The sequence below is a fragment of the Pieris rapae genome, chromosome 1 (genome assembly GCF_905147795.1).
Source record: "Pieris rapae chromosome 1, ilPieRapa1.1, whole genome shotgun sequence".
NCBI lineage: Eukaryota > Metazoa > Arthropoda > Insecta > Lepidoptera > Pieridae > Pieris > Pieris rapae.
Window position 1 is genome coordinate 5031622 of NC_059509.1, and position 72089 is coordinate 5103710.

The following is a 72089-nucleotide window of genomic DNA, read 5'->3' on the forward strand; positions in this document are numbered from 1 at the left end:
TGTTTCGACATCCATACCCTGACTATAACTTTATTTTTTTTAAATAGGCGTATGGATATTGGTAGATAATACGTTTGATTTGTTTCATAACCTTTAACTTATTATCAGGGACGTGTAGGACGAAAGTTGGATTGCCACAATAATAACAATTATATCTGATTCTTGAAAATAAATATAGGTATTGGTTCGGTTTTAAAATGAACAATAATCACGAACGGGAGTTTGTAGCCGCTTAATTTGGTGGTTTCCATGCCGGTGGGTAATTAAACGATTGTTTGCCATTTTGTTATAATTAATGTTGGCGAGTTTGATTTGCGCTAATTATCTTTCATGTATTAAACATTAATTCCGTTCTATGTATGGGCGGGATAATTTGATTTTTAGAAATTGCTGTTAGCTGATTACCAGACTGGCTGATCCAATTTGATCAGTTATTTTATTAATTGGATCTGAAATTTTGATTAAACTAGATCAAGCTAAAATATTTGTGCATAAAGCGTGATTTTCTATAAAGTTCAAAGAGAGATTGTGTATCAATTTTACTTATGTCATAGCTTTAACTATTCTTACAAATTATATATATACGAAATTAAACCTATTTCACATATAAAGAGTGTAGACATAGAATTAATAGTTTAGAATTAGGTACACACTAGTAGTAGACAAAAGTTAGACAAAATTATTAAAATAACGGCAGCAGTAAAAATGATTGTACTATAGTCAATAAAAGTAAAATCTAAATCGAATATAACAAGATAATAAATTGGCATTTACTACAGCAATTTATTTTTCCAAACGTTGCTAAAATTGACGAAGCGAACTATAGTCGCAAAAGCCTCAGTTTCGAATCCCGCAAGAGTTGACTTAATAATAAGAACGAGCCGCGAAAATCGCTCCGAGTAAAACGAGGCCCCCGGGAAAAGTCCCGATCGGCCTCTTGCTTTCTTTAACTTCGTCTAGCGTAGCCAACTTATCCAGATTACAATAGACTTACGCTCTTATGGCTAAACGAAAAACTTCACCCGTTAAAGTGTTTCCGTATTTTTTGTAGAGTTTAAAACGTTAGCTTAAAGAGCTGAGCTAGTTTCAAACAATGCTGTGTGCTATTTTTGTTTGATGCGGAATTTACTTTCATTTCCGCCCGGGAACTACTTAAGTATATTTAAGGTTCTGTGGAGCTAATTAATTTGTACGGTCATAGCTGAACAATATTTTGTTGCACAGAATATTCTGATAGGGAGAATAAAACGTTTTAAACTTATTCACTTGAAGCAGAATAACTTAATTTCGTAGTTCTTTCGTGTCTCATCAAAATGTAAATTAAACTCTGCTAGTAAAAAAAAATACGTATAATGCTAATTATAAGATTCTTCTGCAATAAATTAATCATGGATAACATTTAAACCAACTACTGTAAGGTAAAATTAAGGCTAAATAATTATCAACAAGTTTGACTTTATCAAACAAACAAACAAAAATCATTTATTCAAATAGGTAACATAATGTAGTACTCTTATGAACGTCCACAAAAAGAAATATTCATTAAATCATTCTAATTTTACATTTACTGCCAGTTCTCAAATCAAGGGCGTAGAACGGAAGAGAAGAACTGGCAATAAACTCTCCGCCACTCTTTTTAATTGGCAAGTTTTTTTACATAAAGTTTGTAAGGAGCTGTAACCATTACACCATTTTCCATATGACATTAAAATTAGAAAATTTAATTTAATTAACAATAAGCGTTATAAAATTAATGATTACTAAGGCCTAGTTTAATTTTGTAGGATATTGATATATACTCAATGTTGTGTAATTTATACATGTCAAATGTCTTCGGGATCTTGTTACGTTCGCCGGTAAACAAATAGGTGCACACTTAATAATCATTTCATGTTTTGGTAAAGGCGAATCCACCAGTAGTATAAGTTGTGAATTTTAAACCTTAATGAATGTAAACAAGGCTCCAATTTCATCGACTTAAATCTCAAATTTTGAGACTGAAATAGGTGCCTAGAGGGCGTAAGGGTATTACGCTGGCTTATGGCACTGTATTAATTTTGAACCGTAGTAACTTTAGTGGTGACAGAGCTAAGATACCAAAACATTATTCACTGTGTTACACAAATGAAACTAGCGTTTAATTTACTGTTATAATTTAGTAAATTCCTCTATGCTTTTGTATAGTGTATTCATATCAGCTCTCTGGCCACAAACTGTGGCTTGTTGATGTTCGTGTACTTAGATAAATCTTAACTAATTGTGTAAGAGACACTACTTTTAATAGATCTATTATATAACCTCTATAAATATTATCTATATGGCTTCAATCAAAACGTTGAAACAAAAATTTTACAATAAATTTAACTTTAATCGTCAAAGTTCCGAAAAAAGTTTGCCACTATTTTTATAAGCGACATAGTTTTAGTAAATTCAATTCAATCGTTTAAACCTATATTCCCAAACTCATAACCATACGAAAACACGTGAGCATCGGCACGTGAAATTGGCAAAAAGGGGAAAGAAAATCACACAGTGTAGTTTCGCGGGTTGACTCGCTTCACGAACTACATTACACTTTACATAAAAAAACATTGTGTTGAACGACAACGGGGCATCAACTTTCCCAGCGAAGACATAAGCGAAATTGAATTACACATATTGAAAAAGAAATGTGTAGCTTCTTGGTGGGCGTGGTATCGTGAAACCACGCCTGTCGAGTGATCCGCGCATGGACAGCGCTAACTTCGCTTCGCTCGGATATCGCTCAGACGCTCACTTCGCAAACAAAGCCAGTACACAGTGTATCGCGGGTCAGGTCTGTGTTGCTTTCCCAAGCAACTTCACAACTTCCTAACGATAATACTTCGCGTTTGTTTTACAAATCGAAGCGAGATCGACTCCCAGTGTTTGACTTCGATGAACTTTAATATAGCTTCAGCGTGACTTTGGGTGAAAATAAATAAATATTTGAGATGGATTTAAGTGAAAAATTCGTCATGTGTGTGCTCATTAGGACGTGAAACACCAAACTATGGCAATGAAAATAAGAAAATAAATGTTTATAAAAGGTATTTAAACATATTTTAAATTCATTATTGTTTATCATTATCATTAATCATTATTGAAAAAAAATCATTCATATTCTGCATGGTGCATGTCAAATTTAGTTAATAAAAATATCATCCATGTTATAAGGACTGTTACAACGTTCTTAATTTTATATTTTATCATGTAACTTACATATGTATTATGATTTTCCTTATAATTCTTTGTATTCAGATTTTATACCAGTGAGGAGCTAAATAAAACAAAAAATATATATAAGTTTTTTTAACAAATTTATTTATTACTACGAATAAAGTTTTTCTGATATGCCATTTCTTCTGTTCAAGAAATTGGTTGAATTGTTTTTCATTCGTCTACTTCTAATTTGTTGCATGTAATTTTATGAAAATTGAAGATGTATTAAATGAGGATCAATTATATCTCTATTAAAAGTTCAAGGGTCAACAAAGTTTGCTCATAGTGCCATGAATTTGAACAAAGCACACTGTTCCATTCAGTACGATCACGAATCCAGCTTACATTATTAACGAGGTTTTAATTTAAATTTAAACTGTATGTCTTTGCTGAATTGCATTGAAATCCCGGGAATTTAATTTTGTGCCAAATACAAAGCTGGAATTTAAATTTCTAAAATTCATAAGTTATTTGTAATTTTTTGTATATATGTAAAATATTTGTGTGTGGTTAAAATAAAACATAAATAGACTTTGTAAAAATGTATAACTCCAACAAAACCTTCAAGAACATCTAGTACCGGTACAAGTATCGGTAACTAACAGTAATCATTAGTTCCTTATGCGCATCAATCTTATTATTATCGATGTTTTATCTCGAGCTTCGAACGTACTACCTCCGGGTTAAAAATATGTTGCTTTCCTAACATCATCACCCACACCACTATACTGCTCCTATGTAGTCTATGTTATTCGACAAAAATAAATAAAAATACTCGTAATAACCTGTTTTATTCTATACGTGTGTACTACGTAGTAACCAGTACCATTGGATAATTAAATATTCGACGTAATAATGAATGCCGTCAATATTTGGACATTGGGATGTGATTAAATAATTATATCAGGAATATTATGCATCAGTGGAGTTAATTATTTTTTAAACTGTTAATAATTCACTCTTAAAGATTACATTTTTAAAATGCCGTAATATTATGCGTATACGCAACCGGAATATACTGATTTATAATTTTATAGTAAACTAGTGGTTGCTTGTTAAATAAATTATAGTTGTTAAATAAATTAAATAATAGTTGAAACAAATTTCATCTCTAAATATTTAAACACATAACAAAGGTTTCGCCTTATGCCATTCGTATACAATTAATTGCTTTAACTCTAACTACAAATAACGCTTTAACACAAGAACGTAAATAGGACAAAAATGTAGCCAGCCAAGAGGAAATCCTTTTAGCAATTCTATAGTTGTAAATATATATATGTGAAATGTTACGACATGCCCAGTTTTACACAGAATTATTTGTGGCAGAGCTAAAATGATATTCCAATGGATTTTTATATAGTTAAATTAGGAAAAATATATTGAAACAGTGCTATTAATATTTGTAGAACTATTTACAAACTGCTTTGCGAAAATATATACTAAAAGACAACAAATTTGGATCATGATTATCAATTTCACACAAATTTTTTTATTGGTGATTCTTTTTATATATGAGGCTAATACACATTAGAATAAGTTATAAGGGTTCAACCCATTAACTACTTTATAAATAAAAAAACACAGCGCATTAATCAGTGTCATAATATAAAGCTGTGTTGCAAAAGAGTCAATAGGTACATTTTCTAAGTTGTTCATTAAGTTAAAAGGTTCTTGAAAGCCTAACAAGACGCTTCGTCAGTTTAATATAAAGTAAGGACCAAGATAATTCAATATTCCATTCATTTGGTGTGAGTTTCTGTTTATAAGGAAATTTTAAGGCTCTTTAAAAATACATACAACCTTTGCCTTTTAATTTATTTTAAATCTCTTTCATTTCATTCAAAGTTCAAAGAAATACTTAAAATAATTACTATAACTCGAAAATAATTTAATAACTATACAAAACTCTAAGCTCTTTTATTTCGCGACGTGTTAAAAACAATTAGCGAGCCGCGAAGTAATAAACTTGATTTTTATTACGGCCATTTCTTATCTTAATAGTGTGTAAAATACAGGTAAGTGGATTCACAGTAAGTGAGGTTACGTTTCCTGAGCGGTGAGTAATTTAAAGACGGTTGCCTGATATCTGCTGACGCATCCATTACCTTCCAACAAAGGGTTAGGAACAGGTCGTAAATTATTTGAATGTACGCTAATTCATATTGAATACTTTCTTTCACGAACCAAGTACAAAGGTTCTAGCTATAATGCATAAACTCTCTCGATAAAAGAAGCTCATTGCAGAAGCAATTCAGAGTTTTAGCAGTGCATAAATTAGCTGCTTATTATTAAACTAACTAATTATGTCATTGAGCCATTTCCAATGTATAAGTTTTAGTAAATGGTTTGAGTGTCCATGGGCGGCGGTATCACTCACCTGATGTTAAGTGATACCGCCGCCCATGGACACTCTCAATGCCAGTAGGCGCGTGTGCGTTGCCGACCTTTTAAACATTAGTACGTTCTCTTCTTGAAGGACCCTAAATCGAATTTTTTCGTAAATACTTCAGTGGGCAGCTGGTTCCACATAGTGGTGGTTTGTGGCAAAAACTGAATGGAAACGCTCAGTTGTGGACGTCGAGGTGGCTCTAAAATAACGTTACTAGTCAGCAGCTTAACATCTTGATGGATTCTGCGCAAAAACTACAAATTGGATTACAACTTGCACTCCGACCGGGAATCGAATACCCGTTGCAATAGCGTACAAATCCTCTACGAGACAATAGACCTCGGTGCCTACTAACTTCAAACAATTATGGCTAACCTATACACAAAATCATCAAGTGATAGCAATAAGCTTTAAGCTGTATCAATAAAATGCTAAACCAATATTTTTGTGATGATACTCCTATTACAACAATGGATCTATTGAAATAAATTTTATGTAAATGTTCAATAGGCTGTACAATGCGCTAATCCTAAAACAACAAACACGTTACAATCTATTCAAGCAAACACCAATGAAATACGTCTCCATTATTCATTGTCGTCAAAATGGGCTCAACGAAAATAAAATCCCAGCGTCAGTTCGTGTCCGTCGAAAATCAATAGCCATCCAATATGTGCCTATCATTTTGACATCTAGAATTTCCTATATCGAATAATTTCTCTGTCGATTCGCACGCAGACTGGTCAGTTTTTCATACGCGGTATTAAGGCCTATTAAGTTATAAGAAAAAATAGACATGGATAAAAAAAAATTATGGACCAGCAACCACCAAAATTACGGTCAAGCTATTTTCCAACAAATACTTAGGATCTTTAGAACAAGGATACTAATTATTATAATGTCGGCACCGTACTCTGGTGTCATTTAGAATTGGCATCGCTGTGTGGCGAAATCACTATGAATCTTAAGTTAATTAAAAAAGTTAAATGTAGGCTTTAGAGATTCATTTCATAATTTTATTCTAATTTTTGTCATGTCCTAACCATATAACAAATAAATTCTAAGCAACTAATGTTTACCACTTATACGTGATACTAATGCATTAAGTGATATACACAATCTTAGAAGTCCATACTTCATCTCCAATAAACCTAATTAAATTACAGCAATTAATCGTAATTGTATGTGTTAAAGTCATGTTAAGATAACTGACACTGGGAATTATCCTTGATCTAAACTTAGTGAAGGGATTAGAATGTATTTGCTACGTCAGAATTGAGATACATCTCTCTCAATCTTGTACAGTTGTCCTAACTATATGTAGAAGTCACGCACACATATATTATTAAACTAGGATTGAAAGTTTTGGGGTCTGAATAAACCTTAGTGAATATGATAACTAGGAGATCGTTATGGCCAAATTGGTATTAATTATAATCATAATATAGTATTGCGAGCCATTTTGATTGTGAAGTATAGAAATTTGAAATTCCTTTTTTATACCAATATGAGTAAGCTTTGAAAGGAAAACAAAAGAAGTAGTTTACTTCAAAAAGGAAAGAATTCATTATTAAATCCCTTATTTATTCAAACTTAAAATTCCTATAATACTATTTGAAGGCACGTAAATTTTCCTGATCATTTGATACTCGTAGAAAGGAGTGGTTTTGAGTACTTTTGTTAAACGAGTGTCATAGGTTTTCCTACTCACTCATAAGTATAAATTAATATAATTAAGTTAATCTATGTTTTCGAGTTTTCATACGAAGTTTTCATTTATCACTTAAATTAAGCTTGTTAAAACATATATGTATAGAACATTTTAACAAGCTCAAATTAAAAGTTCTATCTACTTTAGATCTAGATAGAAAAAAATACATTATCAAACCAATTGTTTTTATCTATTTATCCCAATAGATCAGTAAAAGTTAATACAAATGTGGAGCTATATTTGATGTTTGGAAAGGGAGGAAAACCAACATTTCCGTAGTACTAATCACTTTATTGCACCGTGAATCAGGGATCGCGGCCACATGCGGCAGACTGATTACGTTGGTTTATAATTGCTGCTCTTACAAATGAGTCCGAATTGCCGACACGACGATATCGAAAATGTTTTCGGTTGATCGTCCATTAATTTGTGTATATTGTGTCAATTTCAACATTTGTCTGATTAATGCGGCACCGCTTTGTCACTGATTTACGTATTGTAATTTAGAAATACTGGCTTTATTTATGCTTTCATTAATCTAATTTCTGTAGGTACAATTTGCCTTTGAAGTTTTAGAGAAAGGCTTGCTTACAACTTGGCGATTTTGTTTTATATTTGTTTCAAGGACTTAATGAGATTATCTTGTTGAAATCGTGGACATTTTAACTCAATAGCATAGCTGCAAGGTAGAGTTTACTGCTTTTGATGTTAAGTGGGGTAAGACAATGTGTGGTATTTATATTTTAAGTAAAGCCATAATAAATCTGTATTTTTGTCGTATACTTGTAATTCATGAGCTCCATATTAATTGTAAACGATAGTTACATTCAGTGAGACATCATTTTTCAGTTAACGATAACGATATGACATGTATAAAATGTATAGGTTTTTGTTTATCTGTGTGAAGTCAGATATTTTCGAGGATTTTTTTCTGAATAACTTATAAGCTGTTAATATTGACCGTTAAAATGCAACAATGCTGAAGTTTGTATCCGGTACAAAACTCTTTAGGAATTTAACACAAATCTCACAAATTCCAAGCAACTCATGAACAATCCTAATGCAATAAAGACGCAAAATCTCAAGATTCACGCGCGAGCTAAAACAAGTCATGCGAAACAACCCTAAAAAGTTTATTACTTGGAAACTATTTCCAGTGCTCGCAAATTGAAATAATTTACCCTATCCCAGGACATAACTTTAAAGTAACTAATGTACGCGCACCATCGGCGTTACACGGCGATAATGTCACTTGATGTACACGCGGCAGGAAGGAAAACGCGTAATGCGCTACGGGCGTTAATTACAACTTCCGGCAACCCTGCGCCGCCCGCCCTAGCGTTAGGGCTAACGCGGGCAGGCATAAAGTATGATAACAATTAATTTACCTCTCTGATACCTGCGATGCATTTTACAAAGTACAAGGAGTATACATAAAAAGCTTATCTAACAATATAAACCAAGTCGAATAAAATCTGATCCCTATTTTTACCTAGTCTATTTTAATGAATCATTCACTCATTCTTTCCTAAAGTGCCACAATCAAAGTGGTTTTTTGACCCAAATTAATTCTTAAAAAAATGAGCTATATGAGTAATTCTAATTTCAAAATTTTTTAATGACATGGAAATAACCGATGGTAAAAACGGGATATATTCGAGGGCGAGATCTTTGATATGAAATTCTTTTAGAAGCGACCGCACGTATCAGCTCGGCACACTCTCATATTTTAGATAACGTTCAAAAGCCTGCTCCACGCTGACTTTGTGAACAAAAATAAAAATATTTCAGCTCCCGGTCTCTGTTTAAAATAGGAACAGGATAGGTGTACAACACCAAAAAAACTAAACTCGGGCTTCAATATTATAAAAAAAAAATATATTTTCTTTTAATAGCCTATTTTTTGGTTCGAGAAATAAGTACATAGGTCGACCAATAATAAGTGAGGTCTTATATATATATTTTCGAATACTTTAATAAAGTTAAATACATATAAATAATTAATTAAAAATTAGTTCAATAAAAATTATCAAAAATTATAAGGATGCAGGATTTTTATTGTTTAAGAAATTTCAATAAACTGCTGCTACATATGACACATTTCTTTTATTTCAGTTATTTACTTTACTGAACTGAAATTACAGTATTAGTTTTATGTATGTTATATTTGATATTAATTGACTACACACAGTTATACTGATATGCAACAGGGTTGCCTGGAATTTATCGCTTGTTACCGAAAAGGTCACCTCACTATAAATTTTAATTTCATAAATAAAAAAAAAAAAATAATTGTTTTACATATTTTAGACAAATTGACATTCTGATATCACCAAATGACTTAATTTGTGGTTGGGCTTAAAAGAGGCTAGAGCGTACTATATGTAAATTATAGAGGTAAAGATTTATAGTAGTCAAGTGGAAGTTTTATCCAAAAATATATAGAACATCCTCAAATACAATAATCAGTAACTATTCAAGGAAATTGTTAAATATTTAAAAACAAATCTGCTTTTTTGATTAAATAAAAAAATACATTGCTTGAACAAGAATGTATCTCTCTCTGCTCATCAAAGCGAAAATAAATGGTCAGAATGAGACGATTAAGTACTTTAATTAAAACAGTGCATTGGTATTGGGTATACCTTATTTAAACATTTCACACATTTGTATAAATAGTATTTTATTATATTTATAATTTCGAGGGACATTTCATTTGTTTTAATACATGATACCATTACCAGACACGTTGTCTTACATGAAAAAATCTGTCGTCTCTATAAACCTACTGAGGACATAAGCCAGCTACAAGCTATGGTGATTTAAATTTTAAAGTGAATTTTAAATTTTAAAGGGAGGTCGTGAGATCATTTTTAATTTATCGAACATCTTGATTTATCAATGTCAAAAGTGCAACCGTCAAACTCCCATTCCAAATTCAAAGTCAAATATTAATAAAACTAATTACCGTAATAGTTTGTAAATTAAGTTTATTGATTACAGATATTTCTGAATTGGCTGAGACAAAGTTTTCGTAATGAATACGAGACGGATCTTGAAGAGTGGTCAGCACAGACGGGTGACGCGTTAATCCAAAATGGCGGGGGCGCGCGCGCGGAGTGGTGGACCTCTCTCTCGGCTACTAATTCTAGCCATATTACATGTAAACTTTATAGGTAAGTTTTAACTTTTAACTGTCTTAGTAAAGCGGGTCACTAACACTTGTATATAAGTAGGTATGTATAGTATGTATTCGACGAACTGAATCTAAAGCACAGGCTATGGCTACTCACATACGTTTAAAAACATATCTGTTATCTAACTTAATTAAATCGCCGTTATGATTTACGAAAGTCACGAAGAAGTGAGAAATCTACTACATAATAATAATTATTTCAGAAGTATAATATAGTAAAATATAACTTACAACACCCTTAGTATAACGTTAAAAATACACATATTTCTCACGAAAATTGAGAATAAATGTAACTAATTCACAATATTTTATCAAAAGAATTCAACACGTAAACAGATCGGACTACAGCATAAATTCATTCAGTGTGGGCATTATTTTATTTGTCCAGCTCCAGAGATAGATGGGCGTATGCCAATTTCTCTTTTAACTGAAATATTTTATTAGCATAGCAATAAAACTAAAAATAAACCTATCAATTACTATCACGTTTTACAAACTAGCTTTTAAATTCGGAAATTGCATTGAATTGTTTGTTTCTATAGCTGACTATATTTGATATAATACACTTTATGATGAATTGGCTAGGCGTTTGACCCTCAACTCTAAGTCGTGCGTTCGATCCCCAGTGGATTTCTATTAGAGTGGGTAAGTTTTAAGTTCTAGCCTCTATGGTTTTAGAGAATACACGAATATGGATGGATTTGAACACTTGCTAAAGGCGTCGGGAACCTTTGTACCAGATGGATTCCCCATACTTTTATCGACGACCAGAAACACCTTCTCATGAACTGGTGGCTCCAAATGTTAGATAAATTCACTGCAAAACGGACTTTTGAAATTCATTTATTCCCAAGAACTAAATATAAAATTCGAGGTATTCGCTTTACGAGTTCTGAAGAGGCGGTCTAAGCGTAGGAAAATGCCAGAAGAGACCGAAGGAAGGAAGAATGCTTTTCTCAGTGATTCCATCTAATGCGACGATATGTAGAGGAACGAAGATTACCTACTTTTTCATTTTCAAAATATAAACATAGATGCTCTAGAAATGAGGTGGATGCTACGAGTTCTAAGACGGCTAAGGAAACAAAGGTTTCCATACTAAGACAGTTACAGATTAAAAATCGTCTTTCGACACTTTGTTTCCAACGCATCGTGAGTATTTTTTGGACATGTAACATCGAGATCTAAAATGTCCAAGCCTCTACTCACTAGACATTACTGTAAGGGCCCTCACGGGTCATAATTTGTGGGGGGCAACGAACACGACTTAAAACAGAAATTAAATGACAAGTGCGAGTGTAAAAGAAGATGGCGTAGATAAACATTGTTTTCGTCTCCAAAGTCATAAAAATGAGTAAAGTCAAAATATTATTATAATATAGGGAAATTTTAATATTTATTTAATATTTAATATATATAATAATAATAAAAATATATTTAATAATAATAAATATTTTATTAATTTACGTACATAAAGTTTTTATTATTTATTAAAATAAATGAATTCTAAGATTTTTTAGTCTTTAAAGTAAAAAATACTTACTTTACATATTTAATGGAGGTATATCTCTCTAAAGTCAAGTTTTTCCGTAAGAGATTAACAAATACTACAGACAAAATCTAGCAAGGCGTACTGAAATGCGGTATGTTCCTGGAAAAGTATAACGCTTCATATCATCAACATCGGCCACAAAAAGGATTTGCAAAGACTCCTCTATTTATTCACTAGTCTTTGTGGATGAAAACGTTTTGATAAAATATAAGAAGACCCTGTTTAAATGGAGTTTATTATAAGCCCTATAATCCAGTTATTATCACTACTTCCATAGTGAAAACAAAAAAATAACGAAGCCAACAGGATACTGTCAAACTTTAGGCATTTCACTCACATAGGCAACATTTTATATAGAAAGATATTTACTGCAATGCTTAAGCGTAAATATTTATGCCAATGGATTTCATAGACAGTAAAATATAATCAAAACAGAACTACTCCTTAATTCATATTCAAATGAAACGACCAGCTGCTAGATAAGATAAAAGTATAGTGTAACTAGCAAAACAGCGAGATCAGCACGCTATTTTCCTTGGAAATGGGAAAATTAAATTAATCTCGTAAAATTTTCACTTGCTACCTTATCTCGTGTCGTATTGTCGTTTTATTGTGCCTACCCTGAAACCATTAGCGAAAATGTCAGAGCGCTGGCATTGTAATCGCGCCCGTTGCTGGCCCACACAATGATGCGGCTATTCGACCTCGTACGCCCTTACCTTTACGCTATGATACAAATTTGACTCGCCATAATAAACGGCCACTCGTATTATTTCGAGAATACATTCACCGTCATCCCTCAATCTATTTGAATATCACCAGAGCGGCACTAAAAACAAATGTACAAAAAACTCACCCGTAGGACGTATGAATGAGTAAACAAACACTTTTACGATTTCGCCGTCAACGTTATACCTCCAGAATTCTTTGCATACGAGTTAGGAAATCACACGAGCCCATACAAACATTCCACTCACGTTGTGAGTGGCCGACACAGGAAAAAGGGCTTGCATACCTTATTGCCACCTTTTTCTAAATCCCTACTTAGAAGTCTGCAGAACACGAAACAACACACCAGGATAATTTAAGTAGGCGACTAAGAATATACGTGATAATTTTGAATAATGCGTCCTTTTTGCTATGTTTTCCTGACTGAAAATGTTGAGGACGATACCGCAGCCTATTAGTGGAAACCCACCCGCAATTTTTATTATAATGTCACAGCGGTTTTCTCGTAATTAATCAGGGAGTCAATGAGCCGTTGTGTTTGGACATATCTGATGAGCAATCCTTCCCTAGCGACCTACTCCTAGGAGTAATGTAGTAGAAAGTAATTTCGTGTTTCCGATGCAGTGTAGATTTAACAATAGTGAGTTCAATGAACTTATGTGTAGGGGATGTTCGAAGACAGACGCGGAAACAAAGCCAGTATTTATGACCGTGATCTTATTTGCATGCAATTCTGACTATTGCTGCCCCCAGCCTCACAAGTCGTGCCGTTCGGTATATTTATAGAATATTTACTCATAAACATGTAGATTGCGGGTGGGACGCGTTTTTATGTTAAAATATAGAAAGGGGAGCTATTTTATTTATTACCCACTTGACTTAGAGCGTGCCAGTGAGAGATTACGTAAAATGCGTACTTAAATAATGTGTAGGATTTGGGATTGTTTTATAGATTTTAAATAAAATATTTGATACTTTTGGATAGTTCAGTATTGAAGTAGTAAATAACTATACGTTGATAAAGGGAATTAAAGTCCCGCATTGTACGTGATAAATTTCAGAAATAGTGCATTGTAATAATATCATATATTCAACGATTTTTATATTTTAAATATTATAATTTTTATTACTTTTCCCTCATATTTTTACGATTGGTACTAAATCAATGTAACACACTAAGGTTTTTTTCTTAATAATTCTAAAACGTAAAGTTAGCTTAAAGTTCATTGTTAAGAACTACTATAATATAATATAATTGTAATATGATTCTTTTCAAGAAAAACTTCTACTAAGCAACAAAAAAAAAACAATAATCTGAATTTTAAATTGTTCCATTTTGTAAACGTATATAGCACTCGCATATAGTCTGAAAACAAAATGAAGCTTTTGTTCAGGTCCAAAAATATCCAGAGTAATAAATAAAACATCTCAAAAGCACCTCTGTGGATATCGTAGGAATTTTTAATAATCTTTAAAAGAGAATAAAGCCTCCGACAGAACCTACTAAGAAATGTGGGGGCTCTTAAAAATTTCAAGCGCGATAACTTTTTTCTTAACAACCCAAGGCACAGGGAAGTTTATACAAATAATCCGGAAAATAGTTGAACGTTCTGGCGCGAACGCTCATAACATATTTTGCGTCAGTCTGTTGCTTTTTAATGCCTTATCCGCTTTTAAACTCACTGCTAAGTATATTTAAGACCTCCGCCAACGATGTTCTTTTAATTTATGAAGAAAGTAGTTTAAGAGTTCGAATTTTATCGGAAATCAATTTTTTATTAGTTTTATGTACTTACGTTGTAAATGATGGTTGGCAACCTCTGTTGTCAAAGGCAGAAAGACATAACTTCTACTGAACTACTACTAGTGGCCTTCTGTATCAACCAGAAACTATTTTCTCGGAATCAAACGGAAAATCTACAGGCTTCATAAGCTAAAGTAAAAAAGCAATAGTCAAGCAAAACATTTTACAATTAATTTAAAAATCAGTTATCCGATATGATCACACGACTACGCGTCCGATAACGTTATCGTAATCGACTTCATATACGATACATCGCAATAATGACCAAAGTATTTTCTCCCTTAAATTCAAAAGTAATACGTATTACTGAAACTTTCGTAATTCGTATACCGTATCCATAGAGTTCAGTTGACACATTACGGATGAATCGAGGTAATTAAAAACGTGACCGTCGTCACTTGTCTACGTGGGTTTTATCTGCTTCACACCATGAGTTTACGAAACAAACTATTACTCCCGAGTTCGAACTTTGAATGTGTTTAATCTTAAACCCCATTAAATTTTATTAATGCGATTTTACAGTCTTTCTGTGCTATACTAAAGAAATGATAACATTGCCTATTAAGTTATCCTTACATGGTATAAACTTGTAACGTTTAAAAAACTTTATTTCTCATTACAAAAATGTTGTTTTTTACACGAGTAATGTAATATATACGAACGAAATAAATGTCGCCATCAGACAGTCGTCATGATTTTATTCTACTAGGCTCATTTTGATATGTATCTTTAATGCCCTTTTGCATAGTTTAAACACGCTAATATTACGAAGTTTATACGATAATTTATTAAAATTGCACACCCTCATACTTAATAGAATTCAAATAATATGCTTAGACTTATATATGGACAAGATAAAAAAAGTTTACTTTTCTTTATAGTTATTTCTAAAAAAATATTATTACTTTCCCTTACCGTAGCGGAATGTGTTTATTCATACCGTTATAAAAAATATAGATAAAAAACGGAGAAATGGAAACATAGAAATGGATCTTTACTATTATAGAGAGACAGACCATTTGCGAGAACTTTCTAACAGCAAATTTTGAATATTTTTATTTTCCCATTTACTGCGGTGATAAACCACGATATGACAAACGTTTACGAGATCTAAAATCGTTACGGATAATTGGGAAATAAAACCTTATCTTGAAGATTCGGTGAGGTGAATAAATTTGCTGTTTACCACAAGTATGAATACAAGCAATATGAATTGTTGTTTTACACTGAATTGTATTTAATAAGTGTTTAGTATAATAGTGACAGTAACATTTCGTGCAAATCTAAATGTATACCCCGATTCTTAAAATTACTTAATATGCACTTGCTTTGCGTATTTTTTAATTGAATCTAGAATTTATCTCTTAGGAGGCATGCCCTCTGGACTTTTAAATAAATACGCGAAAGGCTTGGAAAATTCGTAATACGCAATTTTAAGCTTTGTCTAAGTTGGCAGCGTTATTCTACGTATCAAACTTTCCGTTGACAAAATTTATTCATGGAGTGATCCCTTGTAAATACATTCGGGAGTTTATTGTCGTAATGAATTTGATATTATGAAAATATTATTAATGTTTTATTAGTAATAGATGCATAGGCTGTTGTTGTCGATGAATAGCATTGTATGTCGATACAATTTTTTTTAAAACTAATTGCCTTTGTTAAACCTTTTTTTTTTATTTTAAAGCTCTTAGTTGATGGGAAAAATAGTGTATTGTTTTTTAAAATTAAATAAATTTGGGTCTTAAATGATGCATATAATAGTTTTGCATTACAGTGTTCGTTGACATACGATAACATCAAAGCTATTAAAGGACTGTGAGAGTAAATAATAATAAACTGGAGATGTCTAGCACGTGTATATCACCTGCAATGTCGGTAGCCCTGCAAATCCTCTAAGGAAGTTGTTCGCATTTCTTTATAGACCATATGCCCTTTTTTATAAAATTATAGAGACAATTAATTCTACTTAGTTAGCCTTAGTTACCTGTAGTGAGTGATACCATATAACAATCTAGTTTCGTAAAATCTAAATACAGAATTTTCCAGATAACTTACCTTAAATGATTTCACGTACTGTAAAACATAAAAAGAACGATAAAAACGAGTGATTAAAAGTGTCATAAATTAAATACACCATTAGAAAGTTTTAATATGTTTAAAGAGATTTATTCAAGGGAGAACATGTCCTATCAAAATATCTCGGGCCACACGTTATGTCGGCACATTCTTCTCCTAAATTGAAATTCTCGAACGCTCTGCCTTCGAGCGGGACGGGGTCAGGAGCCAAAAGACAAATAGAACGACGATTATGCGATCAAATATTATATTTCTATTAAAAATTAAATCACGACCAACTTTTCGAACCTTGACTTAACTACTTTTATACTAACTTTGCTAACTTTAATCCTCTAGCTTTTTATTACCATTGAGTTTGTAATACAAATCCTAGCTTATTTGGACTTTGAAAAAGAATGTATATAAAATATATAGCATCAGTAAAAAAAATAGTCAATCATTTATCATATACCCTTTCAAATGCCAAAGCACACGGTGTACGGATTGGTGGCAATTTTACGAAACACAAAAACAAAATAAAAACGTGTCGATGCAACGGACGAGCGCACTAAAAATCTATTCAGAATAATTCAAATCGATAGCACTATCAAATGCGTCCGTACCACGCTCAAAGGCCGAAAGACCGCTTCAAAGGCTCTGTTCAGAGGAAACAAGCCGTACATTCCCAGATCAATGTACAATAATATAAGAGCATGTCTATGAGGGAAGCATTAGAACTGTTCTTATTTATCTGTACTACGTTTGACCGTATAGAGCTTACACAATGGTGACAAGGAATTCTAGCATTCTAGCACCCCTTTGTCGCTTACATAGAATTGAATCCATATTGTCTGAACTGTGCATTAGTGCATTATATATTTTGTGAACATTATTTTTATCCATTCCAAAAGAAAAGCTAATATCTTATCGCTAATAAAGCCAATAGCTATATCGTTTTTATTGTCCTTGGTATACGCGAGTCCTACACTTAAAAATAATAATTTTAAATGGAATTTCAATATTTATTTCTTAAATTCTTAATGTAGGACGCGGGTATATAATTGTATAAATTCTTTGTTATACATATTCAATATAACAAGGAATTTATACAATTATAATGAATGGTAATTTAAACAATCTATTGTTTCCAATCCGACGAATTCGCCCGCATATGTATACACTTTTAATTCGCATTTTAACAAAAACAAATCAACTCTAACTTTTACCAAAGGGCGCTTTGTTACAAGAGTGAGTGGGTAGTAAATTTTATTATTTTTTTATTACGGTTGTACAAATGTTAAACATTATTACTTTCCTATGTTTTAGTTACTATTAAGCACTTCTGATTAAAGTTCTCAACTATGCAGATTACATTACCATATTGATTTAGCCATTTTTATTTATTGGATTTGCGTTCAGTCTCCTCTTTGCACTGCTGTACTTTAGTACACTTTATTGTCAATAGTGACCGTATTTTAGTGTAACATATTTATTTCATACCTACTTTTTTTGAAACTATTCTATGACCTTTATTGGGGATAATGTTGGATTCTAATGGTGACAATTATTTCAAATCAATACAGTAGTTTAGGAGAAAATGCAAGGAAATAATTAGAAATTTCCTCTTCATAATTTAAGTGATCTAATCTATCTAAATATGATCCTATTATTCAGATTAGAATATGATCAAAATATCTACAGTAAAATCTTTGATAAAGATATTATTAAATTAAAATCATGTACCACAAATAGATCACACATAAACCGTAGAAACAACATCTATAACATCGTTATTTGATGCACATTGAAGTAGTAAAGTTCAAAGAATGCTGAAGTACAGGATGAAGCAATTATTTAACTCATTCATGCATTGTATTTCCGCTCATTAGATGTATATTTATTTAATTTACAACGGCTGGGGGTCGACGATAAGCTAAGGGGCGCGGCTCTTCGCCGTCTGAATAACAATGTATGCGGGTAGCTAAAATGCTCAGAGAAATATATTCAAATAAAGTAGCATAAACGTTCAGCGCAAAGTCTTTGTACAATTTTATGAAGTCTACGCTCAGCTTGGTGAACTGTGACACGACGGTGACGCCTAATAGAATTATGCTTAAAGGAATCCTCTAAGAGAAAATGTAGCTTGTTGAGTAATATTGCCGGAGCGAGTTTAACCCGGGATGTTGTGAATTTAATATACTTTACTTGCATTTTACTAACTGCACTCGTTTATTGAGAACATTTTACATATTGTTAACTGCTTCCGTACAATACTTATACGATAGTTTCGGTTTTGAATTCCGTGTTTTGGAGTTAATTAAACTAGTAGCTACTTTTGTTGCTTATCTGTGAAGATTATTGATATTTTAATAAATCGATAACGCCTATTATTGCTATGGTAATATAATTGCACGTTAGCAAATTAACGTGCGTTAGTGTATAAAGGGAAATGGAAATCTTGTGGGTATACGTAAGGTGACCCTCGTCAGGCCGAAGGCGTAAAGTGCTCCGATAACCGACACAACCGCTTTTTGATAGCACTTTGCCCAACTCGCCATCTGGCGGCCATTAGGTCTAGCTTATATTGAAAAAGTACGATGTTAAACACGTGATGAACATTTTTATTTCCCATTGAAGGAAGATTCGTAATATCAGGATATGAAAAAGTATTATCTGTTTCGTAAAATAGCAATACTAAAGTTTCTGGTCTTTTTGACGTCGACAAAGGTTACAGAAAGTTTCGAAAAGTCGAAAATCTTTTCTGGGTTTTTTTATTCGGCTATCCTCAAAGTTTAAGATTGCCTGACTCACCTTTAATATTATTGTATAGTTGATCTAAAATTTATTTTTTGTAGGTATATACTAGTTTAAATACTCATAGTTATATTTTTAGTGTATACTCATAAATATTATATTCTACTATATTCATGTAAACTAATTCAAATAATCTGAAAATTTTCTCTCGATAACAAAGTGAATAATTAATTAAGCAGAAGAAACGTAAAACATGTTTTATTTATTTTTTTATAAAAGTAGGGTAATTCTAAAAAAAAACACTTGTCATTGTACAAGTACAACTCGCGCTTCGTTTAATTGGTAGTCGGTTTATCCACGATCCTTTTATTTATCTAGCGCAGGTAATTCGTTTACACGTGAGAATAGTTTCAACACGTGCCTTCAAGATGTCTGTAATGGATTTTCTGCCTTTAGTCTGCGGAGTCTTGTTTATTACTTACATAGCAAATTGTATTGACTCTTAGTTAATTAGTATTGCTCTTTGAAATCCTCTACACCATTGTAAATAGGTTTCATGTACGTTTTATTCATATAAAAAATACCGGGAACCGGCTTCAGCAGAATAAGTCGCGCCACATCTCACCTTCTCAGAGAGAGATCTTTATTTTATACTTAATATATCGTTTCTTGTTATTTGTCAATATTATTGATATCATCAACAGTCCTTAAAAGTGACTACGCTCTTTAATACATATTCAAAACGATATAGTACTAATAAGCATAAGAACATGTTGAAATTGAATTACAATCTTGGTTACTTTATAAATAATATTATGGTCTTAAAATCAAAATTCCTACACTTTTCAAAACTGTACAAGCGACGACCTTAGCAATTAAGTTGCTCGAAATATTTAATGAACAGTGCTAGTTCCGCGGCGGAAATGACACTTAATCGGCTTAACTTCGCCTCAGAACTTACCCCAAGCCAACTCACCCCCTTCTTTCCTCTTCCCTTCCTCCCCCTTCCCCCGCTTCTCTGCATCAAAGAAGTTAGAGAATGTGCAATTATGAGATTGTTTTAATTTAGAAACAATGTTGTTAAAGAATCCACTCACTTCGACCAAGCTTTCAAAATACAAACCTAAAATTCTTGGTTATCCAGCATTGTTTAAAGATTATTATTTGCTCTCGAGTTTACATTTTTCTCTGCGGTTTACATTTTCTTCAAAAATCTAAGAGATAGATAAGTGAATTTCGGCAAGCCTGCAGGTGTTGTGTTTCTACTATCCAAGTATGGAAAGAATTCCATATCTTACAGGATATGCATTAGTTGTTGGCTCTCAGAAATCTTTCGTAAAAGACGATATCGAATATATCTATAAGAATGTAAATTAACATGTAGGAAACAAATGTATTAAATGTTTGTGCAAAATTTTAGCAATGTCGAAGTTTAGAAACATAGTTTGTCAGTTTGTATGCAGACTTACTTGAAAGTTCGTCAACCATAAAAGTTGGTTAGTTAACACATTAGAACTAAAAAATATTGTCGTTCGTACTAATAATAGCCGGAGAACAACAATTAGTAGTATAAAATGAATCATTTATTTAGGAAGTAGCCTCAAAAGTAGGCAGACATATTTCTGCATCTATTTTCTTGATATTTTTAAAAGGATCAGTCTTTAGCACCTGATGCAGGGTGTAAATTTTTGGGTTACAATCCCAATGATTCCTATCACCGTATGAGCAAATGTTTGTTATGATATATAAAGAAAAAAAACTGTACAGCCAAGGTTCGAACACACGACCTCATAGTTGAAAGTCACTAACACGTCTCAAGTGTTTATAGAGGCTGAGTTTTTGCAGTAATAACTTATGAGTGTCTCCGTAACAACAAGCCTATACTATATTAAATTATCATCTCCTTCAATAGAATTCACTCGACCCAACTCTAAAATGAACTTGAACAATAACAAGGCCTCAAACATTTTCAAGTTAGATGTCTATTCAAGTTTAGGCCAACATTTAACTAGTAGTGGCAAACAAATCGAGGCATCTTTCACGCTTTGAAATATGCTTCCAATATTTACATAACTTCTAAAGTTGACCAACTCGTGTGGCTCGAATTCTTAACTCAATTTACTATACCATATGGTTTAGTTTAGGAAAAATATCTCTGCCCGACGTTGCATCGTTTGCATTTAGTGAAGAATATTGAAGGATGTATCAAGATGACACTTATGGCATCTTTAAATTACAAATGCTACAACAAATAAATCGCACAAATCTGTACAATAATTTCATAAGAGAGGTTTTTGTTACAAGAACAAAATGAATTTCTGAAATGTTTATTAGTGTTCATATTAAATTTTAATTTTGAACGTATACCAATATTGACGGGTTACATCATACAAATTTCACCCAAGTAATAATTGCTTGGAAACATTTATTTTTAAGTAATGCACAAGGCAACATAGCACTAGGATTATGACGAATTGGAGAAGTATGCATATGTTTCAGGGTTATAAATTTAAACTTATCAGTATGAAGGTTTAGTAACTGATTAACTGTTTAATGGTTATATAAGATGTAAAATAAATGTTTATTGTTATTAAGATTAGATAAAGTGACATCTAGATATAGGCAGTTTCCTATGTACAAGGTATATGCATAGGATACGTAATAAACGTTGGCATTTAAACGTGGCGACATTTGCACTGGTGTTTCAATTGACCCATTTGCGTTGTCCACACGTTCTCACAAATACGGCGCTATTGGCTCGCTTTGATACACTACAATTTTATCAGACCTCTATATTCCGCCAGTCAATTAAATTTATGGTTCTAAAATTTCATACCAAAAATTTTTTCGTCACTCAATGCAATGTTGCATTTCTCGGTGATTTAAAATGTTATATGAAAATGTTTCTAACACTTTGATAAAAATCTTTGATCCTATGCGTCATTGATACAATCTGTATTCCAGTAATGAAAAGGGTTTTTTTACTAAACTAGCTTTCATTACCTTTTTTTTTGTTGCGTTAAAAAAAACTGGATTTGTTTAAAAAGCACGATTGCTTCAAAGTATACAATTTGTCATATAAAAGCAATACTTATAAATTATTTCGTTTATATAATATAATATAATGTTTTTCAAATGTTTTTATATTTGGAATATCAGATTAGTCGTAGAAATGAACATTTCTGAATGACGATGCAATCGTTTCGATATACAAATGGACAGTGAGACGACTTTCTATGGGCAAATAGATAGTCCTTACTTCCGACACGTGTTTCCTTGAGCCTGGTCACGTAGAATATTGACGCCTCCAGCGATCGGGCAATACAAAGCTCTCGCCAAGATATACTTGACATACTAAAAATTCGCATTGGATGTTGCCCGTTCCGAGAAATGTAATATTGGGCAAATATTTTTTGAAGGATATTGCGTGATTGTGTACCCATATTTATTTATTCCCCGTTCGTAAAGTACAATGAATGCTTTAAGTTTTTGAGAAATTATATTTAAAAATTGATACATAATTACCAATAATTAATAGTGTCAAAGAATACAAATATCGAGCAGATGACAACTTGAATATCTGCTAAAATATCATTCTGACTTTGACGTCTTGTTTGTGACGAACATAAAGAGCGGTGAACATCGTGGATTTGTATATATACATGTATAAGATGATAAAATATATTTTTAATTTTTTACCTGGAAGTTCTGCTTCTGATTCTTCAAAAGACAACAATCATTGATGGGCAAATCAAATATATGTGCCAGGTGCTGATTTTTAATTTAACGGTAGTCCCGAACTAAAATAAACATCGGTGATTGAATAAAAATTACTAAATTAAAAGTCCCTGAAATTTTAATATCAGCCCCCTCCCATCATACTCAGTTCTGTCAGACATTAAGCTACACCCTTACACGGGGCGCCTACAGATAGCCTTTATTTGGTGTAATAGTTGATTTCACGCAGTTCCGGATTATAAGGTCAAACGTGTACACACACGTTTAGTTTTGATTGACTTTTTTAAGATGATCAGCCTTCTAAGTATCTGTAGTAGTATTTCTTAAACAATGGTTGTTTAACCAGCCGCAACCCAGGAACTCCTAGTTATAAGTGTACTATCAACTACTGAGGCATCTAAACATACTATATTTCAATGTTTATTTTTATAACATTTTATATGTTATTGACATTTCATTTACAAATATTTACTACTCGTAAAAAACTAATATTTTTAATTGCAATGTTTGTTTTCAGCTTTGGGCCTCGAACCGGATTTCAAGTTTCCCCTGGAGAATGTAACCATCGCACAGGGAAGAGACGCGACATTCACCTGTGTGGTCAATAATCTAGGTGGTTATAGGGTGAGTGGCGACTCCGCCACTGCCAGGGTGTGTATCAAACTAACTCAATACAGCTAGCCGACTAGAGGAGCACAGCACTTGATGAGATCTATTATTGTGAAACACATAATTTTTTACCTATATCCAGTTACATAAATAATAAATTAAAAAAACACGTTAACATAATAAATCTAAGTAGTTTCATCAAATTAATAGCTTTCAAAACGCTAAACGAAAACTCTTGTGACCTATTGAAACAAAACCTTTAACTTAGAATGCAGAAATCTAATGCAATCACATCGATACAAATAAAAAATACGAATGGATCGATATTTGTTTTCGTTAAATCTTGCCCCACGCCGACGTTCGTAGACAATTTCCTCGTTGAATATCACGAATTTATGAGAATTCATCCCAATAATAGATCTCACTAATAGTCTGCACTTACTTCAACACTTCTTGCACACCTTTAGCACACAAGTTCCGATGCACTTCACTCACTTAGGAACTGTCTATAGTATAGAGTGTGACACTTTGCACAGTTTCTTGACAATTTTAGCATAGTTAGTACTCAACTTGCACACACTTGCACATAATTAACTTAAACTCAAGAATTCTCGTATACTTCTATTTTGGATTTTACGTTTGTTTGCATTATTGCTGCATACTACAGCCTCATATACGTTACTAATTCCTAATCTTATTTTTCGTTCTTAAGTTTAGTTTATACATCAAAAACATTGTGTTCCTGTAATGCGTTTAAATTTCTTGGAGAAAAGAGAATTTTACATAGATCGATTTTATTAAGGAAAATGTAATATTATTATGCAGTAGTAATGTGTACACACAACAATACAATTTCTTGAGTTTAGTATGGAATAATGAAATTAGGAGCATGCATTCCACAGCACTAGCACTATCTTAAACAAAATTTGCACACTGTTGACGAATTAGTGATTTCCAATATAATATAACGAAAATCTATAAATAATTATTTTAACTTATATGTATCACATTGTATTAACTTTTGAATATTTTATTATTATTAAGAAATTTTAAAATACACTTTACGTGTTTTTAATTCAATAACTTGATTTTTCCATTTAAAATAGCTGCAAACATGTTATCTAAAAATAAATATTTAAATATATATTAATTAATATTAACTTCACTAAATTCCATAAACATTTACGTTATCTCATAATGGATTTAACAAATCCTCCACAAGGCTATTCCATTTAAGTGTGGTCTTGCAAAACAGTCACTTTACGACATTAAAATAAAGCTACGACAGTCCCCATGGTCCCCGTTCAATCATTTCGAGAGGTAAGCTCTCTGTCCCCAAAGCTAATCTCCATCTGCTTTACTATTATCGGAACATTCGTTATGTTTTTAAATGGCCTTTATATGTTATCCGTTTTTTAACGCTAATAAGTGTACCTAATTTTTATAAATTTTATAAAATTTAAAGTTTGGAGTAGCAAATTCGCCGCATTTCTAAATTGTTACAAATAAACTTCCAAAATTACAGTAATGATTCAGTTACGATAAGCAATGAAATAAAAAAAATTAAATAAAGTATTATGTGTGAATTCAATACAAAGAATTTTTAGGAAAAACAAAACAAATAAAAGATTAAAGCTCGAAAGCTTAGCATGCGTTTTAAAATTAATTTAGTAAACTTTAAAAGATACGTATATTTATTACTGATACACCTTAAATGCAGATTAACACGAACATAAATCAAATTCATCTATAATAAAAGCAGTTACACAAATTAATAATTTTTCCGGATCTAACATTACAACTCCGATATGCACCGCTGGTATGGATGAGTTATAAGGGTAAAGATCTGTAAATACTAATTTTTATGTTACTATAAAAATATAAATCCAGAACTGTGCATTATCAAACAAATATTTCATTTAAAAAATAATAACTATGAAATTAAAAACTATATTTGTTCTACCTTTAAAAAGCTGGATTTATATTGTATGTACTCAATTTTTTAAATCTACAATATCGATGCATTTATATTTCCCAGTTCGTATTGAAAGATTTGAAAAATTGAGACTATTCTGCACAAAGTATTTGTTTAAAATCCATTCTTGTATGTAGGTAACCTAGAGCACAATTTAGAGTTGCACCGGTTGTTTCAAGTTGAAAAATAACAACACTTGTAGTATATTCACTTCTATAATAAAGCACTTTATGTAGAGCACTTAGCACTTCCTAGAAACTATATTGTCATATTATAATAAATATTTAAGAAACTTTTATTACCATTTACTATGAAACCTTAATGATTTCAAAATTTAATAAAAATTCTCCAACTTTATTCCGTGTCATGTTTTGAGGGTAGTCGTTTTTTACAAGACGCAGGAAATAGGGTTCTATTGCAATGTCGACGCTTTTGGTAGAATGGACGAAACGGGCGTTTTCAGTGTGCCTTGTGGCGGCCAACAAACGAAAATGTAATTAAACATTCCATGAGCATTTTGCAAGGTTTTCGCAACAAGATAGTGTTGCTCGGATAGTATTCGTTTGTAATTAGACCAGATTTCTCAGTCCTTAAGACCGCATAATCGATTATGCAAACTTTTCACCCGTTCGAATCCTTTCAATCCAAAGTTTTCGTCTGAGTGCTTTGTTTAGAAAGTTTATGTATATGAAGGATTGTTGGATACATTTCCCGAGACAGGTAGCGTGGATCAAGGCGGATACAAAGGCAATTCTAGCGATACACGAGCACGTGATCACTAACAACGCGCGGCTAAGCGTCACCCATAACGACTACAATACGTGGACACTGAGTATTCGTGGCGTAAAGAGAGAAGATAGAGGACAATATATGTGCCAAGTTAACACCGATCCTATGAAAATGCAGGTATTAACTTAAATGATTTAAATTTTCCATTTGGCTACAAAAAGCCGTTCTATTTATGGAAAAATCATTAGCTCTTAAAGAGTAAATAAAGCAAATAGATTCTCAATAATGGCTTAATCACGTTTATATTGTTGAAAGTCTAATTAACAATTTCTATTTCAACTAGATTTTTCTGGTAGTATAAATTAATACGTATTTCAATAATAGATATATTAAGTCAAAATCTCCAACCTATAAGATAAAGCATATATTAATTTTTATTTAAAATAAAAAAATATATTGTTAATACATCGTATTGGCATCGATTTGTTTTTAATTTTGAGTCAACCATTTAAGAAATACACAAAACTTTACTACCTAACGCAAATATTTTCCTGCAGACAGCATTTCTTGAAGTTGTAATACCACCTGACATCGTGTATGAAGAGACATCAGGAGATATGATGGTGCCAGAAGGCGGTTCGGCTAAGTTAGTGTGTAAGGCAAGGGGTTACCCTCCACCAAGAATCGTCTGGCGAAGAGAGGATGGAGGGGACCTCATTTCTAGGGGCGGGCCACAGGGAAAAACAAAAGGCAAGTTTTTATTTTTTGTAAAAATTAATAGACTAACAAATCTATCTAGTTTCTTATTTAGGTACATTTGTCACATTTGATAAATTAATCCAAAATGATATTATAAAGTAGGTATGAATATATTGCCACAATCTTATTCCATTTTATTATAAATATTTTGACTATTCCATCTTTGATAAGCCGTATTTGCTGAACAGTATCTATGATTGACAACATTCCCACGTTGATCAGAATTACGCTTATAGATGTGATCAATACGATTGTATTTATGATTATTATAATTGTGATTCAATTGTAATTAGGAAAGATGGAAAATGATAACTAATCATTTTCCATCTTTCTAATATATCATATCAACATTTTTTGCAGTAAGAAGAATTGCTAAGCGAAATATTTATCTTGGTGAATATAAGTTAGTATGTAATGTAGTTAGTAATATTCAAAGCGTCACATTTTAACTCTCTTTGGTCACTTTTATAGCCAAGGTAAAAGGCAAGACAGCCTTGTGTATGTATATTTATTTGTTTTTTTTAAATATTGTTACGCTTTCCAAATAATATCAAACTAGTTGCTACAAAGTACTTAATAAACGCACGTCGTTGTTTTGTGGCGCCAACAACATCAACTTTCTTGCAATAATTTATTCAACGTACAAGTTATAATGGTAATGAAAAAATGTAATCGTAACACAGTCGTAGTCTACCGCACGACCTTTTGGCTAATACAACACATAATTAATTATATAATAATTAATGTTGTCACGTTGAAAAACTTTTATCACGATCTACGAAACGATTCACATAAAAATACGAATGACGTCATTAGCACAGGCACTGATTAGATTCTATAATAAAATTACGTTGAACCGGTTTAATAAACAATTAATGCAAACTACTATCGATAAGCGATACTGTATAATGGTCAGTTGGTCCACCAAAGCCTAGATAGTAATATCAAAATGTCGTAAAATTATCATTTCATAATATAGGACTTAGCAAAATAAGGTAAACACTGAAACGGAACGTGAAAAAGGAAGCTTTATTAATAAAGTTTCTTTCGAGGGTTAATGTGCATATTACTAAAATGTTGTGTCTTAAATAATACACCATAATATAAAATATACCAAAAAAGGTCAAGGCTACGTTATGAAAAATCATAACTACATACGTTTTTATAAATAAGAGTTGCATTATCCTTATTGTTACTGATGTACAGTATATGAACTTTATATCTATGATTTATTGATCTAAATACTTAGGAATCATTTTCGTTAATTTTCATTATAAGATGATTTTAAAATCTAAAGAATTTACAAGACTCGAAAAAAATATTTAATTAAATTATTCTAAATTTCGATTCACTGCCTCTCAAATAAATATCGTAAAATTAATAAGTAGATCTGCTGGTTTTGAATTCCCAATTATTTAATTCAGCTACAATGAATTATTTGTTAAAAAATATTACAAGTTCAATACAACTTTGTTCGAGCGCCCTATAAAAAGCCATTGAATTTTATCGAGAAATCTGAACCAGATTTTTATACAAAAATTTTAAATTCAAACAACAGTTTTACCTAGAACCTACAATATTTCCTTACAAAAAGATACCACTGGTTAATGCAGAACGGAACTAATGTAGTCATTTTCAAATAAATCATGAAATAACGCAAAATTTATAGGTCTGGGATATCATGCAAATTTTATGACTGAACGTTTGCGTGCTGAGGTCGTATTATTGGTACACTTAATTGAATTAGTCACATAATTATATTAATAGAAAATATTTGCGGTCCTTATGTCTTGAAGACCAACGAAGTTTGTGAGAAAGAACATAACGAATAATTTTTTGTATTAAATTTTAACTTAGCCTAATTTTCTAACGACAGTACCGACACATTTTTTCTATAGAACACGAGATATTTATATGATACTGCATGAACAATCACATTGCCACAGGGTTTGCGAGTGCGCTGTCGGCCTTTTATGAATTGGTATGCTCTTTTTTTGAATGACTCTTGAAGTTAAATTGGTTCGAAATAACCTTGTGGCAGTTCGTAGTCTGCCTCGACGTCCGATGATGAAACTCCGCTGCGCTATATATCCGAACTAGTAATCTAAACACTCTCCATGGTAAGTACAGATGCAACACTAAGGGAACATGCCGCTTGAAAAGAGATTGATCGTCGACATTTCGAACCAATCTTCGTTGAATACAGTCTATTGCAAGGAGCTGGTTCTGGGGAGGGTGAGAACAGTATTCCATGAGGGGCTTAATTTGCGGTTCGTTCAGTTATATGTGAATGTACGAGTGAAGTAGCTTCGTACCTTGCTGAATAAGCTTCTTCCCTCGTGGGCCTCTAGATATCTCAGGAGATGCCCGTTATTACTGGTTTCCATTGTTTTGAAGAACACATTGGCCATAGCTATTGGGTGACAGTTGGACGGATCAGAGCAATCACCTTTTTTAGGGATCAGGAGTATTGAAGCGGTCTTGCAACACTTTAGGACAGTGCTGAGTGAGTACAAGACCGGAAAAGTTAAACTTAACTAAGTTCGCTGGTATTGTGACCACGAAATCACCAACTCTTCCCACGCTTTGATGCATTCTCACTTTCCAGACGACTCTTTTAAACCAGGACCGCAAGGTCAGAACTGTAACATGACAACGATCGGCAGTGCAGAAAAAAGTATAAATCACATGGAAAATGAAATAAATGTATGCCCAATTCCCAGAATCGTATATTTATTATTTTGTTCTTATGATTCAATGACGTATCGATCTAACACTACAGTGTTGATGCAATAAATAACTGCAATTTCCACACGAATACACAGTTGCATACCCGAGTACAATAAATCATAGAGTTAGTGCCGATAGACAGCGTAGAAGTTTAAGAAACGTCGGCAAATAAATCAGCGCTTAAAATATTCACTATTGAATCTTAGCAGTAAATCAGACCGCAGTGCCTCAGAGCTCCTATTACCATTCTCACCGCCCTTTCTAACCCCACGGGATTACAATCTCGGGACCGCCCGGGAATAATTACTTACCTACTCATCTCTATTCGGCCAAATAAAGATTCAGACGGGTTAAGATCGCGGAGTTAAATAATGATTCTGTATTGAATTATATTGCGTCTCTGAACCCGATTAAGTACAGGCTGGTAAAAGACAGGTTTTGATACATGATCACAGTTTAAGAGAGCTAAAGAGAGCTTCCAACTGTATGGGTGAAGAAAACATGGTCAGTCAAACGGGCGTCGAAAGACCCAAAGATGACATCACAAAGATATTTGTTCCAGAAGAATCTAAAAATGTTGAAGAAATGAAAAATTTACTGGAAAAATATGTATTAGTTCGTTTCCTTATAGTGTATTTTTTATTTAGGTACACGAAATTATGATAAGGAGTAATCTGATTTAAAATTGACCGTTTTAAAGTAACTTTTCACAAATAATTAAAAATAGCTTTATTTCACATATCATATTAATGTTTCAAAAGTTTGAAAATTTTAATCATTCAGATAAATGACGGTATACATTTAATACACTGTAATTAACATGTTTCAATGAGCCAAAATGACTTTAAAATATTAATCATGTACAAACGTCAGATATCGACTGTATGGTCATAAATTTTAGTAACACAATTCATTGCGAGGTTTAATGTTTTCAAATATCGGATGATGAGACTATGCATCATTTGAATTAAACCATTGTATATCAATTTAGCTCGTTGTTATCTATAGACCATATTAACGTAATCATTATTATATAGCCGAGTAAAACAAAAAGTTATTGATTTATTTATTTAGTACGTTAACTTATCTGTGGTTTATACATATATAAGCCACAGATAAGTTAACCTGTGACCACAGAATCACTAAAATGCCTTGCCTTGAAAGAATGAATTGGCCATGAAAATTACGAACTTTATTCGTTGCAAGTAATCTATATTTAAGCATTAGCGTGGACAAAAAGTATTATGAAATAGAACGACTCCTACAATTGTATATAGGAATATAACTGTTGAAGGCTTGCATATAACTAAAAAATAAATAATTATAATGGATCTAGTGTTTATAGAACTTATTCATTAAAAATCAGTGTACGAAAAGTTTTTCTGGTTATAATTATTGTGTAAGGAGATCTCACACTTCGTTATGATCAAGTCTTAACTTTAAAACTTTGCTTACCGCTACAACTATACAATGATCTTCAATAGGTTAGTAATTGTTCGAAACGAATCAATAGCATTGAGTAACATAAATAATAGTTACAAGGGGATTCGTGACGAGTAGCAATTGGAAACTGTAGTGACAGGGTGATTAATTGGCAGGTCCTACTTAACCCCACCACTGCTCGAGCACTGCCATCAGTCAATTCATTAAGTTAACAAAGTACTACCAGTAATGACTTTCACAGACTACACAGCCTTTAAGATTAAATCGTTCTAATTTCTCTTCTAACTAAGAATATTAGTTTAAAAGCAAATGCTTCAATTACCCTGTGTGACCCTGTGCATCGTTCAAACCACTTTTTAATTGTCAAAACAATCATTAATTTGAGTGAAAAGTAATTAAAGTAGTCGTTACAAGTTACCTCCATAAATCTGTAAGGAAACAATATTACGAAAATGTCAAATATTTAAATGGGAAAAGTTTTTGTCGAAAATGTTGCTCTTATTGAGAACTAAAATAATGATATAACGAGTATATGATATATCTTGCGTCTGTTTCAAATTATGTGTTTTCAATATAGGCCAGTATAAAAAAAAACTAAATTTAAACACGTCGTCACTATTTGTATCAAAGGCATGCCAGTTTCTTCACTTGTTCCGTTAAGGTCCAAAGCCATTGACGTCCAGGCAGGATTCGATCTCAGCGTTGAGGTAGGTACGTTTAACTTCACCTGTTCACTTGAAAATACTTATTTATTTATTTACTTCTATCTTTTAATCGGCACACCAAGTATTTCTAACATTTGATAACGTAACAGAATTTCACGTTAAATAATAAATACAAATAACTTTTATTCTAAACTTAAATTATGCCAGGTCTAATAACTTTCTGAAATACATGTGACAACAATAATGATAACGGAATGAATAATAAAGTGCCACAACAAAGGATTCTTTACAGGATTTGTCCCTTAACGTGCCATATAAAACATATTCCGATGACAAAAGCGTGTCGCACGCCTATTTGTTTCATGTTCTAGAGTAAATTATGTAGATAAGCGAGTGAATGAAGGAAACTTGCTCAGACTGATGCAAATTAACTCAACCATCCTTCTATTCGACGCTTTTCATCAACTGAAAGTTTGAAACAGATATGAATAGCTTATACAAATTAACATGATGGCTTACAATATATTAGATTTCACTGCCAGAGGATACATTCGTTAATATATATATCAAAAAGCTCATTGAGCTTGAAGTTTTTTCTTCTTTTAAGTAAACTTTCTTAATAAGATGATCCGAACTATTTCATTCAATTCACCACGGTACGTATGATCTGAAATATTACCTGAATGTACTGTCTTGTTACATATCTATATTATGTAGTTTGTAAGACTATCAGTGCCTGAAGATAATTTGATTATGTCATTAAAGATCACTCGTACTCTGACGTTGATGCTATCATTGATTAAACTTATGTCGTTGGGAGTGGGCAATTCAACAAAATATTGTTTTAATTATCTATAGTACCCATAATGTAATGACATAATATCATCTCATATATACTATTTATTCACCTTCCCAGAAGTCTCAGATTTTTAAAGGCAATGTGTCCTTATAATGTGGGAGTGATTTTAGATCGTAAATTTTACATCAATTATAAATGTTTTGACTGTTCTTATTATAATGGCTGATTATGCGTATAAAAATGATCAATATGAATGTACTAATATCTCTGCAAATAAATATATATTATTATTAAATATTGTTACCAAGACCTGATTAAAAATTTTTAAGGAACACGAAAAATTTAAAATTATATCCTGCCTATTTTAATGTGGCTGATTGCTCGTATATAAATAAATCTCGTTTGCAAATAAATATTGTTACTAAATATTGTTACCAAGTCATCATTAAAAATTTGTAGAAACACAAAAAAATAATAATAATTATAGCTTTTCCTCTCTGTTTATCGTTCTTCCCTAAGAAAGCACTACAACTGAGTGTCACTTGACTTATGACACATCGACACGACCAAGATGTAATAGAACATAAAAAGCATAAGAGCCGATTCACATTTTATTATTTTTATTATGTATTCATAATGAATATAGCATGACTTGCCGAAACTATACATGTCTAGACAAAGTGTAATGACGTTTTAAATGTGTGAAAATAATTATCGTGTTAACCAATTTATTTAAATTAGGTTAAGCTACTTAAACAATTAATCTGACAACTGTCCATAACTTCCGAACACTTGAAGTGAATGCAAAAGTTTTATAATTATTTCAATTAAGTAGACACTCCACAGTAGGTCGTTGTTCAAGTTGTTTGCTAACGAAGCGACGTCGACTACCAAAAGCTCTACACTTTAAACCATCAACTCCCTTCGAAAATATTGTCCCAGCTTTTTATCCTCTTGTTTGAATTAATGGTTGTAAATGTACTCGGTAGCAAGGTGTCAGGAAAACAGTTCAAGTTGGGACCGCTAACCGCATTTGTTTATAGAATGTCTACTGGCATTTCTAAGTGTTTTTGTAGGCTCTTGGGAGAAATGTAAAATAAGCACTACTCTTTATAGGGTACAAATATTTATACCAACGGGGGTAACATTTTTGATATTGTATAAAATTATTTTTCTACTCTATAATATAGAAAAAATTTATTGTTTTGCAAGTATTTTCATTTAAAATTCAATAAAGGGTATTCATAGACATTTAAAATAAGGCAAGCGTATCGTACACAGTTATGTTTTAGTAATCGGCTCTTGATAATCAATCTTGATTTATAAAATTGTACTTCTAATGTTTATATAAATATAAAGAAATTATTTATATATAAGCATTTTTGTATGTTAAATTACTTTTCCATTTAAACATACCATGCCTACTGCTGATTAAGGACTAATCTATGTTTCAAATTTATTTTAAATTATATTAACTATGTATTAATTATTTAAGATGTCATGTGGAACACGTATTGTTTGCAGGTCCTTGTCTAAAACAAAATATTTGGCGATTAAAAAGAGTGGCAGAGAGTTTATTGCCAGTATTTCTCATCCGTTCTACACGCCCTTGATTTGAGAACTGGCAATAAATGTAAAATTTAAAAAAAATTAATATGTATTTCTTTATTGAGGTTCATAAGTGTACATCGTGTTACCTTAATGAATAAATTAGTGTAAATTTTATATACATATACATATATATAAGTAATGTACTATAGATATTACTGTATACTATATATAGTGTACTGTAATGACTTTAAACACATCAGTCAGTCTGATATGTTTAAATCTTATATGTAATGAACTAGATTGATTAGCCGCTTATCTGCATCTACCACAGTTTATAGATTTTGGCCATAGAATTTAAAATTTATATTTTTACAGTGTCGTCGCTGGAGGGTGAGATAGTGAACCTGACGAAAGTAACTCGGTCCGAAATGGGGGCGTACTTATGCATCGCGGCAAACGGCGTACCCCCTTCCGTCAGCAAGAGGATTATGCTTCACGTACATTGTAAGTCAATACATGTTACATTAACGATCGCGTTAATTAGTGCCTCATATTATTTTAATTCTATACATTGTTATTTGGCGCTTAGCATTATCTCTAAAATAAAATTTCTATTAAGAGATTCTTGCTTGAATATATTATCTTTTGTAAGATATTTTATGCCGAGTTAATTTAAGTGTTTATTTAAATACACATAAACAATTGCTGATTAATAAAATGCAAATGCTACAACAGTAAAACCTCGATTGGATTTATTTAATAAAAATCTAATATCGGCAATTCTGAACTGTATTTATCAAAGTGAACGATTAAGTTAATCGCAAAATTCAAAACATGAATCAATTCATCCGTCGATGAAATCAGCTCACCTGTACGCAAAAAGCTTATCGTTTGATCTGTAAGGGTAATTTATATGGAGCTATTCAATGCTCGGTTAGTCGGGAAACACTGTTGGGCCCGACATCTCAAACACGTAAGCAATTGGGAGATTTTCGTGTTATCACGTATCATCTTCGACACGTGTCTTGCATTTGAATTGGATGTTTGTATTCGTCCCGCGCTTGCCCTGTTTACTATCAGTTTGCTAAAGATCTACTCATAGTGATGTTTGGTTTATTGAATTTCAGTGGAATGTTTGATGTATCGTTACGTTGTCAGACATGAGATCATTGTGTGAATCTTTTTTTTTTAATTTGCAATTACGTTTGTAAATCAATACGATCTCCAAACGTACGTTAACTCTATGATGTAATTACAGTCAAAATCTGTTATAACGATATTGAAGGAACTACTCATATTTAGTTGTAAAAACCGACAGTCGTTACAGCCGATGACGTTGTTATTAAGTACTTAATACATAGAATTCAGCCGGGACCTTTGATTTTGGTCAATAGAACCGGTATGTTGTTCTAAACGATGTCTTTGTAAATGGTTTTGAATGTATTTTCTAAAGCTACCCCAAATTGTAGTTATCTTTTAAAAAAACGTGTATTTTCGTAAAAGTATGTCTTAAATAAATTTTGACTAATAAAGTTTTGGTTTTATATAAACAAAGCCTCGGAGATCAGACTAATTTCAGTTGAATTTAAGATGTCACCACTTTCGCTATTAACATTATTGTCTGTATCAGAATATGAGCAAAAATATACCCGTAAAATTGTTGCGTTGTTCATGTGTCGATGATTGAATGCTTTGTCGAAATATTAAAAAAAACAATTTTTACCCACATTGATGGATTATCATATTCATCTTCGTATATAATAACAGGCTTTCGTATTTATACTTTATTGGGTAAAAATTTTCCATGGTGACCTCTTTTTCTGATTTATTCAAATTAGTTAAGAATTCTCACCTAAAATTGTATTTATAATATCAGTTTGAATTAATTATTTTAATTTTACTTATTACCAATTTACTTTTACTATTCCATACTGGAATTGGTATTGTAGTGGAATGTTTCGTGTAGAATTTCCGGGAAAAACCAACATTGTTTTGAGTAGAATAAAGACTCAAAAGATTAATCTGCTTCACTACGAACCCAGGTCAATGATTTTATTCACAAGATTTCAGACTAGCTTCATCTGTACAAATAATCATGCGACTAATATCACACATAAAACAAAATTGCTTCAACGTTTAAACGCGAAATTTTCCGCAACGAAATATACTCCCAAACTAATTGTGAATGAAGTAATGAGAGGTAGATAGGTATGTAAATAGCGTTGAACACAGCAGCTGTGGTTCGATGCACCTAATCACAGTTTCGAATTCGGGTAATGTTGTTACTATCGTCATAGCATACCATACATGCAAATGGAAACGTACCTGCTCTTCTAGTGTACGTGTGAACGAGAATAGATCGAGATAAAACATTAATTTTGCCAGAGTGCTGCCACTGTTTCAACTGTTATAAAGGATTAGCACTTGAAACTGATTCATTGATAGGTTGCACAACTTTAGTCTTAGTATTTTACACAAAGTTTTGAATAATAACCAAGGCCTAAAACCTTTAGTTTTGGGCTTCAGATTTCGGTTTTTTTTTCGTGGCCATTTGTTTTTTGATAATATACAAGTAGATCTGCCTTCAGTGCCTGAGACGTACCGGCTACATTTTGGGTTTAAGGCTAACCTTAAGACTTAAAGTCCTTCAAGAAAAGAGCGTACAAATTCTTAAAAGGCCGGCAACGCACTCCCGAGCCCACTAGCATCGAGAGTGTCCATGGGCGACGGTATCACTTAACATCAGGTGAGCCTCCTGCCCGTTTGCCCTCTGTTCTATAAAAAAAACTATTTTAACTATAACCTACAACCTCAAGAATAAAGGTCGCATTGCTACCGCATTGCTAAAATATATATTTGAGTAAATAAATTCAGGGTCCATTAATATATAGAATTACGAAATTAATAACCTAGATTTACATGTATGCAGATCAAACGTCTGAATTACCGGAAGTATTTATCAATTTTCGTTAGATATATATATGTAGTGAGGTTTAAAAAACAATGGTAAATTATAATATATAAATGTAAATATGTGTAAAACTGAAACTATTTATTAAGTCCTAAAAAACATTAAAATAATCCTTATAATATTTGCTTAATAAAATAGAAATAATTGAAGTTTGGCTTATTTTCTTAGCGCGGGTTCTTGAGACCTTTTAACAATTTATAAAAGCAACCCTTTATTATAAATGTACTATAAGCTTTAAATAACGATTGAGTATACAATTCATTTTATTTCGTATGAAACGTAAAAATATATTATTGAAATTATGAAGGCGTACACTGAGTATACTAATAACCTTTAATTTTAAAAATATAAATTATTAAATGGTTTCATAGCAAACAAACAAAATTAAAGTTAATACCATCATTTATTAAAGCACTGAAGATAGTTGTTATATGTACATAATAATATACATTAAAAATATGGCTTTGAAATTTAAAGTTTGAGAAATCCAATATATGTATTTAAATTTTTTTTTAGTGTAAGGGTTAAAGTGACATACACAGCAGCTTATAGATTGCGGAATTCAAAACGTGTATACTTTTTAAAAAATCTCTTAAAAATTAAACGATGTAATTCGTACGTTTTAATTGAAAACCTTAATTAATCGTTCTAAATTCATGAATCGACTCTGTGTTAGTTCGATACGTATTAAAGTTTTTCGTAGCACTTCACAACTGCACCGGACGCCCGAACGTGTTGTCCACTATGTATTTGCATTCTGTTATTGGCATTTCCGATGTAAACACAGCTCTGATTGGATCCTACCTACGTATAGTAGCTAAGTGACGCGCAGATTGATCAGCCAGGTTAAGCTACAGTCATAGTCGCAGAAACATGATGGGTACATTTCTTATGTGAGGATTTGTATTTCCTGCATCGCAATTTTACCAACAAGGATATGTGGGATATAAATTATTAAAACCTCTAAAAAATACACAAAAACCTCCTTGGATGCATTTCGAATTACCGCAAAAAGAAACTTATGGGAAAATAGAAAAACGGTGCCAAAGTTTTCTTTTGGACGAGTGAAGAATATATTTATATTATTTCTGTCGTATTATTTAGAATCTTTGTATATACTTATTATGCCCAAATAAGTCTAATGCCTCCTTCATTACATTTTAAATAAGTAATAACATCTCCTGTCCAAGCCAGAACATTTTTTCCCTTGCATCGACTCGAGGATCTATCTCCGTAAAAGATGCATTATGAACAAACTGAATCACGAACATACAAAAGAACTAGTTTTATAAAGTTGCATAGAAGCAGATTTAAAAGTAAGCCGCGTAAACGTGACTCTTTTCTTTAAAATTGCCTTTGTTCTGTTTATGTAAAATGAAACAAAGTTGCATTATGGTAATACATTTACGTAGCCTAATATTTATGCAAGTCGGTTAAGCTCGAGGTACGACTCCGTAAAGATTTGTTGTTACGTGGATTAAAAACCTGTACAAATAAAATTTCACCTTTATTATGTACGACGAGAAAACGTTTTTTTACAGGAAAATTGTAAATTAACTTGTTTTTATTTTTTGTTAGCACAAAACATGTAATAATCGTTTTTGTCTTTTTGTTATGTGTACTATGCACTATACACAGTTGGGATGTAAACCGGGTTCGAATTTCAGCTTCTTACAAAAGTGTTATTCTATATTATGACAATGAACTTATTCTTACGGCATAGAAAAACATGAAAGACTCGCTGTATCAAAAAGCTACGACGTATCTCAGGAAGATAGCAGACTATAAATAAAAATGATCAATACAACAGATGCAGAAATTCCAGACCAAGATCTCAGTTATATTTTAAGTTTACGTTATATTGCACACCTACTGTGTTTATATATAAGTTATGTTAGATCAATCGCAATATAATTTTGTAGCTTTAGCCATCAATTGTAAATTCTTCGTAAGAAAATGTATCAACCGTTTTTTATACCCTATAGGTTACATTGAAATTGTTGAGAAAATAAAAAACGGCTTTAAATGTTGCGAATGCTTTTATTGATTCTCGAAGTAATCTCCGTTGCTCTCTATACATCGTCGCATTCGATAGAAGAATTGAGACAAGCAGTGGGCCCATTCTTCCTTAGGGATCTCTATGGCATTTTCATACGCTTTCACCACATCTTCAGGGCTCGTGAAGCGGATATCTCGAATTTTATCTTTAGTTCGCGCAGGGCGCCAGTTCAGTATTGTATGGCGGATGACTCATTATCTCGACACTGACTGCCATAGTCAAATATTCAATAGTCCATTTTGCGGAGTACGCTGAAGCGTTGTCGTGGTGAAGGAGGATCTGCTTTGAAGGTGATGTTTCGAGTTTTCCAAGACATCAGGCAAACAGCGATTGACATACCAGTCTGCAATAACTGTCCTTCCATATTCTATCATAACTGTCGCAAAATGACCATTCCGAGCAAAGAATGGGCATCTTTTTTCCTTTACTTCTTACTTTATTTACCTTAGTTGGCTGATCCTCGAAAGGAAACACCGACTGAGCTGATTGTCTTTCGGTTTCGTGTTCATAGCAATATATCCAGTTTTTATCTCCTGTGACGTTGTCAAATACAGCAGTTAATGCGAAAGTGTTTCTGGTCGTTGGTTAAGTATGGGGAATCCATTTGTTATAACGCCTAGATTAGATAGACGCCTAAATTTCCGTGTCAATATTTTTGAACTTGAATTATATCAATGGCTAGGGTTGTCCGTATCTGCTAATAGATCACTCTTTTATCTTACCCTCTCATGCGTCGCATAGCACTGATGTTATCTTCAGTAGTCACTGTTAAAGGACGTCCCTCACACGGATCATCATTGAGATTGCTACGTCCGCGCTTCAACTCGTTAAACCAATTGTAAATAGTGGCAAGAGATGGGGTTTCATTAAGATGTGCTAATCGCAGCCTATTATAGCTTTGTTGTTGCTCACAACGATAGTCAAAATAAATAATTGACCAAAAATTTTCTCGCGTTAGCTTCATTTTTACGTGTAACAAGAGTTTTAGATTTGCCGCACATTCTCAAAAAACAAATGACAAATGAATTAGGTTACCAAAAAGTCCTAAAATTAAAATTCAATAAAGTTTGAGTTAGCTATGTTTCTAATTGGCCAGTTAAAAAAATTGGGATACAGTAAAAAAACATATTAAAAATTCTTTTCAGTATTTGACAGTGGCAAAACATTATAAATACCAGTGACGCTTCAGCCCTTGGTCTGGCCTCAGATTTCATGTTTCATGATCATTAAATTCTATTTCTTATTCTTCAGTCTACTGTGGTTGACACACTGTGACTTTTTAGTCTGAAGCATGCCGTTTTCCTTTGAGCGAAGAGATTAAATAAGGACCTTAAAAGAACTGTATAGTGAGTTATAACTTACGACCTTAGGAATGCCAATCTACTAGACCAAAACTGCTCTTAAGTTTTTTTAACTTTTTTGAACCAGGGTTATGACCCTGTCAATTAATTTCGATAAAATCTGATTTGATAATTCTCTAGAAGTAATTAAAATATATATATAAATTACTATATATAATTATACGAATAATAACGCAATTGTCAATTTACTACATACATTAGCATTCAAATACTGACAAAACATTGTAATTATAGCTAGGAGCAATTGACTATTTGGAGTTCATAGAAAACGCAATTTAAACCAAACAAACAAACTAATACAGGAACCCTTCCACTCTGTTTAATTACTTCGCAAAGAATGCGTCGCGTTCACCCGATGAGGAGACAAAATTAACGCCCTCAAATATTTAATTTAAATATCCCTCTTGGAAACAAACGGTCCTCTTGATAACAAGTGACCTGCAACCACGCATTTTAAGACATTATTTGTGCTTAAGGTTTTTTCCTAAGTATGTTTGACGTTTGAGCTTTTAAAATTTTTTTTTTTAATTTTCCAAAAGCGTTATTTTTCATTAGTAGTAAGTTAAATTATGTGATTCAGTAGTACATTAACAGCAAGAAACGCGAGTTTCTGTAACTCACACTCATTATCACTCCTATTTCAATGATACACACATTCGTCTCTTTCTTGAAAATGGGATTTACTCTGCAATAAAATAGAACCCTTTCAGGTGATTCCCATTCGCATTTACTAATCATTTTCACATCCTGATTAACATGTATTTATTGACAATGCTTATACAAGGAGTATAAGCAATATGGTAAAAGAAAATGCGAAATTAGTAAAAGCATTTAAGTATTAAAATTGATTGCTAACATATTAAAGGTATCTTGAGAGCAGATCAAGCTTAGCGTAATAAAATAATATATAATATATTTCTCTATTTTATAATTTCCAGTATATTGTATTATTTTGATAATTTGCACTTCCTTAACATAACTATTTTTCTAGGTTTTTTCTTGGGTTGCCTAAAAGAGATTGTTGTTGTCGCCTTATAACCCGTTGATTGCCCGCGAGTTCGCCAATTATTGATGTTTTTTGTTTTTAGTAATTTAATTAAAAATATCTAAGTAAATAAAACATGTTTAATAAATGTGAGTTCATTAACTCGATGTCTCAAGAGCATTTCAGCAGTGGTCACCGGGAGTGACTCGTTGACACGCATAGTTTGTAAATTTTATATATAATAATTAATAAAAGTTCGCGTACGTAATGTATAATTTAATTTGATATAAAGTTCAGTGAATTTTTTATTGATAAATCATTTTGAACCACCAAGAAATATTCATGGTTTTAAGATATGGATAAATGCTCTGTTACGCGGTCGATTTATTTTAGTTCATTCACAGACGACTTGAAAACACGCTAAATTAGTTTAGAAAAAGAAACTCAGAGAAGTGAACAAATTGTTAGCAATTTGCATACGTCCTCCTTGAATTAATTAATGTTACATTGAATTGTTTACACTTTATCTAGTACTTTGTTGGAATTGTAATTATGAGGTGGATTAAATACATGGCAGTAATTATTTGACAAATACTAGATATTTTATCAGAATTTTGCTGTCTAATTTTTTGTTGTTTCTTTTTGGCCCTGTCTATTAATTTGGTACTTAGATATACCATTATTAAAGAACTAAACATTTTAAATTTATTTTCGTGTTTTATTTATTTATTTTAATCATTATCATTAAACTGTAGCTTAAGTTAAGATGAGAGGAGACAGAAACTTATATATATATCCATGTCATCAATTTACCAATGAAAGACGTAAATAGTAGCAGACATTTGTGTAACAAATTCTTGTAATAGCTATCTAGAACAGGTCTACAAAACACCAAGAAATCGAAAAGCGTGTGCACCGCTCGGTTAATCAAACTGTCACTTCAAGAATTCCGCGCAAAATCCTTCCTCGGAAAACTCGCCCTAACTTTTGATTGCTGTAGAGAATTCCAATCTACTTATATAAGAAAATTTGTTAATAGCACCTTCTAATTTCATCACTTTTTATCTCTATAATCGGAACAATAAAGTCTCAGCTAATTTTATTTTATTAGAAATTCTTTGGGTCGAGTTATTAATTACAACAAAAATTCTGATCGTTCAGATTTTGTTCGCTAAATTGGCCACTCGAACTCGTAAAAGCCGTCCAAAGGAACTTAACGACGGTCAAAGAGAATAACCGCAAATAAGCTGCAATCTAAGGCCGATGGAGAAAATTCCTTTTTCCTTAATTCACTCTAAACAGACTTTAGGGACGAAGTATACTTACATTGAAAGAAATGTCTAAAACTTGGTTATAATTATAAGTTTAAATGTTAAATAATAATTTTAATAATCATGCCCAATTAATTCGACTTTTGACGCAAATTACTCAACTTTCATACGATTCCAGATACGAACGTAAAGTTGAGAACAGAACGGACACTTTAATTTAATTGGGAACAAACTATTACGAGACTAGTCAAATAAAACTCAACTCAATACAAACATTTGTAATGCAGCCAGTTCTCAGATAATATTCAAAGTAAACACCTGACAGTAGTAAGTTCGCGAAGTGCTGTACCGGAACTGTGCAAACACCCTGCGCGAGCGGCGCGCCTAATGTGCATACTTGCCGGATATTACGCAAATTCACTTCCCGACTGTGTACCGAATATTTTACACGTATCATATGGGTTTTAAAATATTAACTAATTTGTGAGACCTCTGTTTGAAGTTTGCTTCTCATGTCTAAGCGAAGTCTCGTGTTCTCGAAATGGAGGAGAATACTTAATACATCCTGATGACAGACATAATGCTGAATTCAAATTTAATCTTAACGTAATATTCATATCCTTTATTGTAAATAAAGCTTGTCTTAATTTTAAATAAAGACTATAAAAATAATTTAAAATATCAGTTTTTATGTTTTCCAAGTGACATAAGGATGTTAAAAACAAAATAAACACTGGCACTTTCATATCATAATCACACCTAAATATAATTTATTAATATTGTAGGTAATAGATAACATAATAATCGCTAATTACGTTAATAAATAAAATAATTGTAATTGTTTTTACATAAGTTATTCATAATAATTAAATAGGAAATTGGCTATATTGCATATAACTTGACAGGATAAATTGTTGAAATTAGAATATAAATTTTAGTATTAGTTACTGTCCACTAATATTGTATTGCTCATAAATTATAATTAATTCCCGCTATAATGAAACACAACACTGATATAACTATTAATGACAATGTGACAAATGCAAATTCATTTATTATTAATGATAAAATATGTTATTGTAGGTTTAAGCTTTTCGAAAATTAGTCGGTATTGATAGCTCTACTATGAGTATCGCAACGCTTTTTTTAGTATGACGCAAAATTTATATAGTATGAGCAGAATTTAAATTTTTAGTCAAATACTCTATTTAAGTATAAAATAACGTGGTTAATTCTAATTCTAACAATATATATATATTGTATGCAATAAGGAAACGTGACAGACACATCACAAATATATATATATATAAAAGACATGAAAATATAAACTAATACGTTTATAATTTTAAAAGGTAGTTGAAACAGAAACATAAAAATGTAAGATAGAAAATATTATAAACGAAAAAAAATTACCATTTGATATCTAGATCTGTTCAAATTTTGTTTCAAATTCTGTTTCAATCTGGGTTTCTATCGAATTGTTTTTGGGTTAATTCCGAAGTCACGGGTTAGAATTGTAAGGTTGCTGCTGAACTTTTGCCTATAATTAAGAATTATTTACGAAATACTCTTAAGTTTACTTCATTTTCTATATTAATTAGTTTCGATAATAAACCTTAAAAAACCACTAATTGAAAAAAAGAAAGAAACAGTCAAGTGTTACTATATGAATAAAGTTCCTAAATAAATCACATCAAAACAGTGTTAAAACGTGTCACCGTAGTTTAAAAAGTTGAAATAAGCAAAAGCTATATTAGTTGCACGTATAGTAAAAATATTATGCGGCAAGTGCAGGAACATTCAGTTATATGAAATGCAAAACCTTTTCCAGTATCTGCATAGTAACACACGCACACAAACATTTCAACGGCAAATGGAAAGTTGTGTAAACAAAAATGCTAGTAAAACCTCAGCATATGCGAATCGCGGTACGGCACTCGGTTAAAATGTATCAAAACCTAACAGGCTAGAATGTACCGTATTTTATGTATGCAAACATCAAAACTGCGTGGCGAATTTTGGTAATAGCAGTACCTACGTGGTAAATTGTACTTTATGCTGTGCCGCAAACCACTCACTTATGTTTATATTTGCTATTTGTGTACTAAAATTAATGTACCCAAAAACTCATAATATACGTCTAGTTATCGGTAAAAGCTTTTAAAACGCTTTCATATCCAAACTTTTGCACTTGTTATCGGAGCCTAGTCGGCTTGATTAATATCACATGTACTTTTTACTAGATGTGTCTAATAAGAATATATATATATATAAGTTGAAAATGTGTTTTTTTTCTAGTCCATCCATTAGTACAAGTCCCAAATCAGCTTGTCGGTGCTCCGACGGGCACAGATGTCAACCTTCAGTGCCACGTGGAAGCTTCGCCCAAGGCTATTAACTATTGGACTAGGGAAAATGGTAAGATTCTTTCGTAATGTCTGCGTTTATGTTCTTTCCTATATAAATAATACAAAGACACACATGGTAGAAGATCATGTTCATTAATTTAATAATCATGGTTTTTATAATTAAAAACATGAGTCTGATTAAAAAATGCTCTTTACTGCTAGTTTTTAATTATTAATATTGAACGTACATACATTTTATTTGTCTTTAATTGTAACGCCTAATCTCGCACATTAAAATGCTCAAAACCTATTTACAATCTCTGTTTACGTTCAACAAGGCCGGTAGGATATTTTATAACCGAGTCGTAACTCACAAAGCTTATTAAGTCTCGGGCACGGAACTCAAGAACGGAATAAGCAACTAATTTCATTATTCATAAAGCACATTGAAAGCGTTAAAGTAGTCATTAAATGAGTCGTTTTTCATATTTCTACTATCCCTCTTTGACAAGGGCTAGTGTCTACAAGGTACGTTTTATGAGTATTTAAAAAATATTAGAAATTTTCATGTTCGCGTTTCATTAACAAAGATTTATTTCGACGTTGATTATGGAGCGACAATGTACATTATTAATTACTGGTAATTATGAACTAGCGTTTAATTATTATACGAATCCATTTACATTTTAAAAGTGAAATCCCTAAACCATGTAACGCGAATGAAGAATGTTTAAGCTATTATTTCTTTTTGAATATTATTTAAGTTGCCTTTTGATCGCATCGGTAAAACGTGAAAAGCCTTTCTCTAGTTCAAGTTAGTAGCTCACACAGTTCTTTGAGTAGCAGAGAAGATACTCTGCGTCAAGTCTCACATACCCTTACAGCTGTGGGAAATGCGCCAACAATATTTCCTTTTCGAATAAATGCGTTTCTCAGAATTTATATAAGATTATATCTATATACGTGAGTATTACTCATTCTCATAAAACATTTCTAATATACATACGAATTTATCACATAATTTACTTTATTCTTAATTCGAATCACACTACTAGATACTAATGTAAATGTAAAAATCACATTTCTGTTAAAGTTTAGTTTCAATAAATTCGTAAGTCATAACAATAATAAATCTTCCGTGTCTGACATTTGTCATTGATTGGGTTTGAGTCATGCCGGTATCCTCGCGATGTTATACATTACCTTGCGAATATGCAATGCTCGCATAGAAAGATAATTCCACTGGTGGACAGCTGTGAATCGAACGCACGACCTTAAAGATGAGGTCGCTTAAGCCACCAGGTAAACACTGCTCAGTCATTATAATACAATTCATACAAACTCTCCTATTGATTACCATTGTATATTTTCAAAAGTATATATAGTTGTCGTATGAGTCGTAGTAAATCATTAAAAGTCCTATTAATATTTAAAAGGTCTGACTAATATAATTGGAGTCCTGTAAAAATACGTGCTAACTAATACAAATAAGGCACTTAACCTAACAAAACGTTGGAAGGGGCATTACTTTTCGTTATAACGACACACCTGTGTTGAAACTTGTTTATTCTGTGCGCAGGTAGAAATGCTAATAACATTAAAAATTAATATTAACGTACTCAAATCAAAAATTATACGAAAAATAAGTGTTCAAATGGTTTATACTGTTTTGTGTGTAATTACTATCAAGTCTATATCCAATATTAGAATATAACATACGTTTTTCCAATCACATATAATTATATTTATTTATTTATTCCACTACATTTTGCTGTCTTAACAGTTACCACTAATTCGATAGAATTCCAAAATAACCCACACCAATTATCCTACATAAAAACATTAAAAAATTAAACTTATATTCCTAAATCTTATAACTAACGATATAGCAAGCAACTCATGTGAACTCAGCCAGTGTACAAACAAATAGGTCTACCTCAATATAAATTTTGTTGATTATTTGTATATTGTAAGATCTACTAGTAGACAGCAGTAGAGACAGAAATTTGCTATTTTGCTTAATACTATGAAGTCGAACGTAAGGAGATTATCGTTGAAGCAATTAAAATTTATACACAATTATAAATTGGGACCAAAAATGAAACGCGATCAATACCGCACTTAATTACGTTACTCGTAATTGTATGCGCTGCGCCACTCGCTTTAAGTAAATTGTTCGATTGCGAAAAGAGCATCGGAAAGGACATTTTCAGATACGTTTAAGGGCCTATAGCTATTACTACTTTAAAATATTTGATGAATTCCCACCAAAAAGGATGAATATACCATATCGCCATAAAAGGCATACAGTGTAAAACTCGCGCACGTTATTAGAGTTTCTGAATTAGTGTTCATATGGTTGAACTGTTTTTAAAGATCTGATCAGTCTTCTATATATGGTTCGGTAAATACATTTTTCCTTTCAATTTGGCCTAGATTTAGAATTTGGAATTATTGTCATAATAAATAATTGTATTAGGTTGGAGAAAAATTATTTTCGCATTATAGTATATATGAACTTTTAATCAAATCTCTTTAGCAATATACTATTTGTATCTGGCTGGTTTTGGTATCATTAAAAGTCTAGATTTTAAAGAATATAATTCAAAATTTAAATAAGGAAATATGTGATTTTCATTTGTTTTTCGTACCGTCAAGATCAGTAAAACTAATGAAGAAATTCGACACATTTTGAAATTGAATACGAAAAGTTAAAAATGCAACGCATGCCGTGGAAAAAAAATGCTAAATAACTCAACCTTTTATTTTGGCTCAGCTTAAATTTAAAAGAATAAGGTTCGTAACCTAGCATATTAAATTAAAAAAAAGTCTTATAGGATATATAGGTCCTTAATGCGAGTGTATATGTTGAGAACCGAGAAACGAGAGCCAGTATTGCCAGATAATGCGTTACGCCAGCCGTTCACTAAAGTCCAGTTAGAAATACGTTACTTGCCGCAGCGACATGTGTGGCTACACCAGCTGCCCAAACCAATACAACGAATAAAACTTTTCAGCGGATTCTTTGACATTTCAAATTGTTCCGCGATTTATAGCTAAAACAGAATTCGATATGTAAATTGGAGAAATACAATTCAAGTAGATACCATTAAACATTGTGTAAAAATTGTTTACGTATTAGAGGTGGCGATGCTTAGTAAACTTAGCATATCAGTAGTTATTGCTTATGCTGCAATTCTAAACTAATTGAATTACAAATGACTTATTATGAGACGTTGAATTTTGAACGAAATTGTTATATCGCAGTGAAACAAAAGAACTCTAATCATATCTCTGATGCGACAACGTGACCATAATAAAATAAGCCAACCAGATGGATATTGCAGGGCAGATTTAGGAGTAGTTACAAAGGCAACCGAGCCAGCTATTACGCGTAGACCGACCACGCAAAAAGCGGACCAAATTCTATTACCGGCCGATATGCAACAAAGACCACTGGCCCGCCCCGCTTGAAATTGCTTTAGGCTACATTCGCGATATTTACTCCACTATACCACAATATTTTAACAAATAAAATTCATATTCACTTTTCAATAACATTTGGTCGCTGTCTATTTAAAAGCCATTTTGTATCGTGTTTAGTTAGACATAGGAATGGTCAGCCGGTCCAACGGGCTATAAATTGTGGTGAGTTACAAATTAAATTAGGTAATACATGGCTGTGACGAGACGGGACGAGCTATGGCGCGGTAGACACGAAAAGGGTGGATTCAGACAGACAGTCCACTCTGACTTAACGTTTGTCAAAGTTTCGATAAAAAGAAAAGTTTAAAATTATTTATATTATTGGATCTAAAATTCTAAATAAAGAAATGAAATATAAACAAAATCTCAATACAGATGAAAACATACGCTTTTCAAAACCACAATTAGTTCTCTCATTTTTTCATATACATTGAATACCGAAAGTTTATTCATATTTAATTGATTTTAATCGATCGTTAATTAAGTTTGTATGATAATAAACAAAGAGGGCGTAACTGTCGCAACCGGGCACCGTCAAGGTGTCAGTTGCAGTAAGCACGCCACAGATTTGTGGTCAATTCAAGCCGAAACCTCGCACCAGTGGGCTGGCTTGATGTATTTGACTTACTAATGAATGATCCTTACGATTAGTGACAATTACTATTTACACTATGAGGCGTATTGTTTACATGCATATTCAATCGAATTTTCACAATTTTATATAATTGGTACTACCAACAAGTAAAGATATTGTGTCAAATCAGTATACATAAAACAACAATTTGGGTCCTTCAAGAAAAGAGGTTGTCATTTAAAAATCAAAAAGGCCGGCAACCCACTCGCGAGCCCTCTGACATTGAGAGTGACCATAGGTATCACTTAACATCAGGTGAGCCTCCTGCCCGTTTGCCCGCTGTTCTATAAAAAAAAACACTTATACTTTACGAACCTATAGTTGTATCTTTAAAAGCTTAACTATTTTAACGAGATAACAAATTTTCACGTAAAATGAAGGCCATAGTTAAATAAAACGTACTCCTTTATTTCTTAAATTAACATACATATTTAAATATCTAAAAACATCGTCAAGAATTCTGTTATGAAGTGGATATATCCCAAAAAATGAGGAATTCCAATTAAATGTCGCTGTAATAAAATAAGCCTCGGTGGCTGTGGAAACGAAAAATAAAACTCGCCCGCACAAATAAACGGGACAAGAAGAATGCAAGCAATTTTTAATGTAGAATAGCATGACCCCCGATATAATGTAGCGAGTGAAGCGAACAACCCGTCACACTCTTTGCACATTTTAAACGCTTTTCTTCAGATAAGATGATTAATTGTACTCACCGTGATTACTTTTTATTAGACATTTTTATTAATTATTTTATGGTAATTAAATAATTTTTTTATGACATGTATATATCTGTCTTTGTGATAAAGTAGATAAAGCACGAAATACTAAGTTTAGGTCTATCATTTGTATTGACCAACAGAAAACAGATGTATTTTGATAAAATTATCAATAAAATAAGTCTGTTTTATGAGTAGTTATGGCACTTTTGACATTATGTAGCTTTGATAATAGTAAAGTGTTTTTATATATTTATTTATTTTATTTAACTTAAACAGTTAAATTATATACTGGGTGCTTTAATTTAAAAGTCACTATTGTTTAGTATTTGAACATAATTTAATTTTTTTGCTAATTAAATCTAAAAATATGCCTTAAAGACGTTTACACAGTTCACTGCATTTATACAGTTGTGGGGTTTCATGTCAAAGGTACGGTATTGTTCAGGAGAACAAAAGTAAAAAAAAATCGAATAAGACTTTATAATCCTAACCTTTTATGAATAATAAAAAGTATTCAAACTGAAATGGAATATTTTCACAAAATGGTCTTGATTTAAATAATAAAATTAGTACATATTTTATTATGTATGTAACGTTAATATATAAGAACAAAGAAGTCGCTGTTATGTAACAGCGACTTCTTACTCCTTTTTTCTCTTAAAATAATCATGTGATTATTTTAAGAGAAAAAACATGTGTCTTAAGGAAATTTACACAGATCGGTATTTATAACCAAGATAGTCAATAGCCAATTATAAATTTTATAATAAGTTTTTTTTTTCTCTAGCACGGTTTGTGCATTAGCCAGCGTCGAGTATGGGATTTTATAATTCGTTCTTTTAATTATTTACAGTTTATGCATAATATAAAAAGCAAATTCAAACAAAAATAGCGCCCGCCAATTTCGAAGGCTCCCGCGTTTTTTTTCAAACATCGTTTATATTGTTAATCAATAATAGTCTTTAGTACGTATTTTATAATTGTTATCTCATACACTGCCTCACTGTATAAAATACGAAATTCAATAATTAAATTAATATAGATATATGTTAGATATAAAATTATCCATAACCTACGACCTATGTAAGGTCAAATTGATATAAACGTTGACTAAGCATTGTGGGCGAGTCATTACTATTGTCACGACACACGAAACAACATATTTCATATCGATAAGCAATATTCGGATGTAGCTGAATATAAATGATCGGAAAGGTCCTATCGAAGGGTGAGGAAATAACTATATCAATAATCGACTAGTTTCATGTTATCGTGTTAGTATAACAATGAGTTTTGCTCTCGTAAACGATATTTTCATACATAAATAAAATTATGAATTCTCATAGTTGAAGAAGCTACTTAAGCTTCTAAAGTGTAAAGTTTGATAATCATTAGATAACTGATGATTATATATATATTATCTTGCGTTATATTTATATGTTCCAACCTCTGCAAAATGCTGACTAATATTATGTGATATGCAAATGACGCGAAACCCATATCGAACCCATATAGAACTAGCGGTATACACTTTTTAGTGCTATAAAATTACTCTTCTTAGAATTAACTTCAACATAGTATTAAACAAGAACTCGGTACGAATAATTGTCTATCGAGATATTCCCTTATTTAATTAATTTCTCATACTATTTTTATTTTTATTAAAATAATATTCTGTCTAGGTGAAATGATTATTACTAATGACAAGTACCAGATGAGTGAAATCAGCAATTCGGCGTACAGTGTACAAATGCGTTTAATTGTACGTAACATTCAAGACACTGATATGGGAGGCTACAAGTGTATATCCAAAAACTCCATTGGTGATGCTGAAGGGACCATTAGATTATATAGTACGTATATCTTTTCTTTATTCTATGAATGTTCCATATATACAAAAAATCGAATTGAAAAGGAAACCTTATGAGAGACATTCTGAAAGAAGCCCAACTAAGAAATGTAAATGTAATAAACATTGTTATATATAATCAATTCACTACACATAAATATTTGAGACAAGCCAATTAAATCTTGAAATATTCCAGCTAAGACAGTTGGGAGTGAAATCTCATATAATGTAAAATTTTATTTTAGAAATGGAGCTACCGTATCTTAAATCACGGGTCGAAGACACAGAAACGAATTACGTAGAGACAAACGATGTGCGGTCCAGTCTCCAAGGCCCGCTGCGGGAAGGAGGGCATCGTACTGAGGACGCGGACTTCCTGGGAGGTCGACCCTCACCCGCTATGTCTTGTCGAGTCACCCCACACGCGATTTTCTTACTAACTGCTTTAGCTCTCGCGTGCTAAATAAACTGTTCTCGACATCTATATAACGAAACAGAATTTATGTTAAAACTAGCAGTTACCAATGAGTGGCTATTAATTCGTACCAAAAAGCGAATTTAATATGATATTGTGTTCTTTTTAAATAGTGAATGTGCTTGGACTTTATAAACACTAATGAGCGTTGTAAATGCTTGGGTACAATTTAAGTGAATTGTGTGTATTTAACCTTAAAACTGCTGTAAGCATTTTGATGTATAAACAGCTTTTCTTATAAGTTAATAAAATTATCCTTGCGTAAAGGAATGTATGTATTTTATCGATATTTTACTATGTTTGTACATAATGATATTTTATGTATTTCACGAATTAAGTTTAACTAGATTTTGCATGTATAGTGAAATGTAAACAAATATAGCTAGACATGTATTTATTGTTAAAATTAATGTTGTTGAATTTATTAACTGTCATCTGTTATAGAACTTGACGTTGTAGTTTTAGTTATCAAGGGTCCTAATCTGTTAATTGAAAATGTGAATATTGTAATGTTTTATTGAATTTCTAATAATGTACTGACATCAATGATTTTAATTGGAGTTAAATTTACTTAGAAGTCAGCGAATCGAAAATTTTTGAAAAAATTTGTTAAAATTAAACGTCTGTATTCTTGATTGCCACGATGTTGTGCAATGCCAAAATAGAGTTTGTCTATTGGCAGCTTTTGAAAGAAAATGTTCATACTGGTCCGAGCTGCTTCAAATTTATATACGTACATACAAAATTTTAAGTTGGTTGTCAATAAAATATAGTTAAGTTAATTAAATTTCTTAAATCGACAAAAATAACGCTAATATTGGTGAAGATTTGTTTAATGAGCATTAATAACTTAGGACTCGGTTTTAGATCAATATATTTTTGATTTAACATAAGCCACTTACATAATGGCCATGTAACAAGTGTATAAATATGCCTGCGAAGTAAAAATTATATACATATATGTTGTGTTTTATTTATTGTTTGATGGGTGTAGAGTGACGTGACGATATATCAAAGTCATACGAGATCCATCTTTTATATTCTGTGGTAATATTTCAAATGGATTTTATTTTTAAATTTGGAACCACCAAATTTATGCGTAGGTTTTCTTAGGTGGCATTTAAGTAGTCAGTTTGATTATTTATCTATCTCATACAAATTTAGCATTTCTTCTGAAAAGATTTTGAGACCTCATAATTAATTTATAGTATTTTCATCCATCTTAGTTAATATTATATTTGTACCAGTCATTTTTCTTTCAAACCATATCTTATTGAATCGTAAATTATCGGTCTTCATTAAATATAAAAAACTTAGTTTGTGAAGCATATATTGATAATGATATAACTCTTGACATGCCATCGTAATTAAAGTTTGTATTTCCTACGTCATATAAAAATATAAATTAACCTAACATTACAATTTAAAGAAATAGAAACCATATCTACAATTTAAAGCGTTTCGCAGGAAAAGGGCCACTCTCTTCATTCATTGACGGTCTACCGACTTCCTGTTACAAGCCTATACACGTTTGTATGAAAGCTCTAAAAAGCTAAAAGCGGATTAGTGGAACCTAAAACCGATCTAATAATTCACACCACAGCTCATTGCGTTTGACGTTTGATGTTTAAAGACATTGAGGCGTCTTTACAAGTATCTACTAAGTGTAAATGTCATCAGGATAGCAATAATACCCTTGTAATTGCTGCCTTCGGATATGGAGTATTCAAGTGTGATCTAGATAGGGAGTAACCGCATGCATTAGCGAAATTACCTGAGGCTTTATTATTTTCATTGCGACAACCCTAGCTAAGAGATTCGGGTATAATAAAAACGAATAGTCTGGGAGTTTAATATACGTAAATTGTAATGATTGTTGTAAGATTTGTTGTAATAGTATGTAATTTATTTATTAAATTAAATAGAGCGGCATATAAATCGAATTTTAATATTATGTTTAAGTTATTGTACAGTTGTGTGATATGAAGATGTAGGTTGCTGGGTGTACGTAGAGCCTCTACGCCGTAGTGTATGATAATTACTTTATGCAATCATTTTATTTAATGAAGCAGGATATAATTATAACGCATTAGTTTTTTAAAGATAATTAATTAATGCTTTAGATTTTTGTGTGATAAGTTTTGATCAAAGAACGAGGTTAATCTGAATAAATTTCACTTGCAGAGTGCGTAGAGTAAAATTGGATATTTGTCAAAGAGCCGGTTCCTAAAGAACGGGTTTGGGAACGGAGCCACGATAACCTAATATAGGCGTTTGTACACATCCGAGTGTCCCAAGAGTGTTACAGCTTCGATGCTACAGTTTGCATCTCAAGTGCTCACTATACAAATACTCAAAGGAAATCGTTGGAAATTACACTATACAAGACAAATTTACCTAAGTATCCAACTGATATATTGACATCACAACAGCTGACATTTTACGGTGACATATAAAAGGTATAAATTTAAATGTTATACTTTTATAGCACTGAAAATTAAGATATTCTTCCTTCGTCTGTTGTATTGTTATTTTTTATGTATATGCAATAGTTAACGGACCTAATTTTTATGTTATAAATATAAGAATGTCTATATAATTGTACGACACTCAAACTTTTCACTCATATATTATTAGTTTTTTTTTTCTTTTTTGCGACTGAGGCAGAATGATTAGCACTATGCATCAGTTCCTCAGCATAATACTAAGCCAGGCCCAGTTATAACCACAGCACATTACATACGTAAAACGAAAAATAAAATTATCTCTTATTAATTTTTTCTTGGAATATCGTTTAGTGTGTCTGTTTTTGTTAGTAATAAACTTTATGGCTATATTACTTAAATATACTAGTCTATTTAAAAACTTTTTCTCATGGTAAGTAAACATCAACAGTATTAACCACGTATTTGTTTACATGGTATCATGGGAATATCCTTAGCGTACGGGATGTCCGGTTCCAATCTGCATAACAATGGTCTCCTAGTTTCCTCTCCAGATTGATGGTAATGCTTGCTATTCATGATTCATGTCTTAATGAGTAACCCAATATTTTCTTCTAGTTGTTTTAAAACATTTTCTATTGGTGTAATACAATAGAACAATTTGAAACAATAAAACAAAATATGTAATTTTATCTCCTGTTTATGATTGAACAATAAAATTGTAAAGAAGCTACAAAAATATTAGTTATAACATAATATATAAGAAAGAACATTTTGCTATAGTTTAATATAACAATGAAAGTGAAGGAAAGTTTATAATTACTTAGTATATAGAGATAGATTTACGGGTTTATTTTTAAATAAATCAACGAGGAATTTAATTACACTAAAAAGACGCAGACCACTCGCAAACATACATTAATTACGACACGCAAAATTCTGTCACAAATTACTCCAATTACCCGCACTTCCCACAGTACTCTTCGTTACAATATGACTCGTACTAAAATAATGATTGTATCATTAACAAGAATAGTTTTTAATTATTAATTTAATTTATGTAAACATTACATATTATACTGTATTGAACTAAAATTTTAATAAAATTCATAAGTTTAATATTATATGTCATATGTCATTAAAATTCTACTGTTATTGTTATTAAGATTACATAAGAAAATCCAAATTTAATTTAAATAATATAAATTTGGAAAATCTTGTACCCCACGACAAGTGGAAGTAGGTATCTGATTCAATAATGAACGAGCTACAAAAATAATTGACAGAAAAATGCTTTTGATTATTGCCACAGACGGTCTGTTGATACCACATCGCATCTCGAAGGCAAGTCACGGCACACTCATAGTACTTGAAAAATCCATGCACTTAACGATGAAATAAGCGCGGCTTTCGACCGCATTCACTTTTAGCGACGTAGTTTTTCTCCTTTTACACCCTTCACTCCCATTCTCCGATCTCACTCACCGTCCCACTCCGATGAGGCTAAGAACGAGTTCACTCACTCTCTCCCACGTTCGTGACACAAAGCAATATGTGAGTTAACTTCAGTGTAACGGTTCTTGTTTGAGTTGCTATTTAATGCCTCCTTAAACTGAGATGGTTTACGGCTAACCCGACTGAAACGTTGAAAGTGTATTGTTATTTATTCTTTCGATCGCTCAATAAAAACTTTTCAATCCTCTCATATGGATCATTTGACACGGCGATATCAAAATTGAAAAGCTATTTCAAATTGAGCAATAAAATTAGCTTGTTTTTCTTTTTGTTTATTTAGTATTCACATTTGTGTCGGTACACGAGAATCTGTGTTTCCTATTTGGCATCGATACAAAATTACACAAGAAACATTACAGTTTAATATTGATGTATTTTTCCAAAACATTTTCATGACTCAATAATATACATATATATTATTGTATAAAGCGGCCCTTGACCCCAAATGTCTCGCTATTCTGTAGTTTTATCCTGATTATAAGAGCAATGTTGTAGGATTTTCACCGAATTTAGTTATATGCTTCCGTCAACTTGTCCAATTTACATGATGTAGATGATGTAGGATAAGAAACTTTCCATAACTTTTATGATATCCCATCCACCGATTAAGCGTATGTCTCCTGTATAAATGAAATTCTAATTGGGTGTGGTAAATCTATACTTTCAACATCTTACTTTTTATTTATTATTTTTTCAAAATTATCGCGATTTTTTTTGGTCCGCTTCGCGCTCTGGAAGGACCGAAGTTGGCTTCGAAGCGCAGAAGTCTCCTTCACTTCGTGGGCTTCTCACACCGACCACACTGCCCCGAGGATTTATTTAGCCAAGGCCTCGGAATTCAGGACTACGTGAGTGACTGATTCCTCTCGCTGAAACAACCTCTGTCTGTTAACCGCGCCTAGGACAAAAATCGCGCCAATCAAAGTTATATCAGTGTACAATATTCATAGTAATAGATATATATAAAGAAGAGGTTAAATAACCGAAATTCTTGTATGGTTTGTGATAGTCTTGATTGTTTTGCGTAAACACATGTAATCCCCAAAAAACTCCCCAGTACTAGGACCTTCCTTCTACCGCATTTACTAAGCAACACAACTCCTCTGAACACTCTGTTCAGAGGAGTTGTGTCTGAATAATACCTGCAGCTGAATTTCATCTTTGGATGACAGGACAGAATTCAAAATTCAGCGCCAATTTGTGGTATATTGTCCTTTAAAGGTAAGGGGGATTTCCAAAGTTCATCTTCAGCTATCTTCAAGTTCCTGAAGATAACACCGAGTAAAGTCTGTAGATAGGGAAAAGTAATTTGAAAATGTATTATTCTTACTGCAATTATAAAATATAACTACCATCACTATGGCATTGAGAGTGTCCATGGGCGGCGGTATCACTTAACATCAGGTGAGCCTCCTGCCCGTTTACCCCCTGTTCTATAAAAAAAGCGACAACGAGGGATAGGTCAAAAGTACCCATAACTGAAGGAGCAGGCAGATTGACTAAATGCCATAAATGTGGAGATTACACCGTAGCAAATGGAGATCTGGCGTGAGTATATAGATTCAATATAGTTAATTAGCTCAACACATTTTTATATATGCCTATATTTTTCAAAATTTTATCTAGAGTCCCCGTGGGTCCCCCATACCATAACCCTCTAAATAAAATAAAAACAAAAAAATGAAACTAAATATAGTTTGCAAAAATTGGTAAATTTAATGTCAGATCATTAGGGTCAGAGATAAGATACCGAATAATTATGGAGTGAACTAGAGGAGGGCTTTACCCTACATCGGGTTCAATAACATAGTTTTAGATAAATGATTATAATATAAAAATGTAATTTAAGGTTGTTGGAAATAAATTGGCGTTATTATTATTATATTTTGAAACGTTCAATCTATAAATCAAAACAAATTTGCTCACAAACCTTTACACAGTATGTAAATTTAAATGTCAAGTGGTGACTGAGGGCTGAGTCATCACATGTGCAAATCTAAAAATTGATTGCAAGTGCATTCGCTGACCAAACATTTTAAAAGCCGGAAGTAATAGTTTTAAACAATTTTATTGTTAGAATCGTTTTTAAATATTTTATTACTGAACTTTGTAACTCTTTGATTTTGTTAGATTTTACTGAATCATAAGAGCGGTGCAGCGGAGCAGTGTTGGCCTAGTGGCTTCAGCGTGCGACTCTCATACCTGAGATCGTAGGTTCGATCCCCGGCTGTGCACTAATGGACTTTCTTTCTATGTGCGCATTTAACGTTTACTCGAACGGTGAAGGAAAACATCGTGATGAAACCGACATGTCTTAGACCCATAAAGTCGACGACGTGTGTCAGGCACTGGAGGCTGATCACCTACTAGCCTATTAGATTTAAAAATGATGAAACAGATTCAGAAATCTGAGGCCAAAACCTAAAGACGTTGTAGCGCCATTGATTTTTTTTAAAAGCATAACGAACTAACTATACTATTATTAGTAAGATGACCCGGTGAACTGTGTTACATATAATATATTTGTCTCACTACATATTTTTTATAACAGGCCAATGAGGGAAAGAGACCTCATATTCCATCAATGAAACACAAATCTTGTCAAAGACGTCTTCATCATGAAGGACAACCAAGTATCAATTTTTTTATTCCTAAAGAGACAAAAGTCATCTATTAATTATTATATATTTATATATATATCTAATAATATTAATATTTCCTAGGATCAGACTTTTTTGGAAAATTCAATTGTAGTTTTTAGTCTACTTGTGGTGACTGGTTGTATTTGAATTCATGTATGCGGTGATATTAGTTGTACTACGTATTTGCGTGTTGTTCACACGAGTATGTAAGTGCGTGCTCCTGTTTCACCATACGTCCTTCTGATAGAGGACAAATCTTTGAATAGAATTGAAGTGTTTTTGCTTACTTATTTATGTTTCCCACAGTTTAAATCTTCTCCCTGCCAAAGCAAAATCGATCAAGGTGTCAAGGGAGACAAACGAGCAGCAATTCATTTTTATATAAATTAAATTAAACCACAATTTTCTTTTTTTTATTATTTTCAATGTTCATTGGACTAAGGGCTATTGACTTAAAATGGGCAAATAATACTGTACTTAACTAAAGAGGGAATACTTATTACCGACGTTCAATGTTCATTTCCTTAATTAGCAGGAATAAAAGTAAAGGATTCCAATTTCTTCGCCTTGGAAGCCATAAAAGATAACTTTCAATATTAAATTATTTTAAGATTCTAATTAATAATATGATTTTACCGTAGGAACGTACGCTAGGACGATAGGAATCTAGGTAACCGCTATAGATAGATCGTATATTGTTCGAACTTTGCCAAAACTCCACAACTTGTGGGCTGCCTCCGAGGGACCGACCAGGATTAGATAATACGAAGAGATTTAAAGTGAATTAGCCGTTCGATCGGAAAATTGGAATGCCACACAGATAATTACCTGACACTCACAGAAAAGGAAGGCTCTAGAAAAGATTCAAATAAGCGTACTCGGAGGACCAAGTGGAGCCTGTGGTTTTATCATTGTAAAAACTGATACCCAATATCTGAGGGCGCGATCGACTGGAACCGCCCGCGTCAGACAATTGAATTCCAGTCGCGCTTGTTTGGGTAAAAGATTCGATTTCATTTTACAGGTAGCTAAATAAAAATAGACCTGCAAATAACAAATGTACTGAAAACAAAATCGTACATTTCAATAGAAAGTTGTATAATCAAATTCATTAGCTATAAAATTTTCATTGCTTGTTCTTACAATGTCTTTATTAGTATTAGTTGTGTTATCGCTATGTTTCAACAATATCAGTTGTGAGGCATAATTGTAATTACGTATTACATTTGTTTTCTGTTTAACAATATAAGTTTCGTTAATTTTGTTTTTAATAGCCCAAAAATTCCGCATGGACTACATGTGGGCCCACGCATTCCAAACATTTTATCGGCTTCACGACTTGGCAACAGACTGGGATCAAGCGCGCCAAATGTGTGAAGCTGAAGGAACCACTCTACTCATACCATCAAGTTTAGATGAAATAGAAAACCTCAAACTACTTATGAGCAACATGAAAGCGCACTACACGGGCGTTTTTATAGGCATCCACGACCAATTTTCCGATGGCCACTACGTCACTGTCAAAGGTAATAATTTGGAAAAATGGATACTGAATTCTGTGACAAAAAATTCATCGAAAAGGCAGATATAAAATCAGCCTGTAAAAATGTGTTATTGTTTTTTTACAGGTGAACCCATAACGGGAACAATTTTGGAACTATTGTGGGCGGAAGGTCGCCCGGACAACTTAAACGGGTCAGAGCACTGTGTCATCATGACTAGGGAAGGGTTGTTTGATGATCGGCCTTGCTCTGATATTTTTCCCTTTGTCTGTAAAATATTAGGGAATGATACGCAATATAATGAGCCATGTGATAGTTTCGATATGGGTAAGAGTTTTAACCTTTTTAGAAGGGTCACCGTGTGTGAAACCTTTTATAGAAGATTATAGTAAATTTTAATATCATTTGTTTTATGATTCTAGGTCGAATACGACAGTAGAAAAACAGTGCTACTTTGCATATTACACAAACAGTTTTCTATAATTTTTTTATAAGTCATGTTTTAATACTTTTGGGATGTTTGTGCAATCGCGCTATTATAGGAGTATTAATAAGTTAATTTATACTAGTTTAAAGTTTTTGAATCTAAATTTGAACAAATCAAACTATATATGTGTATACCATCAGTCACAGTATCAGTATAATTTGAAAAGTACAATTTATCTTATTGTGTAATAATTGAAAATTATATAGCTTGAACCATAAAATATATAAAGATTATACAACTTCATTAGGTTATGAACAACATAGTGTAATAAACAGCAAATGCTATAAGTTCCACGGCGAACCATTGTCATGGCATGATGCGTACCTTGCTTGCAAGCTTGAAGAAGGACGTCTGGCAATAGTTAATTCGGCAAAAGAAGCCAGTGTATTTGTGAGCCTCTTGGGGGAATATCTCCATAGTAACACTCCTGATCCAAATATTCTATATATAGGCTTCAGTGATTTGATGTTTCCGTATCAATATAGGACAATTGTCGGTAAGTAAGTGCGTATTCAAAGAATTATAAAACATATTTTTGCTTTATACTACGTTAATATTGTTTGGTTGTTGAATAAACTTTTGTAACTGACGCATAACCGCGATTTTTTTACATTCATAACATGTTTAGAGTATGTACTTTAAAGCAGCGTGGCCAGCCAGATCCTCAATCAGTTTGACAAAGTTTTGTATTGTTTTTCTATAAAAAAAAATATCATCGTTGTTATGAAGTTTCAAGTTTTACGAATATAAGACTTATTCACGTACGCACCGTCATTTTTTTTTATAGAACAGGGGGCAAACGGGCAGGAGGCTCACCTGATGTTAAGTGATGCCGCCGCCCATGGACACTCAATGCCAGAGAGCTCGCGAGTGCATTGCCGGCCTTTTAAGAATTGGTACGCTCTTTTCCTGAAGGACCCTAAGCCATTGTTTGTTTTAGATATATTTACGGTTTTTTTAATATTTAATACTACGTAATATAGAAAATGGCCTTGAGTGCTAATAGGCGAGATATTTTCTGGAAATTATTTGTACAGTTTATAACATAATCACATCTGATAGGTCAAACTTTAGAAGAAGCCGGCTATGCATCGTGGAGTCCACTACAAGAAACACTCAAACCAACTACAGACAAGCGATGCGGTGCCTTATCAAGGACTGGTTTTCTTGAAGTTACTCACTGCAACCGTCCAGCAATGTTTCTTTGCGAGAAAGTCCTAAGTGAAACCCCATAACCTTTTTTATTACATTTAAATACATTTTTCATACCCCAGTATATATTTAAACATTATCCATGTTATATCCTATTTTATTCATAAAACATTCAAGAGATAATGTAATAGAACTGAATAAAACTGTAATAAAACTCATCAAAACACGCGTACTATCAGATACTTTTTTATATAATGACTATGTATACTATGTACGTATGTATACTATTTATGTATGTATCTACGTATTCTCAAAATAATAAACAAGTTAACAATTTTCGTACGTACTAGGCTAAGAATTAATTTGCTATGAATTAAAAAAACGTATAATAAAGTAAAAAATCAATTCCAGCATTTCACGTCGTTTTTCAGAAAAATATACCGTAATCCCATACGTAAACATGACACACTTAGAATAAATCGATAGCAGATCTGACCAGTTTTCATTGTTGTGACTCGATGTCAACAGCAGATTTGAATTTTAACAAATTGCAACATTGCAAACGCAACTTTAACGCCTTAGGTCATAGAAAATAGAAACTATCTATATACCTTCATGAGAGTAGATTACTTATTGTTTAAGCCTGTGACTCTCAATTCAGCTCTGGCTTTGGACAATTGACAGTACCTATACCAAAAAAGTCAGGTACAGAATTCGCCGGTTAATTAGCTGGTAGCACCACAGGATTAGTATTGACGTAATATCATATTTATGACATTAACGATTTAAATTAACGTTCTTGATTAGTTATAAAAGTTAGACAAAGCTCTCAGTGGTTAGGCAGAAAAGGTTCACAAAACTGCCGCATTCATTTTCCAAAAGTAACGACACACTCAAAATACAAACACGACGAGTTAAGAACAATTTAGACAGATTAGTTTGGTACGCTGCCTATGATTGGTAGGACGTCCGCCGTCCTCGCTTGCGGCGATTTTCCAAAATGTAACTAAATAGTAAATATAAACCAATACCTGTCTGTTACGAAGATATATGATAATATACACAGTATAGAATAGCTACATGCACAGTACTCACTAGTTTTACTACCAATTTACGATTTACACTAACTTTATCTAACGACGTATGTCAGCTACCTAATTATTCCCTGATTAGTTAATGATTTAATGTAGTATGGAGCAACGGTACTAACAAGGCGAAAATAAAATTATGTATCTAATTTTTTTATATCAATACAAATATAGTAAAACTAAATTCCTAATATAATTATAAAATTAATGTATATAATATCAAAATTACGATATATATATCAAAAATGTTAGATAATACTATAAGTATATCATTGAGTCAATTAAAATATATTAATATCAACACACCGACATCAATAGCTTTGTAGCGAATAGTGATTAACGAATATGGCTCATTAGGTTCGGTACATTATTTGTTTGCCCAGTGAAACGGACGGAATAGAAATCTATAATACGCCATGGCATATTATAGTTCAAGTACTTTGAGATACTTTAGACTAAGTTTTAGGGATACTGTACAAAAGGTATAGGTTCTTGAGCGCCCAATTAGCAATCAAGTACAATTTGCAAATGCATTCACGGATAATAATGCAATTAGTATTCCGTACAGTAGTGTTCGATGGAACTGCAATAAACAGCTTATGGGAGGGCTTAACGGTTTCGAGTTAAATTTTATTTGATTGCGAACCTCCCGTCACGCTGACAACAGGCTGATTGATGTATTGCCATACGCGGCCCGCCGTCAAAGATTATACAACTATGAAAAGCGTAATTAAATTATATTCATTTCAAAATGATACAGCCTTTTTAAAAATAGAAGGCAATTTTAATTACAAAAGTCATGAATCATTTGGTGAATTTAATAATATTTTTTATTTATATTTATATTTTGTGGTTTGTATTCTAAATTATTTGACGGTGATCATACATTAAATAAACAAATTTCATAAACAATAACCCCAGGACGCATTAATTTTTTTTTAAAGCAAATTCTGAATTAACTCTATGATCTATTAACATGTGACATGAAATAAGTCGACACAGATAACCGATAAAGCAATAACTTTCATACAACATTAGCTACGTTAGTGACGCCACATTTCGTGACAATCTGCACCGCTCAGTCGTGTGTGAATCCTAAGATACAAGCTCTCATTTCCCGTGACGTTATTGAACACAAATATGTACGGATTGGTATTAAACTTAGCTTATTTGTAACGTATTATCAAGTGTTACTTATTAAGGAGTTTAATGTGTGACATAAAATTGTTTACATCTCCAACTTGGTCATTTTGTAAAAGCACATTATAACTTGTCAGTTATAATAGTAACAGCATTTATATCTGTTATGGTATCATCTATACTACCAATATTTAAATGAAACAATACTATATTAATCATAAACCATTTTCAAGAATTAGGCATAGAGCATTGCTGTAACAGTTGCTTGTAATTCTTACTCATTTCGCTTTGTTTAGCTTACTTCGAATGTCCGATACAAAATATCTAAAATATGTAAAAAAAATCAAATGATTTACAATTTTAAATTAGCAATTTTAATTTTAAACAAAAGAGTGCTTACATTTCGTTACTGCTAGCAACTACAGACAGGGAATGTAAAAGGAATCAATAAAATTTCATAGCTTCATTGGTGCTGGTGACAATAAAAATGCATCTCGATTCTGATCACACTCGATATTCAAATACGAGCCAGCACCTGAGACTTCGCCTCCGAAAAATGCTTATTATATTGCTTTCCTCTAAATGAAAACACAATTTATTTCCTGAGCATATTCGTAACGATCCAATTAAAGTGTTCCTGCATGTATCAACTACATATCATTTTACATTCGCCTTTTAAAGCTATCTTAATAAATAGGTAAAATTTTATTATTATATCGTTGTCATTTATTATTGTATTTGTCAATGATTGTTCTATATCTTTAAACCAATGCCAAGAGCCTGATTTGTGTAGCGTTAAAACAACAGTGATGCTATAACATCTCATATTCAAATATGTCATTTTCTAACATAACTTTAGTGGTATAAGAAATATGGCCTCATTTAATACTTTAATATATTTAATAAGTTATGTAGTATTCGAGTAAAGAAAGTACTTTTCAATCGATATTTAGGAGGCTTATATCTTATAACTAGATCGCTTGTTAATAAATTGAATTCAGAAAAAATTCGTAAAGTGGAACAAGGTTTAACAAGAATGTACAAAAGGCGAGCTATCTAAAAGTAAACAAGTCTTCGAAAAACGACGCCAAACGTGAAATAGCTCAATATAGAAACATGCACTTACTGTAATGGTTTCTAAACTGAAACCAGCGGTTCTTCGCTATATTTTTTGGCGAAAAGAGATTAAAAATTCACGTGATCAAATGCTCGGACGACTACTATGACGTACGATATTTTTACGAGTATACCAAGACGCAGTCAATTTCAATTTGTGTACACAAAGTGCGGTACAATAAAACTTTTAGTATAAGTTTGCTTTACTTTTTTCGAGTAAGAACTTTACGGGTTGTTTGAAGTATAAAGTTCTTCCCTTCGATTATCGATAAATAATTTAGACGCATATTCAAATTTTTACATCCATTTTAAGTGTTGTGAATTCTGCCGCTATTGATGGCTTTGTTCGTAACGTGCGTATTTGGGGTTTAGGGAATCAAATGATTCAAGTGAGAAACAATAAGGTTGATCACCTACTTGCCTATAAAGAAAACGATCAATCTTGTTGGGAGATACATGACTTCACACGCATTACTTGTTTTTTTCTTTAGCGTATACATATTGAAGTGTAATTTAATATTGAAAAAACTTTAGTCAGCATCTCAGCTTAACAGGTGTATTGGTGGGCCTGTCGAGGTTTAACATAATGAAAAATAATAGAGACTAAGCCTAAAATTTAAATACCATAATACATTTTAAAGATACTGGCCGATAATATTAAGTAAAGCTGTGTTTATCAATCTTGCCAGTGACTGTATTTGACAAGGTTTCGTAGTTTTTAATCTCCTTGTTTATTATACATTCCGCACACGCCTATTCCTTGTAGGGCCCCGCGTATTCCACTCGACTCGGCTCGCTAAAGCAAAGCTAAACTTTCCACGCAAAACTTACTTCTGGATTTTTATTGCTTCCAGAGGACGTGAGACGCAATAATATTAAAATTTCACTACGTGTATGAGTTTGTGATTACAGACTCAAACTTAAAAGTTCACGGTACTTGGTTAAATTAAAAATGTTTCTTTGAAGGGATTAGTTTCAGAATAATGGACACCATAAATATATAAAAAAGATTTTGATGTACTTGGGTCCGATTTTTGACATTTCCTAATTATTAAATTCCGATGTGCTGTCGCTGACATTTAAAATTTGATTAGAAATAGATCGACCGGTGGTGCTCTGTGGTGCTGCTAAGTATGAGTGTACATGCACACATAGGCATAAAGTGATTGGTGCCAAGGATTAAAGCTACGACCTCAGGGATGACGATCGCACGCTGTAACCACTAAAGCTAGGCCAATACAGTTTCTATGTGTGTGTAAGTTAAAACTAATTCTTGTCGCTCCTTTTAGACCATTAGTCCATTAAGCCAATGTATTGCTCGCAACTTATCTACATAATTTGAAAATCTTATAAGAATTTTCAAAGAGAATAGTTGTTCATCGTTCGCGGGATCATTCGTCTCTTGCACAATCTGTCTGCCCGAGACGTGCGTCTTTGTACTTTCGCTAAAAATGCAAATTCTGTCGATTTGACACCACGCCCCAGTCTTATACTGGGTCGCGTCGAGTTGACAAAGTGAGGGGCGGAAAATCATTTTTCAATTTAACAAAATAAGTTAACTTGATGATTAAGAATAATTCAGTTTTTTGCAATACAATATTTTCCTAATTTAATTAATAAACAAGTACACAACTATTTCACACAGCAAACCAGTGGTTTGGATAGTTGATGCGTTTTATGTCGCAAGTATCCAAGTAACTAGGAATTGATTCATTAAAAGTTTAGCAGCTGTGTAACCTTTTGTATGATGAAACTGCCATCTTAAATGTAAAAAATGATTACCTCACATGGAAAACAGTTTCCAGTATAAGTATACAGATCTCGTTATATTTATAACGATTTATCAGATTTCCAATTTCTTTACCACGTTCTTTATATACTTTTCGATATCTGAGAAAGAAAGTGATGCCCCTACATGGTATGCGTTTTCAAAGTTACATCTACCAGTACTATCTTCAATGCTTTGAAAATGTCACTACAACAATACACAGTAGGAAACTCAACGTTATATAAATTAATGATGTAATTAAACTCAGTGTTTTCAGGTAGTTTATTCTCTAATGTACCTAAACGTTGACTTGGAAAGAAAATTTGTGTTAATTCCAGACCATAAACACATTAGACGCTCTATCGTAAATCAGAAGTACAAACAGTGTATTAATTACAAATTCAAACAGAATGTGGCGGACCACAGCCGTCTCTATCCAGCTAATGATTTGCACTAAAGCTCTATGTTACTCGCTATATTATAAAATGAATCAAATAAAAATTCATTGAATATAATTTTGAGGTATGGGTTTCATTAACAAAAAAAAGGAACATAAAATGTTATGAAATTATATTTTAGATAAATATATATTATTAATTAAATAAATATTAAAAAAAAATAAAAATGTATTAAGGATCCCTTATTATGTGAAAAGAAAGATTTGGAAATCCTTTAAATTAAAATATGCCTTAGTATTGTATAACACCAACCTTATAGTTTATAACAATTTTTGATTTAACGAAAACATTTTTCATTTGGTCACCACACACGCTGTAAAGCACGCGATATGTCGGAATAAATATGTAAAATAATTATAAGTTTATAATAATAAAAAGCTTCAATCCGCTGAAAATGTTTTTTTTTAATGTGTAAAAGTTATGTTAATAAAAATCAATTTTTTGTTTTTTCAATTACAATTACAATTTTTTAGCAATATCTCCCAAAAAAGTGGTTTTTAATTTAGTCAAAACATATACTATATGTACTAAATCGTCATTGGATTCAATAAAAAAGTCACTCATTTCTAGAAACCTTTTAACCTTCAATAACTCCGCATGGAAATATAAACTACCTCTCAAAACTGAAAGGCATAGAAATCGAAGCATCGCTGTAAAAGTAGTATCTAATATAGCTTTCATTTCAATCTATTGAAAATATTACAAAGTTGGAGCCGAGCGTGACAGATAAAACAATAGAACGTTAGTAAAAGTTCGTTTTAATTTCATTTCCATTACGGGAATGTGCAAAGGTTTGCATGAAAACTGGGATACGTATATGGTGAAAACAATATTGTGCGATTGTAGCTGCCTTTAGAATTCGAGTCGGCGAGACGCGTAGGTGCCGGGGAGCGAGACGCAAAGTAAAATCGTTCCTTTCAAAACATTTCACCGAGAGCTTGATACAGGCACTATTCACACGACCGTCCCCAGGTCATGGGTGAGGCGTCTGTTGCTTTAAATAACTGTTGGATAACCTTTGTGCTCTTTATCGTTTACGCTTAACCAACATTGTGGATATGTTTAAATCAACATACAATGTTATTTTTAAACCATTTAGAGCTCAAGTTGCTTTATCCTTTAAAATATTTATATTTTTACCGACTGATATTCAAACAATTAACTTCTAATGCAAAAAACATAACAGATAGTGGTTATGAACGAAACTTACTGTAAAAATGATTACCTATATACCCATTAGTGGAATAATAGTATGGCTGATATGATCGTTGTATCGCTCAAGAAGGTATTAAATAATCATTTTAAATTCTATAGAAAATAGAAGTTTTTATGTTTTCGCCAACCTGTTATTATCAACCTGTGACTATAATATTTTTTTAGTTTAAACGCAGATATTAACTTGGTAAATTTGCATGAAAAAATACTAGTATTCTTGTAATATAATAAAATAAATAGTATACTCTTTGGACACATTATATCATTTGTTTAAGTGTTTACTGTATGCTAACTATAAAAGAATTAAATCTGAAAAAAAAAAGAAAAATTATATTATATTTAAAATAACATACGTAAATTTCTGTTACAAATTATTTTGAATTAGCTAAAGTACTTAAACTAAGCTAGTTATCGAATGCTAAGTCAAGTAACCGAAGTCTAGCCAACAAGCAATATTCAATTCAATCTACCCCCAGCTTAAGTGTTTGAGAACTATTTTCGCTATAGCACATTCGGGACGCTGAATGGCCAGATATACCCGGAATAGAAAACAACCCTTGAAACTAAGAAAGTGTTGACTGTTAGGAAATTATGTAAATATGCTTCGCTATTTTCTAAGTTTGAAACTTTCATGTATAATTTTTTTTTACTTTATCGCATACAGAACAAATCCTAAACACAAACAAAGTCTAAACATTAGGTTTATATACTTTTGTTGATTTACCTTTGGTGATTTTAATGTTTATGTTTATAAACCACGACTAGTAATATTTGTTTAGATTGGAAGTGCTCATGCGAAGATATGATATGATTGATTACAATTATATGATTAAGTATAAGGAAACAGGTTAAATACTAAGTTGGAAATTAATACACACAGATAACGAAATTTAAAAGCGTGATGCATTTTTATTGTTCGCGGATTTGTTATAGTATATTAATATAATTTGTGATGCACAATAAGTTAAACGTAATTGCAAATAATAATATTTCAATATATACGATAAAATTTTATTTATTTGCATGAATAACTTCTGGTTTTCCAGTACACATATTTTCTTAAATATAAAAACGAATTTATCGGTTCACAAATCCATAATTCTAGGCTTTCAATAGATTGATTGCATTTTCCACAGGCGTGTCATAGCATAGAAAATATTGCGAATGTGTAATTGGATACGGCATGCGTCGCTCACACCCGCGCCGCCGACTGCCGATGACGGCTCGTTGACAAATAATATGACGGATGACGAATAACTATTAAATTTTACTCTCATTTGGTTAAATTCTTGTACTTGGCAGTACAGAGCAATGTGCATTATTACGGTCATTTTCAAATTCAAATATAAACATGTCAGAGACAGAAACTGTGTCAAGTACAAAAGTTTAATAAAGTAATATTATCTATAAATCAGATCTAGAATGTGAGATAACCTGTAGGAGTATAGGTAGGGCCAGTGGACATATATTGTGCTCAATAATTCTTGTCACATGTATGTGTACGTTAAACACCCAAAAATTATAAAACCTTGCATGGAAATCCCATTTACTAATAGCAACCCAGCACCCATAACTATATACGTAGCTGCGCCTCGTCAAGTTGGAACTAATGAAATCGTAAATCAACAGTGCTGAGCATATATCGACAGATTCATGCATTTTCGACGAACTGTACAATATTTTACCCTTTGAGCAACTCGAATGAAACGTTAATTTTACTATTTACTACGAAAATAAACTAAACTAAAGGCATTTCTAACTAGACTTCAGACGGCAAAAGACTACATTTATAGAATGCTTTTTTATTTATTATATTATATACATTCTTTATAAGAAATTCTTAGTACAGAAGTAAAGGCCAGGAATAGTCGGAATAAATAACGTAGATATTATGCATCAGCTAACTTACTATGAGAAATAATCGAAAATGTATTCCGCAAATGATTAAATTTACGACACTAAAACTAAAATAACGTAGAAAGTTTATAATTTCATGTCGTACGCTTATTTTACTATAGTGGATGTCTTACTAAATAATTTACATAACTAATAATTAATTACTCTAGAAAGTTCTTCCATTCCTATATTTCCGTCAGTCCTACCGAATAACATCGACTTTACGACGCTTAATATGCGTGCGTATAGGCATACATATATATAGGTCGTACAGCGAATGCACCTAATCAATCACCATTAGGACTCCTAAATAATAATTTACTAATGGGAGGAGGTCGGAGTATTCATTGCCCGCGTATAAGTTAGCATCAATAGCGAATGCAATTAGTTGAAGTGCATCGTTTTTGATGTAGTACCGCGGGACTGCGACCATATGTGAATCGAAATCAATCCAATATAACAAGGTTTTACCGCTGACCCCACTTCATATTGCATTCACAAATATTTTAAATAGATATCGTGTTTTTGGTTATTTATTTAATTTTAATTAAATTATTATTATAGCTACATACAGTCGAGCAACGAATGTGGAGATAGACGATAAGGTTTGACACCGGTAAGAAAAGTATAGCCAAAAAATCTAGAACTGTTACTGCATACACTTATGGGTACAAATGCGAATAATGACATGTACCACTGGTACATCTAAAGAATACATTTACTCCGTGATTGTTATGACGATAATTCGTTACTTGTTACGACGATAAGTAGATTAGTACATGTAAGTGATTTAAAGTATTATATGCAATAGCATATAATACCGTATTTATCGTAATTTATCGTATTTATCGTAAGCAATTAATAAATTGCTTACGATAAAAAATTCATAGAATATTTGTAAACTTTTCCATACTAATTGTTAACCGTAACTACCGAAATCGTTGTTCTAAAACACTTTTTTTATCTGGTCCAAATTGTTGAAATTTCTTTAACACCATGTTGTGTTGCCAACACCAATATTTGTTTTCACACATTTACAGGCTCTTCCCAAGCCAATGTTGCAATTGTGTT

General features: G+C 32.2%; 2 protein-coding genes across 3 annotated transcripts; both read left to right on the forward strand.

Annotated features, from left to right (window-relative positions):
* The first annotated feature begins 2790 nt into the window (after positions 1 to 2790).
* On the forward strand, positions 2791 to 53541 carry LOC110994850 (lachesin-like). Of its 2 annotated transcripts, none has more exons than XM_022261733.2 (9): positions 2791 to 3068; positions 10347 to 10519; positions 23692 to 23825; positions 26479 to 26664; positions 27045 to 27237; positions 34810 to 34938; positions 45380 to 45499; positions 51954 to 52124; positions 52366 to 53541. In XM_022261733.2, exons 2-9 carry the CDS (start codon positions 10441 to 10443, stop codon positions 52581 to 52583), a joined length of 1230 nt encoding a protein of 409 aa, XP_022117425.1. In that variant the 5' UTR covers positions 2791 to 3068; positions 10347 to 10440; the 3' UTR covers positions 52584 to 53541. The 2 variants fall into 2 exon arrangements, with proteins under 2 accessions (XP_022117425.1, XP_022117426.1); XM_022261734.2 differs by having other exon boundaries at positions 23692 to 23798.
* A 6937-nt stretch (positions 53542 to 60478) lies between these two features.
* On the forward strand, positions 60479 to 62473 carry LOC110994802 (secretory phospholipase A2 receptor-like). The gene is made up of 4 exons (XM_022261653.2): positions 60479 to 60722; positions 60825 to 61025; positions 61433 to 61681; positions 62248 to 62473. The coding sequence occupies exons 1-4, from the start codon at positions 60485 to 60487 to the stop codon at positions 62418 to 62420; spliced, it is 861 nt and encodes a 286-aa protein (XP_022117345.1). The 5' UTR covers positions 60479 to 60484; the 3' UTR covers positions 62421 to 62473.
* Positions 62474 to 72089: the final 9616 nt, after the last annotated feature.

Coding starts and splice junctions, on each gene's coding strand:
- LOC110994850 (XM_022261733.2), top strand. CDS start 10,441: ATGGCGGGGGCGCGCGCGCGGAGTGGTGGACCTCTCTCTCGGCTACTA. Junction 10,520..23,691: donor ATTACATGTAAACTTTATAG/GTAAGTTTTAAC, acceptor GTTTGTTTTCAG/CTTTGGGCCTCGAACCGGAT. Junction 27,238..34,809: donor GCCACAGGGAAAAACAAAAG/GCAAGTTTTTAT, acceptor ATATTTTTACAG/TGTCGTCGCTGGAGGGTGAG.
- LOC110994802 (XM_022261653.2), top strand. CDS start 60,485: ATGGACTACATGTGGGCCCACGCATTCCAAACATTTTATCGGCTTCAC. Junction 61,026..61,432: donor ATGTGATAGTTTCGATATGG/GTAAGAGTTTTA, acceptor CAACTTCATTAG/GTTATGAACAACATAGTGTA. Junction 61,682..62,247: donor TCAATATAGGACAATTGTCG/GTAAGTAAGTGC, acceptor CACATCTGATAG/GTCAAACTTTAGAAGAAGCC.